The 72089-nt window shown below is 41.4% G+C and overlaps 3 protein-coding genes across 6 annotated transcripts in view; 1 reads left to right on the top strand and 2 right to left on the bottom strand.

Annotated features, from left to right (window-relative positions):
- The first annotated feature begins 32974 nt into the window (after positions 1 to 32974).
- Positions 32975 to 48266, top strand: efna1a (ephrin-A1a). Of its 2 annotated transcripts, none has more exons than XM_061059359.1 (5): positions 32975 to 33327; positions 44850 to 45145; positions 46260 to 46325; positions 46421 to 46516; positions 46646 to 48266. In XM_061059359.1, the coding sequence occupies exons 1-5, from the start codon at positions 33230 to 33232 to the stop codon at positions 46768 to 46770; spliced, it is 681 nt and encodes a 226-aa protein (XP_060915342.1). In that variant the 5' UTR covers positions 32975 to 33229; the 3' UTR covers positions 46771 to 48266. The 2 variants fall into 2 exon arrangements, with proteins under 2 accessions (XP_060915342.1, XP_060915341.1); XM_061059358.1 differs by having other exon boundaries at positions 32976 to 33327; positions 46643 to 48266.
- A 5526-nt stretch (positions 48267 to 53792) lies between these two features.
- On the bottom strand, positions 53793 to 55162 carry dpm3 (dolichyl-phosphate mannosyltransferase subunit 3, regulatory). Of its 2 annotated transcripts, none has more exons than XM_061060076.1 (2): positions 55076 to 55162; positions 53793 to 54849 (listed from the first exon to the last, which is right to left on the bottom strand). In XM_061060076.1, the coding sequence occupies exon 2, from the start codon at positions 54800 to 54802 to the stop codon at positions 54524 to 54526; it is 279 nt and encodes a 92-aa protein (XP_060916059.1). In that variant the 5' UTR covers positions 54803 to 54849; positions 55076 to 55162; the 3' UTR covers positions 53793 to 54523. The 2 variants fall into 2 exon arrangements, with proteins under 2 accessions (XP_060916059.1, XP_060916060.1); XM_061060077.1 differs by lacking the exon at positions 55076 to 55162 and adding an exon at positions 55022 to 55043.
- Positions 55163 to 68371: 13209 nt separating this feature from the next.
- The window catches only part of trim46b (tripartite motif containing 46b), a 16073-nt gene continuing 12355 nt past the window's right edge, over positions 68372 to 72089 (bottom strand). For both annotated transcript variants that reach the window (XM_061059813.1, XM_061059814.1), the window contains exons 10-12: positions 71368 to 71597; positions 70678 to 70745; positions 68372 to 69824 (exon numbers count right to left, since the gene is read on the bottom strand). In XM_061059813.1, the coding sequence (XP_060915796.1) occupies positions 69380 to 69824; positions 70678 to 70745; positions 71368 to 71597 (743 nt within the window). In that variant the 3' untranslated portion in view covers positions 68372 to 69379. The remainder of the gene's footprint in view (positions 69825 to 70677; positions 70746 to 71367; positions 71598 to 72089) is intronic.

The raw sequence follows: 72089 nt of genomic DNA, 5'->3' as shown, positions 1-72089 counted from the left end.
TCACATGTCAAAAGGTATCTTGACTCAGGTCCCGCAGGCAATGTTTTCCTAAATGTCATATTGACAAACCCATTTTGTAAATGTCTTTCAGTTTCAGCTTTTTTTTTTCTTTTTCATCCTTTTACTCAAAGTAGAAGTGACATTTTGTGAGCTTAGATACACATTCAAAGAGAAGCAGGAATATGGAAATCTGTTCCATGAAAACATTAATAATATTACCAACATATCATGCTAATGAGATGTGATTGTTTTCATCGTGTTTCATTTACAGGACACCATTTCTTTTGTTCTGGAGCATTAATTCATCTTTGAGGCTGTGGCTGAGTGGCCGCTCGCTGCACATGAGACTCATGTGAGAGCAACATTACACCAGCGGACTGCTGAGTGTTAACAGCCACAGTGATGGATGAGATGTTAACACAGACTGCTGAAGCATTCAAATCAAGTGAAAGAACTCAGTGACATCTGAGAGTTTGGGGAATTCACATATATCCAGGGTTATTTTTAACTGCGATAGAATCAAAGAAGAAACAAGCTTTCTGTACTCGTCTAACATCAGATCTAAATGTTGATCTTAAGGCTTACAGTTTGCAGTGCGACTGGATGCTGTTGCATGTGCAGCTTTGTCATGAACAATTTTCTTGAACGCAGCATTAATTGCTGGTTGGAAGCCAGCAGAGGTCCGGATTTAACGAGCAGCACCTGTGCCCAATCAAAGTGCCTGTATATATATGTGACTTACAGTAAACAGTGAGGGGAGCAGAGCCTGAAATAAAGAACCACGTTGACTCTAAACACGACATGTTAAACTGTGGCACATGTGGTGTACTACCCATGGTACAGCCCGTTCAGACTCTGCCACAGTGTAATACTGTGCCAAGAGGTTTTATATATAAAGACTTAGCTATAAAATCAACACGTACATTTAACAACCCCTCCCCTTAAATGATACAACACTTTTAATATGGCTTCACTGTAACATCTTCTTTCGTTTGGAAATGTAGTTTAAAGAAGGAATGTGTGTTCTCACAAATGTAGAGACTCAAAGAATGTATTAGTGGGAGCAAATGTAAACAGAACTATGTATGACATCAATTCATGTCAGATAATGTAAACGGTTCATTCTATGTTGAATACTTCTGCTATCAAAATATTGAATATACAGATTATACATTCAATCTTCACCTTCTGAAAATAAATGTTGTATTAGCTGCTATCACAAACCTGGGATCTGAAGGCCTATTAACAGATTTTCCAAAGACCACAGCGTGGCCCGATCGCCTGTTAACTTCTGGATGTAACTTTGGCAGCGGACCGTGGTCACCTCACGAGGAGTGCGTACGGCTTTACTGCACTAGTTCACACACAAAGCCTTCAGCTTTAAAAAGTGACTAGAAAACATGATCAGTTCTGAAAATATACATTTTATACTGGCTGTACAAAAATACAGTAATTTATTTCTTAAACACAGTGAAGGTAGAACTCTAATTAGAGTCTTCGCCTCTCAACCGGAAGTTTGAGGGTTCGATTCCCAGCTGGGGCAACATGTCCGATGTGTCCTTGGGCAAGATACTACATAGATCACTACCATCAGTGTGTGAATGTGTAGGTGTGAGTGTAGGTGTGACCTGCCGTGTAAAAGTGCTTTGAGTAGTCGGAAGACTAGAAAAGCACTTTACAAGCTCAAGTACATTTACCATCCATATTAGGGACTCAGCCAACATGGGAGGGGTCATGGACAATCCCACTCTGCCTTCACTCGTCTGAAGTTCACCTTTACATCATCAACACGTCCAACAACACATCAAACAACACTGAAGCATCCACACAGCAAAAGTGCCTCAAAGTGACCTCAAACAAAAAAAGCAAAGGTCGACTACATTACCCAAAGAATCTCTGTACGGTTTGAAACAATAGCTGAGGCTAAGAGGAAGAGTATGATCTTAAAATTCATAAATACAAATCTCTCATGGTGTTACTTCTACCTTTTTTTTGTGTGTGTCGATTAATAACACAATCTGCAGGTTGTTCATTGGACAGTATGTACCACACTCTGGTCATCTTTGGCACATTAAGCACTTCACACACAAATCAAACAGCCTATCAGTAGAAAAAGCAGGTCGCCCTGATGATAAATCACAGCGGTGGCAATTCCAGCCTGGCTCACTGCTTTGCATGGTCACAGATCAAAGCATGGTGTTTGGTCATATGCATACTAAATAATCCTAAAACAGGCTGTAATCCCAATGGCTCCCATTGTGGGTTAACATCAGATGTGTTTTCTGGTGGATATTACTTTTGTTTCTGGTTTTGTTAACGAGCCGATATGAACAGCCTCTTACTGTAAGTATGATCAAGTGCTGATGAAATGAAAAAATGTCTCCCTTTCAAATGTGAAGTGTTTCTGAGAATTAGGTTTTTAAAAGCAGTTGAAAATGTTTCTCTCTTTTTTTCTTATTTGCCCTCTGAAAACTGTATTTTTGATGGATAACATCAGCGGGTCTTAACATCACAACAAGTACACGATTAGGATCATGATAAACATGATATCAGCGTGTTTAAACCAAATGAATCCACTAGATGTCTTTGCTTCAATGGGACTGTCACATGTGTGTTTTCTTTCACTTTCACTTCACTGGAGACAAATGAGATTTTGCAGCAACATTTCTTTTCCGACTCTTCACTGGTTCCATCATTAGCAGCTTTTAGGCTGTGAGCTCAAAAGTAATTTAAAAGATGAATTGATGCTACAATGCTAATTCACAGTTCTGGCAGTCTCTTGCTGGCATTCTCTAATGGAACCAACTTTTTTTTTAAATCAGAGCACATCTTTATTTCACTTTAATGAAAGATGATAATGATTTTCAACTATTTCCTATCCATAATGTTTCTATACGATTTAAATAAAAGAGAGTGTTGACAGAGAGTTGGAGACTTCCTGGTTCATTTCCCCTCAAATGACCCACAGCAAACCTCACTCACACTCACGGGCTGCGAGTAGAAGCACTGACAGACACTGATGATTTCCAGGCACGGCCACAGTTTATCCCCATCCCGCTAATGCTGCTACCCTCATCTACTCCCTATTAGCAAGACTTTAAAGCAGTTTGTCTTTTAGAGGAAAAAAAACAACAACTGAATGTGGACAGAGTGATTAAAAGACCTTTATGTGTAATCACCTAGCCTATATGACCTTTGCCCAGACAGGCATAAGGCTAAGCCCTCTTATAGGCTATCAGGACGTTTTATAAAATACTGTTGATTTCAGACGGGGATCAAACACACACAAACACACACATCAGCAGCATTGTGCTATAAAACTGTATGTGAATATTGAAGGGCCAAATTAAGTAGATGAAAGGTGAGGGAAAGAAAATGGCGTGTTAATGGAGGATCTTTAGAGTGTGTGTGTGTGTGTGTGTGTGTGTGTGTGTGTGTGTGTGTGTGTGTGTGTTTGTGTGTGTGTGTCTGCGTGTGGATACATGCTCAAGGCAGAACTTATCCAACAGGATGAAAACAAGTCAGAACAAGGTCTCATGGTTCACCTGTCCTGGCAGCGCTGTTACACAATCCCTGCTCAGTTAAACACACATCACATTCAAACTAAATCAAAGTGACACGGGCTTTCTGCACAGATTTGAAACTAGTTATTAACTTATTAGTTTTTCTTTATGTTATATAACTCTGCATTTGAGTTGTTCCCCCATTGACAATTGGTGGTAAATTAGCTTTAGGTAATAAATCACTTTTTAAGCCTCTGTTATTCAATCATTTTCAGGTGAATTTGTCATAGTCCCCCCTCCCCCCCCGCCCCCCCTCGTCAGAGGGAGCAGATGATTCGTTCAGGTGCTTTTGGGTTTATTGCGTTAATGCAAACGCATACTAACACATCTTACTTACACATTATGACTCACTAAAGTTGTTTTGACAATTTTGTAAGTGGAAATTTTGTCCACTGTCAATGTCTCTACATTGAATTCCTTGTGTGACGGTCACTGCCTTAGTCAGGCTATTACTAATTGATTCTGTCCCCCTAGTTCTTGAGGAGTTGGATGGTCCAATCTAGAGCACCTGGGCCTGTTGCTTGCAAGGCATAAAAACCAGACCCTCTCTCTCTCTCTCTCTCTCTCTCTCTCTCTCGCCTAACATTGACATTCATTCTATGTTTGTTTGTGCTATGGTTGTGGGTGCGTTGTTCCAATAAATCATTGTTACCTCAATTTAAGTTGTTCTTTCTCATATTTGTCATGGCCATGGAGCCAGGTTATGACACTTGCAACATGTATTAGAGCCAATGGAAGTTGATATTTATGATAGTTCTTCTTCTTTTAATTGTTATCTAACTACAAAGACAACACATCAGCCATTAAAAGTTCAAGTTGTTGTTAATAAAAAGATTATTTAGCAAAAACAAGATGCTGTTATTGTTGCCTGTTTCTAGGTCATGTGGGTCTGTGTCCTTAGAGTTTGTTTCATGTCAACATGTTTAACTTTGTAGTTTTTATTCAAAGCTAAGCTAACCAGCTAGCGGTAGCTTCTGATTTAATCAAAGACCATATTAAACTGGACAAAGCCATTTCATCCATTGGTTGAGTCGAGAGTAGTAGAGTCTAATTTTTCCAATCATCAGCATTGGCATTCTGGCCTTCATAACTTTGCATGCTTGACCATATTTAAAAGAGATGTGTACGTAAAAATACAAGTTCAGTTACGCCAATCAGCCGAGGTAAAAAAGGAAAATGAAGATGAGAGTTTTTTGTCCCAGGTTGAGAACAAGTTAACATTTTCTGTAAAGTTTGGCACTTTATTATGGGGTACTATGGGGACTGGAGGCAGGCAGCACATCTTACATTCAACAACAGTGAAGAAGTATTTTTTCCTTAAATGCACTTTGGAAACATTACATATGATTCTGAAACAATTCCCCTTCTCTCCAACATCCCTTTTGACTTTAAAGGGACTCAAAGGGTCTAATATGGAAGCAGCTACAATGTAGTGGTGTCCCATGACTTGCAAGTAAACACATCACAAACCTTAAGAACCACCAATTTGCACAAGCAAATGTGAATGATTTTGCTGTTCTACTTTCAGACTCCTCTCTCCTCATGCCTTTATTCCGCTGCTCCAGACAAGGCTGTGCTGCAGTGAGATCACCAATCCATTAATAACATATCATCAGCAGTGGAGGTCCATAAAAGCTTCTCAGTGCCCGCTACCCCACTGGCCACCATGCACACTGCTACTAATCCATCACTAATACGACTTTCTCTCTGGCACAGTGAAATTTGCCAATAGCAACGGGATGATTTAGAGCACCAGACTGGGCTGAGCTCCTCGTATCTCCTGAGATGAACATAGCTTACTATATATGTGCGCTAATTCCCTCCTTGATGCCCATTGGTGGAAATCCTAAAGAGGCCGCAACATCCTGCATAGCATCCATATGTATCAGCAAACCAAGAGGTCCAGGAGAGGCTGCAAACAGACCATCCAGCTGTTGTTCCAGTTGTGTGGTGCAGGATTAGTCCCTGCTCTTAAGCACAAAGATAATGACTGAAATGGCCCTGGGTCAGAGGTCAATTGTATGTGTTGTGTGCTGTGGGCTGCATAATATGCTTCCTGTATCCTGCATGCATTAGAAATAGAAAGACTTCTTGTCCAGGTTGGGGCCTGAGTATCCGCTGTCACACCGCAACTGCCAGGCTAAAAACAACTTCCAAGAAATGATAAACTTATATCACACACACACAAAAACTCACAAATATACCAGATAAAGCAAATAATGTATGCCCATCTCTCTTTTACAATGAGAAAGAGGGTTCAAAAGTGACCTTGCAGGCACCCAAAAACTCAGGATGGTCTACTAATTAATATGACCTTAACTCCACTCAAATACTCAATAATGTTGCACAATATCAACAGACCCGCATGCTTTACCGAGCAGGGCTGTGCTGAGTTCTACCAACTGAGCTTAACCTGCACCCCATTAAATTTGAACAGTCCAGACTTCACAGTCCATTCAGGGCTATATAATGGGGAGGCGGCTTAATTTTTTGCTATCCTGTAAACCTTGGGAGATCAAAAGTTTGGAGTTTGGGAGTTCAGAAGCGCCAGTAATTGTTCATGTAGAAGGCAGAGTTTAGTCCCAGAATAAGACTTGCATTGGTTCAATGTCCTATTTTCTCACATAATATTCTTTCTGATTAGAGAAATCCTGTTTTGGTTTAAAAGGATTTGAATGAAAAACTGATAACTGTGTTTACTGACTATCTTGATATTATGATGATGGTATCTGAAATTAACAGAATTTAGCCCAAAAACAAAGCTGTAAGATCAGTGTCGCACTATCCTTATCACATGAACACATAAGACTTTTTATTGTGATCTCTTTTGGTGGTCTATCAAGAGCTAATTTAATCTTTTATGACTACATTTAGTTCAGATTGGTTTGAAACTGTCTCTTGAATATCTGTTCCTGATTGAAACCATACAGATGTTCACTCAAGTGTTTTTTCTATTTCACCTATCTTGCTTGGTCTATTATTTATTATTTTTGTCTATATATTTGACCTTGGGGATATTAATTGGACAAAGCAACTTGTCTAAGGTAAAATTATATTCCGCTTTGTCAGCTACGTTATTCCTGATGGGACCACATGTATTAAGGAACACATCAAAAACTAGTGTTTCAGACCATAAACATATAAGAAAAAGATGTTAATAAATTAACTGAAACTTAGTGTTCAGTCAGACTTTCATCCAATGTTTTTGTCTTTTTGCAGCCAGTACAGTTTTCCTCTGCTGGCCATAAAAAAGACTGCAGGTTTAAACTGATTCCATTCTGGCATCGGCTTCATTTTCAGACCTGTAGGCTTCATCGACTTCTTTGAAACAGCCTGTAGCGTAGTTATAGTTGGCTAAAAGAGAATATAGTACTTATATGTTTGTTTGTGACCATTCCTATCCATGTGTGCTAATCGAGGGGCAACCTCAGGTGTTGAAAAATGAAGCCATTGCAGAAGTGCTAAAAGATACAGTTCCTCAAATGTCCACTTGTCTTTATCAACACACACTGTACAGGGGGTGATTTTTCATCAGTTTAGATTTTATGAGGTATGATCCATATGCATATTTAGGGGAGTGACTGATATGAATGCAAGCAGGTGCATAGTAGCTGTTAACAAGGAGGCTTAAGGCCCGTCTCAACCCGGAAATGTTGACCGAAAGTTAGTTTGAGACACGATTTTCAACATGGCAACCACCATCGTTTGGCTTCAAAACTCTCCTTAAACCAATAATGTTGTTGACACTACATCCATGTTTCATACAGTGTATGATGCTAATAAGCAAATGTTGAAATGCTAACATCCTGAACTAACATCAAGATACTAGCATTGTAATTGTGACCACATTAGCATGCTGGGATTATAATTTAGCTCAGAACTCTACTGGACAGGCTCACACAGCAGCTACCACATAGAAAGTCTTTTTCAAATCACTGTTTGTTAATGTCTCTGTTTCTCTAGATTTAACATTGCTCTTTTTTTTAGATTTACATATGACCTTAGGGGGATTACCATAAATTAGTGTGAACCCTTTGGCCAAATTTAAAGTGATGAATTTATCAGACTCATTATTTTTGTTTCAAAGAGGTGCAAAGCATATTGGAGTTAAGGATACATAGAGGCACCGATGAGCTTTTTGTCACCTCTGTCACGTCCGGTCACTTTAAAGATGTTCAACAGACAGGTCTTGTCTCCCTCTTCACTCACACAAACAGATTTCCCTGAACAAACATGTTTTCTTTTTAAAGTCTCCTTCTCCCAGAGGAGGCAGGAAGTGAGCATGCATATCCATGATGGCTGCATGCATGTATTGTCATGTTACAACCAAACACAGGAAAGCAAGTGTGTTCCAGACCTTCATCCAGTCAATGGCTAAGGGCTAATGCTAGCATATGCAAGCACATGATGCATGATGCCAGCAGGAGAAAGAAGCCTGTTTTAGAAGGATATCTGAGAGCCAAGCCGTTTTTTTTTTTGGGGGGGGGGGGGATCCTTAATGCAGAAGTCCGAAGGGGTAGCACCTGCCTGCTCATACAGGCAAGAACACACACATTTCCTCCCCTACACTCACACACACACACACACACACACACACACACACACACACACACACACACACACACACACACACACACACACACACACACACACACACACACAGCATGCAGGGCCAGTGGAGGCTGTTGCTGCGGTGGTGTGAGGTGCAGAGTGGGGCCCCTCTCGAGCCGAGGGTCTTTGTTCCTCTTTCATGGGCTCTGCTTCCCTCTGATGATGGGCCCATTGTCCATGCTTCCAGTGGACCTGCAGCATTCAGGCCTGCTGATAAAGCCCCCTTTCACCAAAGCGAAGCAGGGGGACAAGGAGGGAAAAGAGGGAGAAAGGGGAGAGAAAGGCAGTGATGGAAGTGTGGAAAGGCAAAGGAGATGGGAAAGGAAAAACCAGAGGGTTAAAGGCAGGAAAGAAAAGATTGTCAAGGGAAGAGAGTGTTCTGGAAGGGCGAGCAAGACTGCTGAGAATATCAGAAACTTGAATAATAAAACAGAGTAAGGAAAAGAAGAGAACAAAGGAAAAACTGGACTGGTGTTTGAGTATTTCAAGGTGGATGAAATGAAATGAAAGGTTCTACTTTCTTTCTTTTTTCACTGTCTCCACATCTGCTGATCTGAGATTAGCCATCGGGCGAACAAAAGCTCTTGTCTGTGCAGTAGTTTCCAGCCTGTTAGATCACACACTGTGCAGTCAGAAACCAGCGTGTATCCAGTGTGCGTTGCATTTTTCACTGAACTTTCAGGAGGGCTTTGTGCCACCTTTAATGAGAGCCAACATCAGCGTTTGACTCCAAATAGTCTTGGCTGCAGTTGAGAAAAAAAAGAAGCTCTTATGTAATTATGCAGATTTATTTATTTTGTACTTGTAACTATGCAACAGAACCAAACGTGCCTGTTTTGTTTTTTTTTTTGCTCAGAAAAGAAGGGAAATGAGGAGGAAGAGAATACAAAAAAAAAAAAATGACTGCTGTTGCTGTCATGCAGAGCCGGAGGGGATGCTGCGGAGAATGTCACACAGCGTTCGGTCAAAGCAGCAGGGCTTGGCCTTGAGGCAGCCTCTCCCCTTTTCTCCTCTGCAGGATTAGAGGGGCGAGCAGTGAGCACTCATCATGGTCATGCGTTTTTTTGCAAAAGCTTGCTACATTAGGGGGGAAAAAAAACACACACAAGCAGAAAGGAGGAAGAAGTGGTAAACAGTAGCAAAATGTACCGCAGAAGGATTTGAGCCACAGGCCAATCAAAGGACACTGAATGAAGCAGCAGGTCACCTCAGATGGTTAATGATCAAGTCGCCTCTCACTCTGACCCAAAAGCAGGAGACCAGAAATAACAAAGTTGATCTGAGGGGAGCAGATTTGCCTTCGGATTTAATGAGATCTTTCACTCATGGAGATCTTTCAACAGGAAGTCCATTAATCTGCCCGGAAAAAGTAATCGTCTAAAAATACTTGCACTATAACGATGAGAATATGTCAAACAGAGTCTGTGGACTATTTTGGGATGAAGCCTCGTGACGTTACGCGTCGCAGTGTAAGGTGGTCATCATAACATAATCTGTACTGAGCCTGTCCACACTGCTTCATGTCAGAGAGCAATAGCTTGAACCGAGGCATCACGCATCAGTGCTCGTGTTGGCTGCATGAAAACACTCGGTAAAATGTGAAACAGAAAGAGTAGATCTAATGAAGAAGCTGTTCCGTGTCAACATAAGATGAAGATGCCCTGCCAGATACTTTAAAAAACATAAATCAAAGCTGGTGACTCAGTCTGACAAGCCGAGCACTCTCATTTGGACTTTTTTAAAACTCAAATGTTAACCACATCTGTGAGAGAAAACAAACAAATAGCTCTGCGTATCCTCATCACGGGGAGCTCATAGCACGACTGGTGCGTCACGCCATTTAAGGTCAAATAAAAAGTAAACTTTCTGGGACGTTAAAAACATTCAGTGATGATTACAAAGCACTGGCAAAAAGCCTCAGAGGGCACAATTGTGTGGCCGACGCAATGAGCCATTTCAGAGGGGCAGTGTCCGTGGAGTTTGAATTTTCATCCTGTCGTTTTAATCCAGTGACTGCACCCAGGACATGTCAGTGATATCACAGTGTGTGTGTGTGTGTGTGTGTGTGTGTGTGTGTGTGTGTGTGTGTGTGTGTGTGTGTGTGTGTGTGTCAGTGTGTGTGTTTGCATGGAGGGTCATTCAGAAAGCCGGAATAGATTTAACAGGTGTCAGGAATAGAGCTGAGTAATTATGTGCCCCTAAATGAGCATTTGCATACATCCTTACACAAATAGATATCTTCAGATTTTTTATTTTTTTTATTTTTTTAAAGGCACTCTGTCGCTCAGACTTGGATATAAATAGCTGTTTTGTGAATGGAGAGGGGTTTGCAGAGATCCATAGGTTAGGATGATAATTATAGGCGGGCTAGAGCGGGAGACAGGAAGCGCTGAAACGGAGCGGCGAGTAAAGCCGCAGGGAGGATATGTTTTTAGAGGAGACGTGGATTTGTTCAGGACTTCCATCCGCACAGCAACAGGCACGGAGGCAAAACAACAAGTGGAGAAAACAAGAAATGTTGAGGGAGGAGAGGAAGAAGATGAGATAGAGCGTGAGAGGGAAAAGAGAAAGGACAGAGAGAAGAATGAAGGAACCTTCCTCCTTGGTTTTGTTATGGCTCTGTTGGTATAACATATTCAAACACATATAAAATGTATAAAACAAAGTGACATTTTAAAAGTATTAGCCAGGATTTCAAAGAGAAATGTTGTTCGAGCAAGGGAGGTGTAGAGAGATGGGGGAAGTTTAGGAAGGCGGAGGCAGAGGGATGGAGCAGGAGGGGTAGGTTAAGTACAAATTTGGAACCACACAAGCCGACCACACTCTGAAACACTGTAATTTGGATTCTCCCAGAATAGCCGGTAAACGAGGGAGAGAGGAGGGACGGAATAACATAAACTCTTTAACAGCACGCAACACGCACAACAACAACACACTCCCCATGACAGTCATCATATCGCTGCACACATTTATGTCATAGATTTTCATATGTATTTCATACACATGTAACTTTATGTTTACATACAACCATATGGGTAAGGATTACATCTGCAGAAAAGTAAACTGTGTGTGTGTGTGTGTGTGTGTGTGTGTGTGTGTGTGTGTGTGTGTGTGTGTGTGTGTGTGTGTGTGTGTGTGTGTGTGTGAAATGTCCTTCCACTACTGCTGAAAACAGAAGATCATAAGGAACACATTGATATATTTCTTAATAACCTTCTTAAATTATAATATTGATACAAAAGTAAAATTTAATTTAAGTAAAAGTTAACATGATTCTGAAGACAGAAGCCAGTTAGCTTAGCTTAGCTTAGTTCAGCACTAACACTGAACACTGAGCATTAACTCTTGGCTTGCCTGGCTTTGTTAACACATTCCAGCACATAAAAATCAAAATTTCATAAAAACAAAATGATATAAAAGCTACACATTCTGCATGGGAGCATCACAGTGACTTCACTCTATTCACTACAACCCATCTTAGACATTAGAGTCTTTACAGATTAAAAATCAAAACATAGCCTGTAAATTCATGAAATGAATTTGTGTTAGTTCATGTAGGACACAGACGTCATACTTCTTATGTCATGTAATCAGCTGACAGCCTGCTGCTCTCTCACCCACAACCAATCACAACAAGACGGTCCATTTGAATATGAATTCATTCTCACTGATCCCTGCTATACCATTGATGCTCACTCTGCTGATGACAAGCTTTGCCTCCATCAGCCCAGCCTCCTTCTTTCTAGCCTAAACCTTTGGAATCACCCTTGTGGGGTGACACAAAAAAAGTATTTTTGTGTGTTTAAAAATACATTTTTCAATAAATGGTTAAATCAATTCTGAAAGTGCTCTGACAAAACTTGTTAAAGAAAAAACTTCAAAATTGGTTTGGAGTTGTTTTTTTCATCTTTTAACTTAGCTAGGCTAACGCTTTGTTTTTTGTCCCGTTTAGCTTACCTTAGCCTTGTCTCTAAAACCCTTTTCACACATACAGAAATCTCCTGAAAAACTCCGGAGATTTGTCTAGGAGATTTGAGGTTCTTTAGGCTATGTGTGAACGCAAACAGCTGCATTTTTCGCGCGGACTTTACCTGGAGTTTCTCCTCCAGACCCCTAGTATTTTATCCGCAGAAAGTCCGAGTGAGCTGATGTCTGAACGCGGCCGAATATACTCCAGAGATTTCAATTTGAGCCAATAGAAAGAGAATGACGTTTATATAGTGACCGGCTAAAGTGTCTGCACGCCACCACTACGATCTCCGTGCACGTAATTAAACGGCTGCATTATGTTTTCTGTTCGTCAGTATGTTGTTCTCCTCTCTTTTGTGGATGTTGTCATTCCATTGGATTACACATAGCATTGATATAAAGGCAAATATTCTCATTATAACATCGTGTAGCGGACTCCGTTTCTTCGGCCGCTACTTCCGCGTTGTTTATTTACGTCACGTCTTACCTCAGGAAATCCCCCGAGCCCCCTTCCCCTCTGACAGGGATAGTGCCCCGCTGTGAGGAGCACATGTGAACGGCTAGGTCGGGAGAATCTCCGGAGAAGTCCTCCTGTAAATATCTAGATATTATCCGGAGTGCATATGTGAAAATGGCTTAAGTGAACGTAGCTTCTGCTGGTTGCAGATTTCTATTTCTGCCACATACTGTATATGAGAGTGCCATTCATTTTCTCTCATTGCAGTCACTGCAAGTATGAAACAAAAGCATATTTTCCAAAATGTTGACCTAATTCTTTAATCTCTTGCATGCATACTATGACGGAATCCTGCTGCTCCAGTATGTGTTTGTTTAGTAATAAAACCTGTGCTTTGTGCTTTGTGCTTTGTGCTTTGGAAAAGAAAATGATGTCACAGTTTTGATGAATTGTCATGAAGCATGAGTTCAATGATACAAAACAACTTACTCAGTCCTTGTACTAATAAGACATGGGAGGCTCTCTGTAAATAAGCAAACTTTAGAGGTACTGGTGAGGAGATTTATTGAACCGAGCAGATCCAGCTCTTGTTTCCCGGCGCCCAGTCTTTATGCTATGCTAACTGATTACTCAATTAGCTGTAACTTTGTACTCGTAGTGTGCAAACATTAGAGAGGTATCAAACATCTCCTTTCAAAAAATGTCCTTTATAACTCTGTTTTCCTCGTTTCATGACCTGTCACCAAGAGCCTCCATAAAACGTTGTTAAGATTTAATAATCTTACTTGTCAGCTCCTCTGCAGGCCTCTGCATTGCACCAAAAGCAAAAAGCAGCTACACACATGATTAATGCTTCTTTTCTTTTCTTTTTGTTTTCCTCTTTTTGTCTCTGCTGTGGTCTTTGTCGTTCTTTTCTGACACAAACATCTCTGCAACTTATCGCACCACTCCTGCACATAACTAATACTCCTTGTGCTCCTCGGACCAGCTGAAACCAATAATCTCATCAGCCGCAGAAGTGTCACGGCTGATTTATGACTTTGCGTTTAACTCTTCTTCACAGAGCACCGCACACAGTGAGCGCTCCCTCTCTGCAGAGGTTACGTCCTCGTCCAGACACTTTGAGCTGCATGTCAGTTATGCAGACAATGCACAGGCATGCGCGGTTTCCAGCTCCAGCAGCTGTCTATCAAACTTATAGCTTTAGATTTACATGCATTCAGCATAACTGGATACAGATGTTGTGAAAAAGAGCAGCGGGATCTGACACGCTGACTAAAACACGAGCAGCATGGATTGCAGAGAAGTATAAACAAAGTGTCATTCATCATACAGAAATCCCCCAAAAAAGTTTGAGATCAGCTCTAATACGTCAAGTCTTTCCATATCATTGTTTCATGCAGCTTTACTTCATTATCATGCAGGGAGTGAAGGTTAGAATAACACCATCTGACTGGAAGATTGCTGGTGTTAATTCTAACCCTGCTGGGAACATCTTGGGGGGGAAGAAGGAAAGCTGATAAAAAACTGCTAACTTGAATTTCAGTTACTGCTGCTGAAGTGCCCTTGAGCAAATCATTAAGACTAAATAGTGGTGTGCAACAGGTTAATGAGGCAGCTGCTTGAAGCGAAGGTTGTAAAACAGCTGCAAACTCAGCTCCCACTGATAAAGGAGTAAATCAAAAGTATAATTTTTTAGGACTGCTGTGATGTTTCATACTCTGCAGTGAGGAGATTTCAAGACCCCGTGAGGAGGCATATGGACATGGTTACACATAGAACAAGAGAGAAGTGAATACAAATGAGGAGAGGGAAGCACACTTTTTCAGTAGCTTCTTCAATGAAGCCATTGTGTTCTTTGAAAGGCATTGTTAGCCTGTGGAATGTATAATTTTTTAAACAACATTCACACTATCCTTTCTTTGTAAGTGAAAATCATCATAACAAGATTTTTTTTGTAAAGTCATACATGTACCCTTGAGCTCCTGCAAATAATAAAGTACATTTCCCTGGAGAAAAATAATGCAAATATAAAAAATGTTTGAGTGTCACTTTAAGAATGCACGCTTAAATTTAAATCAATTATATCTATACATGTGCAACAAAATAGTTCCAAAGAATTGTTGTTTTTTATTTTTAACATCTGTCTTGTGCTGTTTTCATTCATACCTCAATATTTGACCCCAAAAATAACAAAGACAAGTTTTCAAATAGTTATTCTTTTAATGATCTTAGAGTTTTTTATGTCCTGGAAAACATTTTTAAAAATGTTACTTGATGTCTTTTATCTGTGATGCACAGGACTAAGGATCTACATCTGCTGTGTTTTCGTTTCTTAAATTCAGTACTAAAGTCTACTTTTACCCCGATCAATATCTGAGACAAGTCCCTCTGCAGCTTCCTGTTTTTAAAAAGAATCAGCAGAAGTATAGTATTCTATACTTGCTGTTTCATGAAAATGTTGAAAAATACAAATTTAGTGTTGTCTTGAAAGATATTAGATGATTAAAGCTCCTCTCAGTAACTTTCAGCTTGTGTCGAATGTAGCTACCCCAGTGGACAATGTGCATTCAAAAGCAGTGTTTCTTTTACAACAATCTCATCCTGCTTTTTTTGAACAGTCAAATGTTTCACTTATCAAGAATCTTTGTCATGGAAAATGTAAAATTAAAGGCTGTTTTGCTTGCATGATGTCAATCACTTTACCTGACGCCTACCCTGTGGCAGCGATTTCAGACATTAAAAATAACAATATAAAAATGATTCATCTTTTTGCTGATGTCTGCTTTGCTTTGGTGTGCCATATAGATGCATCTTTATTCATTTCCGTCTGTTTCATGAAGAGTAAAAAGGCCTCCTCACTTTAATAATAACACACATTCATTAAGACAAACACATTCAGCTCATGTTTTTGAAGTCTATATACCTGCGGGATTTATTAACAGTCACTGCTTTGTTCTCTCCGGAGCAATCCTTTTATTTATTCTCACCTTGTCGCTCTTATTGTGCTTCAACATGCAGTCATTGGTTTGGACAGAAAATAAAACAGTGAACAAAGCTTGCTGTGATTGCAGCCATGCCTTCAGCCCTCCTCACCACGTTCTGTTACAGCAGGTCAAGCAGAAGAAGTAGGTCAGGCGTTGATTAAATCTGGGTCACATTGGCCTATTGCTGCTGGGCTTCAGGCCAGCCACAGTGGGTATTAAGTGTACACTGCCCTCATTAACAAACAATCATTTTCACTCAAGGATTATCACCCTATACCATCCTACTTCATGATTTAACAAAGAGTCATTTTGACCATCTAAAACTAAAGACTCTCAGGGGTGGACAGAGATTAAGGTTCATTTCATTTTAGATGAAAATTTAAAGTACACCACTAGAAAAACATTCATTTCCATGTTTGAGCAGGGACAGTAAGAACAATGGAATGTTTTTTAAGCTTCATCATGCAAAATGTAAATAATGATTGTCAATCACGATTATCATTTACAAAAGTTTTATTGAAATCGTGAAGAGCTTTTTTCAGATTCTTTCTTTTGACTAATGGTCATATTACATTAAATATAATTAAGGAATTTAATTGTAATCAATATGATGACAGCATTATGAAAATGGCTAATGGAGCAGTTTCGTTACATGCAGGGACTGTTCGCGTTCACACATGGAACTTACCCCAAAAACTTACAAGAGTTTTGTGCAAGTGTGACAACACAATCAGATCACATTGTATTTTAGATTGTTTTTTAGCACTCTGTTTGGAGGCTGCATCTGGGAAAAAACAAAGCTCCATTTGGAGACTAGACTTTTACTCCTCACGATGCTGAAAACAGCAAGATTTAGCCTTTGTGTTAGCATAAACAATTGAGTTACAAGGCTAAGTGGAACGGCCATGGTGGGTTAAGGCAGAGCTAATATCTTTCAAATGTTTTTGGAAAACAGAAATTTTTCCTTTTTAGTTTCATGAAAGATTGACATCACTTTCATGTCTGTACAATAAATATATGAAGCCACAACCAAAAGCAGCTTAGCTTAGCTTAGCATGAGTGAAAACGATAAGGGCCAAACAGTTGGCTTGACTTCTTCAAAATGTAAGAAAAACACTTGTAAAGATTGAACTTAGTAGATATAAAATGATAATGAACTTGAACTGTCTGGTTGTCATATTATTGTATGTGTGGTCCGACCCAGGCTAGCTGGTTCCCTTGTTTCCTGTTCTATTTTAAGCTAGTGTTACGCACTAGCACAGGCTACACATATACATACAACAAAACTAGCCCTAACCTGAAGTGTGACAGAGAGGTCAAGAGATGACAGGTACGGAAAGGACTGATTCTCATATAGGGAAAACATAAGGTTAGGTCAGCTCACCTATACGTGGGTCTGCCGGGGCACCGGCGGCCTGATCGCACCGGATGGCTTTTAGAGTGACGAGCCCAAGCTTCGTCTTTGAGTTCAGTTTTGTTTGTTGTAGTTGGATCACATAAGATACGGCTGGTTTCTAAAACAAGTTCATGGGAGTGGGTCATCTGTCAGGTCTGACAGCTTCCAAGTTGGCGTCCATACGGGTCCTCCGTCAGCTGCCACTTCACCTGTCGTAGTACGTCATTTAAAGCGACAGAGCATCGCTCTGAGCGCACCTCAGGAATGGTGCATTTAAGACTATCGGACAATCCAGTAAACACAGCTTAAACCCATTCTCTATTCTCCCCATGAAAACCAGTCCGAAGTAATTTACTAAACAGACAGATAAGGATGAAGAAGAAGAACCTTACTGTTTCCTAACACTAGGAAAACAAGTTTCAGTTGTTAGCGTCATATTTACTGTGCAGTCATGGCAGTTGCTGTAACTAAGAGAGCAAGTAGCTTATTTTTCTAGATGTCAAATTATTTATTTAGTTAAGGAATATTTGTAATGAGTGTCTGGACAGTGTGTGCCTCTGGCTCTAAGCAGTTTAGCTAACTGTTTAGTATTTTCTCTCTTTTCTCTGGTGTTGTTGTTGAGTTGCCCTTCTTCATTTATCAGGAAATTCAACCACACTGTAAGCCTCCTTTCCTTCCTGTGGCTGAGCATCCACTTGCTTAAACACATCTGTGATTTCCATTGGCCGGGAGTATGTGTTATTATCGCAGTGCTCTTCTTCTCTCTGGTTTCTAAAACAGCAGCCTGGAGAGCTAGTCACTGCTGAGATGAGTCAGCCCATCGGAGGAAACCAGTATCACCACCAGTCATGTGTCATTATGTATTCCTTGAACTTTCCTGTCATGACTCCAGATTTTGAAAGGCACTCAAGATAATTTGCTGAATGCAATTTTCATCCTTCATTGGATAAAAGAAACAACCTAAAGGTAGATCACCATGGCTAATACACGAAGACAAGCCAGATATGGCTCCACTTGTTTTGTCTGATTTTCATGAGAGATTGAATTTCTTACCCGCAGTAAACAAGCTGCAGGGCTCACTTGACATCCGAGGGGGGAGAAAACCTAGGTTGTCATGGCAAGTCATGTTGATGGGTTTGATGGCATTGTTGTGCACTATGCATGGGGCATTATCAGCCAAAATGCTGGCAGGAAAAAAAGGATGTTTTTTTTTTCATTTCTTCTACTTGGTATTGCATTTCAAAGAGGATTGTTTCTTTTGTGCCATGATTCTACAATTTTCGGCGGGGCACTTTGGATAGGCTTGGTCATATTAGATTATGTTATTTAGGATACATTGTACACTAAATATGGAGTATTTATATTCTTATTGTTAAGATAAGCATATTCTCAGTTTCTTCTTGTAAACCTGACAGCCTCATTTTGCTGTATCTGGATGCAGCAACATTTCCACTGAGTACACAATTAATGACTTCACTTCCAAAGGTCATTTCATCGTTCAACACAGAAATAAAGACGTTTTTGGCAAGCACATGCTTACATGGGAATAAATCACTCCGAAAAGCAAACTGACATACAGGATATTTGAGTGGCCTTTACGCAGCTTTAAGCCAAACCTCCGGGCTAAATGAATTTGATCCAGGTTCTCCTCAGCACATATTTCTCTGCTCTTTAAAAAAGAAAATAGGGCAGAGGGTTTGATGAAAGATTGTTATCTCCAAGCTTAATGTGCTCAGGTGTGTTTGTTCTGCCTTAAGAGAAGCTGCAGTCCACTAACATGCCCATGCACAGAGGACAGATTTAATAACATGAGATGAGCACACTCGTCATACACACACTTTGTCTACATCACATGATTTATTGAGAGCCACTCTTGATTATATTAATAAATATTCTTATCAGTTTCAAATATCACTTTAGCCTCAAACTGTGCAGCTGGATGAATTTCTTTTTGGTCACAAACAATGGAGAGTTGTATAGGAAAAGTCTAAAAGACATAGTTGTTCCACAGCAGAGGCAGCAATAGATAGATAGATAGATAGATAGATAGATAGATATGAACTTTATTAATCCCTTGGGAAGGTTCCCTCAGGAAATTCAGATTCCAGCAGCAGGTAACACCACAAGGATAGAACAGCACACAGATACATAGAATAAAATAAAAACACAAGTTATATACAAATAATATACTGTACACAGTAGCAGCAATAGACATGTCTAAATAAAATATACCAGTACAGATTTATAACATCCTATCTGTGCTCAGAGGTCGTGTTATTTGGTCACATCCCGCTGCGTTTAAATGTCAGCTGCGGTCATATCCACCGCTTTCACAAAATCAAAATCGACAAATGAATTGAACCAGTTTTTTTGGAATGCTCGTTTCAATTGATTTTTACTGTTGCTGTCTCCCTGCCACAGGCATTGCAGAGCACTTCATGATCTGATTAGTATTTCCTCTGTAATGTCAATAAAGTTTGAAGGGTTTTAAATATAAATCACATCCAAATAGGCCAGGGGGAATGTCAGCGTTAAACCAACAAGAGATTCCAGGAAGAAGGCTTTTAATTGATGCCTAATCCAAAGAAAGGTAACTATTGTTTAACTAAAAGCATACTGACCTGTTTTCAAAGAAAACTGAATATGGACTGTTGATAACTCATTAAATGTTGGTTGTGTTTTGTTTCCTAGCGACAAACCTATTTATTTTTGTTTGGGATAAATCAACCCACTTTGCTCTGATCCATGACTGCATTTAGATAAGTTGGTGTTTTAGTATTTTGTGGTCTCTTCTGTTGGGTAAAACACAGTGAGTGTTTTTGTTTGAGCATTTGTAATGTGGTCAGCGCTCACACGAGAGACATGTAGACAGAAGAGGACGGATCGGGGAAGTTTTCTTAGCGTGCGAACTCCCATTGTACGACCAACAAATAAAGACTGAATGGAAGATTTCTGCATTTTTTTGCGTTTAAGTCTGTCATAAAAAGTATATGTCTCTGAATTTTTAAATGCACATGTCTCTGAATTTCTAGGAAGTCTTTCTCTCACTTTCTCACTCTTAAAGCTCTATTTGCTTGTGTTTGTATATTTGCGTCGGGAGAAACCTTTGGAAGGGCCCGTGTCTGGACAAACCAGGCAGACAGACGGGCGAACATGCCAAAATGTGACCAAGAGAGGGGAAGGCGATGTTACAAACAAGGGAGGAAGAAAAAGACAGAGAGAAGTTGGACGATGGAGAGAGACCACATCGACACACTCGGGTCTCTCGCTCTCTGCCAGCTGTGCATTGCGGTCGTTTTTTCGGAGAGGACGCACTCGCACACACACACACATATACTTATCTACGCATGCTGGCGATGAGGACATACTTGGCCTAGAACGATGTGTTTGTGTGTTTGAGTGTGTGTTTGGATGTGACAGCCTATCCATGCGTGCTAAAGAGAGTGTGGACGCTACCAAAAAATGCGACCGTCTGTGTTTGTTTTCCTTCCAGCCTTTGTGCCTTTGTGCTCACGTCCCTGAACCTGTGAGCACATCTGTGTGTGTATACGTATATTTACACGTCTGCTGAAGTGCGCCGGTGCTCATTTCAATCTGTTTTTCTTGCTGAGCCGCTTGAGCGGGCCGGATATCGGTGTGCAGCGTGTCCCCATGTACCACTCCATCATCTGTGCCTCCACATGTGTCACGTCTGCCAACCATTAGTAAAGTCGAGCGCAAACGGAGTAATTAGGAATAAGTGCTCAAAGGTGCAACCGTTGGACCCCACGACCCCCCCCCCCCCCCCCCCCCCCAGAAAAAGATCATGTACCCACAATCCTTTGCCACATTTCAAGGTCCGCTGTTCCCACCACTGTGGAGCCTGACTGTTACCCAATGCTCACGTCTCCACAAATAGAAACGATGCTGCTAACAGGCGGTGTGGGCACCCTGTGTTTTCAGAGCGGGCCCCTTGCGAGTGCTGACGGGGCCTCGAAAGGGTTATTTTTACTGTGTTTGGAGTAGTGCTGGACAGGCAGGAGACAGAGGTGCAGGGAATGCAGCATGGTCAGGGAAAGTTCCCTCTTAACGCAGCAGTTTGTCATTTCTGTGAATCATTCTGAGTGTGTGAGTGTGTGTGTTCCTGTGTACCTGTGGGTGCACATGTGTACATTTCACTGTAACCAAACGCGGGTGGCCTTTAACGGTGTGTGTACACTGTTTAGGCAAAAAGAACTTCCCGTGTGTTTGTTTGTAACACTGTTTAGTTGGTTCGTCTCTCCATTTCTAGGAAACAGGCTTTCCTTGGCAAAGCAGCTTGCCAGCAAATCCGCTGTAACCTCTGTAACCCACACCCACCACCACCACCACCATCAACCAACAACCACCTCCACCTCCACCCTTCCTCACCCTCCAGGAGAGAAGTTGGGAATCAATATCCTGCCATCTGATGAGCGTGCCAGCATCCATAAGCTGAGGTTTTTGGGGCATCAGTCCGATATGTGTGCACGTGAGCATCATAACAGTAAAACACTCGCATGCTTGCACGCACACACCGTGCACACACGTGCATGTGAATGTGGATGTGGGGACTTCCCACATGAGCCCCTGACATCTTAATTCAGTGGCAAAGTGGTACATGGCGGTGGGAGAAACGGAATGGAAAAACAGTATTGCTTCAGCTGAGGTCGTTTTTTTGGAGACAAACCCCTTGTTGAATGAGCAAAGTAAAACCTGAACTATGTGCTTTAATCGCTGTCCTCACTGTGCCCTCCAGCGATACGTGCTCCTGCCCGAGTCAAACAAAGGACAAAGAGGGAGAGCAGTACAAACATATTTGCATGCACTCACAGTTTACCCTTCAGCGAATGCAAACGTGTGGAAAATGAATCCAAATAATTATTGTAGGTTCAGGCTAACTCAGATAACACGTTTTGTCCCAACGAGTCTAATCATTACTCATCTGAATAAATCTGCTTGATATGCATTGGCTGTGGATAAGCACAAATACTCATGCGTACACCCTTGTGTACACACAAACGTAAACACACTGAGGCCACCATAAATTACCGTTGTCCCATCTGGGAGCATTAAGAAGCTGTTAATGAATAGGGTGCAGGAGCAGCAGCCACAAGTGGTGCGAGGCAGCTGGAGGAGGGAGGCGCGGTGGTGGAGGCAAGGGGAGGAGGACTGTGGAGAGGGGAATGGGTAGCATCTGGGCAGCAGATATGTGTGTAGTCATGTAAAAGAGGTTGCGGTAACAGTGCACGTCTTGGGGGGAAAATGAGGAATCAAAAGATGTGTTTTGAAGCCTGTGCTCCTCTGTGACCTGCCTGGTAGGAAAAAAAAAAAAAACACCCAATGTGGTGCAAATAAAATCCATAATTCTTATTGATCATATTCAAACAGAAGCCATTTTTCCTCTCCTGACGTCAGGTATTCAGTGGGAAGGCTGTTGTACTGTCACCAAACTTAAGACACACAGGTGTGTTCATCTTTAAAGAGCAGCAGACACATTGTGGCTTTCTGGTGCACATATTCATTCCATGTTCATTTCACTTAATGATAAGGTTGTTGTTGTTGTTTACAATAATAGATCAAATTTAAAAAAATTTGTAAGGCATCTCGTGAGCCCATCTTGGTAGGCTGGGACCATCACTGAGGTAGAGTGTAGCAGCATGCTAACATAGTCTTTGAAAGTGTTTTATGAATGGAAAGGTGTCAACCACCTTTATTTAGTAAAAACAACATATTTGTTGTTAGCTACTAACCGCAGCTACCATAAGTATATCCCTAGTAACATTACTGTTAGCTAGTTATTTAAAACAACTGTATTACACAACATAATGTAATAAATGCTAATGTTAACGATTAGGTGACAGAATGTTAGCACTGCCTTTGAAGGTGTTTAATAGTATTAAATATATATATATAGCGTACATGATAACCCATAAGAATAATGTAACACAACAGCAACTTTTAGTATTCATCCAGTTCTTTGCTAACACTAAATCCCAAATTCAAACAGCTTACAACAAAAGGACACAACATACAAGCTTCACACTAAAACTGTGAATACTGTGTCTTTGTGTTCTGTGGAAGGTCAACATGAAAGCTTACTTTTAAGCTTGTTTAACATTATGTGAACAAGATCAAAAATGCAGATCAACTCAGTAACCCTGTGAACTCTTTTTCCTGCTTAATAGGCGAAAAGAGAAATTGGGGCTACAGGGAAAGGGGTCAGCCAAACTTCAGACTAATGACTCCACCTTATCTATGGGAGGTGTCGGAGGAGGTGTGGCAACAGAAGGGCCAGTTATCTTAAGTGACCTTTTAATACCCTTAGCCCTTTCACAATACCGACACTGGCGGGGTGTTCACAGCAGACACATGGGCCGTATATCCGGAGCAGAAGTGTGCCTCACAAGGAGACAAAAGGCACCACCTGTATGCTAATGCATGGAGGAGCAGAGGGATGAAGTGTGCCGCTTCTTTTAGAGGAAGCCTCGGGGCACTAAAACAGAAACAGAGGTTAAAAAATTGATTTTGGCCCCCCTCTCTTTTTTAAGAAGTTGAAAGAAAAGAAACAAGAAAAGTCTGAAGTGTGCCTTTTTATGGGGGACAGGGTGCTGTAAAATTGATTTTCTACTTCTTTAAGGCTGCAAAGGAGAAAGACAATAAAGAGCAATGTGGATGAGTAAGCGTAGGACGGTGCTGAGTGGAGAAGAAAAGGGCACGGGCAGTAAAATTCATTTTCAATCTTTGTGTTAAGTAATGAGAAGGAGGGAGAGTGTGCCACTTCACTTGGGAGGCAGAAGGAGAAGGGGGGGGGGGGGGGTCTGAGGGGACAGATACGACCAAAGGCTGTAAAATTCAGTTTCCCTTCCTCTCTTTAAGTAATAGGAGAGCAGAAGTCGTGGAGGAGCGAGTGTGCCGCCCTTTGTCAATAAGCAGAGGGATGGCAAATGGGGTAATAAAATTCATTTCCGCTCTCCTTTTTTTTTTGTATTTTCTTTAAAGCAGTGAGTGGAGTGTGCTGCAGCAGAGGGACAGCTCTTCATATGGAAAAAAAACGGAAGCGAGGTCAGAGGCTGTAAAACTCTTTGACTCGTTTCCCTGAGTAATAAGGCGATGTGGCAGCATGTGCCAGTTTGAATGGAGGGTGGAGTAATTGCTATTAAGTGGATTTTTTTTCTTCTCCTTTTATAGCCCTGGACCACATATGCGCACACGTTGCTCATTCATAAACAGACTATAATGTAAACACATCCTCAGCATGCACACTCGTGTCAGCTGGATTTAACGCTATCTCTGTGCTCCTTCAGTCTCCAGAGCAGCAGCTTCTTTTTTTTTTCACACTATCTTGTTTCAGCTGAGGAGCCCCAAGCCATCTATTTACCACACTGTCTCTGAGAGTATGTACATCCAGACCTCTGCACAACATATTTTTCACACTATCTATCGCTATGTGTCAGCTGCAAAGCTCCAAACCATCTTCCATTGTGTAACGCTTTATCTGTGCATTCCCCTTCAACAATATCAGCATAACAAATTGCAAAGAGCAGCTTACAGATTTGGGAAAGTTGTATGAACACAACTTCATATGTGTCAGCCACAGCAGCTATTGAGAGTAACATGCATGTACCTTCTTATTGCTGTTCTCTTTTGATTTGCTTTTAGCTCTTTTAGTTTCTTACATCTTTTTAAATCTTTGGTCCTCTTGGTCTCAGCTCGTGTTGTTGGGTTCTTGTGTTTCCTGGGTTCTTATGATGGTTCTTGTGATGGTCGGGTTATATATATCTGTTGGGTATCGTGCACTTTGGGTTCTTTTCTGTTGAATTGTATTTAATTATTTTTAGTATTTTGCATTTGTTATGTTCTTGCTGTTGTTTCTGTTCTTCTGTGTTTGGTTTAGTTTGTTCTTGTTTTTGCTGTTTGTCAAAGCACTTTGTAAACCTGTGTTTTTAAAAGGTGCTATATAGATAAAGTTATTATTATTATGTAACATATAACATCTTGTTAGTGATGGTGTCACTTCCTGTAGCTGTCAGGTTGACAGTGAGGATGGCACTGTTCAGGGCGTGCCAGCTGCCAGTGTGTCCTGTCTCTCTCCCTGGAGCCTCCCCAGGGCTTCTCAGTGCAGGGAAGTGAAGGTCTGGGCACGTTGGACAGATCACATGCTCTTCAGAGGAAAAGCAGAGCGTGTCACTTTCATTTCAGCATATTTCAGGGGGGTAATGAGCAAGAAATGTGAACGGCTTCAGCTTCCTTGGGATTGACAGCGTGAGCACATTCTGTTCTCTCGCAAATCTGGTTACGTTGGGGTCAGTTCACTGGGATCAGGTGCATCTCGCTCGCTACCCCCCAAAAAACTTGGCTTTTCAAACTTCCACATTACTATTCAGTTTACAAATGTCCAGTTTCCTCTGGAGAAGGTTTTTATCTGGTAGACAGTTGGAACAATCCAATACCAATGTTAGAAATGTTTCAGTTTCTGCCAAAAAAAAAAAAGAAGAGGTTTTGGGTATTGATGTACACCCTTCCATGTGACAATCTGGTAACTTACTAATAGCAGATGTTGATTTGGGATGCAAAACAAGAACAATTCATATTACTACAGAGAAGCTAGATTCAGTTATCCAGGATACAAATTGAAGTCTACAAGGTAGCGTATGGTACCTAAGAACAACACGAGCACAATCATACTTTCACAACAAACAAAAGTAGCAAAAACAATCATGAACAGTCACCATCCAAATCATAGTTTCCACACAAGACCTGCTAGCTAGCAGCTACCTGTGAGCGTGAGCTAATGTTAGCCTGAATAAACAAGCAGTTTATATTCAGCCAAAGATGCAGTTGTTATGCAACTTATTTGGACAGTTCTCTTTTCATCTTTAGCATTATACTACATCTGGGAAACAAAGTCTTCACAACAGTAACATACTCTTTACCTTAATTTGCAGTCTGTGTTTGTTGCCACTGACATCCATCCACTACACATAATTGTCCTGTATTGCTCAACTATTTCTATTCTTTTGTATATACATCGTATTGTTGTTTCTATCTGTATTTATCTTATCTATTCTGTGTATTTTGTATTACTTCCTTCTCTGTCTTGCTGCTGCAATGCCTGAATTTCCCCTCTGGGGATCAATAAAGTATTATCTTATCCTATCCTATCATCCCTAACCCTAACTACTTGTCCTTGTGTCTTAGCAATAACAGAGGTAGCACGCCCATAAACAACTGATCAGCACAAACTCACTGTATGTTACTGAATCATTTTGACCCTTAGTAACCAGACAAGTAGACCAGAAACTGTTCATATTTGTTTGACTTGTCCCAAATCATACAGTCCAACTGACACTGACTCCAAACCCAACAACTAAACTGCACAAAAAGTAGCAAAGAGAAGAAAAAACACAAACTTGTGTTTTTTTTTTTAAACTGGTTAAATTCGACACCCACTATCACTTATGTAGAACAACAATGAAGAACTGATTCCAGGTCATTCATTACATGAGTAGCACAGAACCGCAGCGTGGTGGTAGTGGGCAGTATGAAGTTAGTAAGAGCCAATGAAATCTCAGGGATTCATACTTGTTTTAAACACTGACATATTGTACTTTCACATTGAAAAACTGTCTCTCTGTGTTCTTTTCGATAGATGTTAGACAGATTTATTTACCATCTCTTCCACTTTTGACTATTTCTCAAACAAGACAAGAAAGTTCAACAACATTCAGAGTACAGAGGGTTTAACCTGACCCAGGTCAGTCCCAATGAAAGTAATCTTACCACATACAAGTTGTAAAATAGAATGATAATTACCTTTATATAATTGATCGTACAGGACTTGGATCTCTACTTGATATCAGCTCTCTCTGGAAGTTTACTGTGGGGTTTAATGTTAGTTTCTCTTTCCCTCTGGTCTTGTGCGTGTTGTAATGCTGTAATTGTGCATTAATGTTATTAAGTGTGCAGGTTATTCACAGTCCCAGGCTGTTGTGGTGTTGTGTCAGGGAATAGCAGGGGATGGTAAACAGAGCCTCTGGGTGGTCTCCTCTTGTCTCTGGACTCTGTGGACACACTGTAAAGTCTGCTGACAGGAGAGCAGCTCTTTCTTTTCACCACAACCTGCACAGTCTCTCCTCTCCTCTTCCCTTTCTGTCCTGTCGCTTGTTTGTGGCTTTCCAGAGTCTATGGAGCTGCCCTCATACATATTGAAGGGGCTTTTGAGGAATCCACCAGTGTGCAGCTTTTTCATCCAGACTCCCTATTTACATTTGAGTGTCAATCTCTCTCTCTCTCTCTCTCTCTCTCTCTCTTTTTCTCTCCCCTGCGTCCGTCTGTATATCTCTTAAAAAAAGGCACTTTTGCATTCCTCTATTCAATTTCTGCTTTTCTCACCCACTTCAATACAGCCCCCCTCTTCTTTCTCACACCACTTAGGTCCAATTTTTTTCTCTGCCTACATTTTTTGGCTTTTATTTAGTAGATTAAAACTTTTGTTTTCATCTCTTGAAGCCTACTTTAACGTCTTTTTCCCCTCTTAATCCCTCCCCTCACTCCCAATGTTTATTTCAGTATTGCTGTCTTTTTGAACTCTACCTGTCATGCATCTTTAAATCCTCTTCTTTCTTTCTTTCTTTCTTTCTTTCACTCTCTCTCCTCTGCCAGTAAAAACAGTAATAACCTCTTTCTGCTTCTCCAAAATCATTCCGCCTCACTTCATCTCTAATATTTTCCTCCATCCTCTCCTCCTTCTCTCCTCTCTCTCTCTCTCTCTGTTTGTATGTGATGCCTCATCTGAACATCTTATTACATCTTGTGCCTCGCCGCTCTCCCCCTGTCCTTCTTGTTTGTTTCCTGTCTATTTCTATCTTTCTCACTCTCGGCCCCCTCGTATTCATTTGGCATCCTTCTGTCCCTCCTTTCCGCTTCTCCTCAAGTGCACAGCTTCGCCTCACATTTCTTTTTTATTTACACGTCACCTTTTTTTTTTTCAAACCTCTCTCTTCCTCATATCGCCCTCCTTATTATGAGGTGTAGGTTTGTGTCTCACGTGGGAAAGATTTCATGTTTTTGCACTGCTTGAAACTGTAAGTAGATGCCCAAAATTACCATAACGTGTTCAGCTGTGTGTCTATGAGTCACCTGCAATACCTCAGACTCCACTTTCCCTAGATTTTGACACTCCAAGTGATGCATTACATCTCTAAAATTTCAATTAGCCCAAGGGAGGCATCCATAATTACGGGTCAGTGAATCTAACTTGTTCACTAATTAGCTGCACAGAGGTTTCCCTGCATCATTTGTCTATGAAAATCTGTTTATTGTTGCCTTATGCTACATCCCTCCTTTGCTCTTTTTCCCTCCTGCATCCTTTTTTTCTCTTTGCATATTGTCTTCCTTAACTGCATCCTTTTTAAGCCCATCACTCTCATCTCACACGCCTCCTCACTTTTGCTTTCATTCTTGCTCTTATACTCTTCGTTATCTAACAATGTGTTTGCATTTTCTCCTCAATCCTCCTCCTCCTCATCCGCCTCTTCCTCAGCTGCTCTTTGTCTCTCAGTGTTGGCTTGTGTTGCCGGTTTTTTGCAGGCGTACAGATTTTTGTGTGTCTCAGTGTGTTTGTGTGGGAGCTTCCCTAAACGCCTCAGCGTAGAGAGACTGCCCGGCCACTCGCTGAGATGTCACCTTAACGGTGTAACCTGAACCCTGATCATTGGATGCGGCTATGCATAATCAACCACCTCTTTGTTTACCTCTGATAATTAACCACAGCTAATTAAGAACCAGCACACTACCACTCCATCTCTCTTCTGTAACGCTACAGTTACTCCTTGATTACCTTTGTTTTGTTTTAAAATTGCTCCACCTAATCATTAACTTTGAGTCTATCGCCTCAGGAGAGTCAAAAGGAAAATCAACATTAGTGCTGGAACAGCAAAAACGAGGCCGTGAACAAACTTGTCCTTCACAGGATAACTATTAAGCAATGGATGGTTTGGCTTTTCATTAACCATCAGTGTTAAGGATCAAACCAAGCAGCACTTTAATTTTTTTAAATCACATGTCTTCAACTCCATGGATCTGGTAGAATTTAACAAAGCACAGATATAAAACAAGAAATGCATCACTTCAGACCTTAAAGAAGAACAAATATATTAGATTTAGGAGGAAACCTTAACCTAAAAAAACTCAGTGCTCAAACTCACAATTTAAGACAGGTCTCAATATTTGTGGGCTGGATTTGGGGATCAGTTTGAACATTGAACTCAAAGATACAAACTTTACCACAGTGAAGATGTTGTACACAAAAAAACGTTTTTGAAAGATGTGAAAAAGAGGAAATATCTTGTTTGCTTGTTACATTTTTCATAGTGACTCATGTCAATGTGGGTATAAAACAACTTCAGTAGTTTTTAAACCCAAATGTGCATTCAGAATAGATGTCCAGAAGTACACATGGGGCAGGAAAGACGAGGTTTATACGCTCTACTGGTGTTCAAACATGTGCTGTTTACTTTGTGTTGAATTTTGCGTTTACAATTGTTGTATACTTTTCACACTGTTGTTGTTCTCTTGTTGTGTTATTACTCTATTTTTAGTTAATTGACATGTCTGAGATACAGATATCAATCTTTACAGCGTGTGAATTTAGAAGTAGACCTGTGCAGTGCTAATTACAGGAAACACTTCACTGGCATTGTGTGCAGAGAAAGAGCTCCGAGGTGCAGGAACAACTCCTGCAGAGGAGCTGCATTGACTAACAATGGACCAAGCAAACCAAGAAACCAGGGAGTGGACAGAGCCGACACAGTTCACTTATGTAAATAGATGGTGGGCTGTTCTGTGGGGATGGGTGCATGATGGCAGTGTGTCATTAAACCTCTCATTTGTATTCACGCAGAGGGGGGACCAAACACTTCTACTTTAATAGACATGCTGCAGGGGAAGAATTGAGAAAGTGGCAACAAGAATGCTCCTCACTGCACATCTGTTAGAGGCCGCTCAGGTCGTGGAAAAGCACAAACAGCAGATAAGGCAAAATTAAAATGCTCCACCTGGGGCGACTGTGGCTAAGTGGTATAGTCGGTCGTCTCGCAGTCAGAAGATTGCTGGTTTGATTCCCAGCTCCTGCAGTCACATGTCCAATTTGTCCTTGGGCAAGACGCTTAACCCAAGTTGATCACTGCTTCATCACTGACATATAAATGTGTATGATATGGGATTAGTTAATACTGATGGGCACTTTAAATAGCAGCCAAATGGGTGTGAGTATGTGTGAATGTGTAGGTGTGACCTGCAGTGTAAAAGCTCTTTGAGTAGTCAGAAGACTAGAAATGTACTTTACAAGCTCAAGTCCATTTACCATTTAAAATCATGCAAGTACTTCATCATTGCATGTGATTTGTTTTGTGTAGAAATCTTTGCCAGAATAAGTTTGGTATAACTGTGTATACAAATCAAAAGTCAGAGGTAAAAACATCCTCTGTTTTTCTGGGTTTTCTTTCAGGATCACAGAAAGTGCAACTCGATGACATCATCTAATTACTCTGGTCAGATCGGTTGGGCAAAAAAAAAAAATCAAATTAGGGACAGTGAAGTTCCCATGCCTACATGAAACTGTTTCCCTATCATTTTCCTATATCTTATTTTCATGCCACGGACCAGCCTCAGTACAAATTCTGTCAGGACTTGAGGTGAGAAGGGTTGTGTTTATGTGTGTACTTGCGTGTAGTTTGTGTGTGTGTGTGTGTGTGTGTGTGTGTGTGTGTGTGTGTGTGTGTGTGTGTGTGTGGCGGTGCAGGCCTGCAGAGATCCATGCGTGTGAGTTTGTGTGTCCCCTCTGTGTATAAATCTGGTCTGAGCTGCACTTTTGTTCCACTTCATCTCCCTATTTACTCATTCAGAGTTTCAGGACGGTATGAAATTAAAGGTCCACTCTCCTGATAGAGTTTTGACATAAATGTCTGCGGCGCTGAAAGCTTTTTTCGCACAACAGTTTTCGATTGCGATGCAAATGACAATTACGCCCGCAGTCCCTCTCACCCTCTTATCTTCCCACCGAGCCGGAGAAAACAATTGGACTCTAAAAAATTGATCCACAGGGATGAGCTGCTCTTCATGAATACCAAACACATCATTTCGGACGACCTGCTTGACACTGAATGGAGCACAGTTACTTTGTATATGTGTCTTTCTGCATTTGCACTGTGAGATCTGAGAGTGTTGGACAGACATTTTAAAATGCAGATTGCATCAAATGTGAGCACTCACAACCACTGAGCACAGAATATTTCAGCGATAATATACACAGGAGTCCTCTTGAGTCTGTAGCTGCATAAAGTCAATAATGAAAATGAAGCTTTATATAAATGGAATAGTGTGGGTGATTATTCAAAGATGAGGACGACACAGCACAGAAGTGGACCTGGGTTAAGAGGAGAGGCAAAAAGATATTATTGGCTGCTTTAATCGGCTTTGAGCAGCAGATGAGTGGGGTTTATAAGAACAATTAAACATCCCAAATACAACTGATTTATTTACCTGACAGTGATATCATCTCATGAAACTGTCAGCGCAACTTTGACAGCCGTAACCTTCTCACATTTTATGAACTACCTCACAGGACCCTCAAAATCGAGATAAGATGATTTTAAGCAAAAGCATAAAGTCCCCAAAGCCTCCTCTCAAGGCCGCATGGAGACTCACACGCTGTGAAATAGGATACCTTTCAGATTAAGAGTTACATTGTGGTTACATCAGGAGTTTATCTCACTGCCTCTCTTTGCATTCCTTCACTGCTTTATTAAATAAGGAACAAATCCCCTGCAGAGAATCCTGCAGATCAATCCTCTAACTTCTGTGCAATTATCTGTTTGGATTCATTATCCAGAGTGAGCTTGCTTCTTTTTATTTTTTTTACTTTTGGTTTTTCTTGTTTGCTTTGCAGTGATACCTTTGGAAGCTGTTATGCTGCTAAGCAAGCAGAGCAAATAAGGTGCCATGTCAAGCAGAAGCAGGCTCGGAAAAAAAACCCTCCGGCAGTATGGCTCACTAGGCTGAACAAGCCGCTCGCAGTCCAGATTATCCATGTCAATGGAACAGAAAATGAGACACAGGATTTGCGATGTATCTGACAGCATGGAGGTTACGTGTCTCTGTGAAGGCACAATCTGACTGCATGTTTTATTGTCAGCATATACATTATTTACAAAGCCCCGAGACTCATCCTAACCATTTTATTTTAAATAAATTGTAAACCTCTGGCATAAACTTAAGATTCACGCATAGCTGTTGTGGCCATTAATGTCTGTGCTCAAACCAGACAGTTTAAGAAGACGGTGGAGGTGCACTTCAAATAGATAAAAGGCTCAGGGGAGATCTGAACACAGAAGTAAATGGACCACTGAAGTGGAACAACTGTACAACACTATGCTACAGCCGTATGTAAATGCAATACAAAAGTGTTTGCAGCTTGAAATGTGTGTGTGTCATGTAAAAAAAATACCAATGAGATGTTAAATTCTCTTTTATTTATTGTTTTTTATTTCATGATGGATTTCATAAAAGTATCAGAAGCACATTTTTGTACACAAGGTCAGTATCAAGGCAAATGTTTTTTTTTAGCACATAATTATAACATAGCTTTTTTATATTGAAAAAGACTCGGAAAAGAATGAGTTACTGTAAAAATGTCTCCCTACTTAACCAGACTTATAGCGAACAACTAAAGGTTCAAGTATGACACTAAACATTCCACAAGTATCTGTAGATTTATAAATGTATAATTTCAATACAATAAATATTAAAATGTTGTTGTTTTATCCAGACATACTGTACAAACTGCCTGGAGTCATTATTATGTGCACAAAAACACATCCAGAGGAACCTGCGGAGCTCGCGGCTCTCGGACAGCCCTCTGATTGGTCTGCTCGGGGATAGTGGGCGGTTCTTGTCGCTGTGGGCGTTTCACAAAACCAGTCACCACGCTGCTCAAGCTTTCATTCACTACGGATTTGTCTAGTTAACCTGACCTCTATTCTGTTTCGATTCCAACATAAATCTTTTAGTTTTCGCCTGAAAGCCTTTTTGCATAGATAGCGTGTGTTTTTTTTTGTTTTGTTAACGTCCAGTCTCACGATTCTTGGACGAGCTTTTCCTGGGTGAACTTTTAAGTTGTTGGTTTTTTTTTTGCACAACCTACCTGAGTTGTGTGTCTCTTCTCTGCACGCCTCCTCTGCTCTCCACCATGGATTTGGTTTGGATTGTGGGCTTCGTGGTGAGCGTCTGCGCTCGGTTCGCTTCAGCGGAGCGGCACAGCGTCTACTGGAACAGCACGAATCCAAAGTAAATATGTCTTAAATTCTGTTGTCCTACTCTAAATCACTGCTCTTGAACTCACAGCTTCACACACTTGTGTTTGTCCCTCATCTTTAGTATTAAACGCAAACACCAAATCGCCTCGTATCTCAAAAAAGGGAAGAACTTTTAACCTGATTGTCCGCGCAGATTGAGTCATTAGGATCTGTTTCCAGATACGTTAATGGAGTTACATCTCATGCATATTCAGCGAGCTTGTTGTGATGAATTTGTGATGGAGACCCGCTGCTGTTGTCATGATAATACAAGACAGTTGGGAGTCTCTTTCTCTCCCTACCCCCATGCCTCTTTTTCTAGACTCAAACCTGTTATTATGTTGCTGTTTACCTGTGCTACTTAGTCCAACCCGTTCACATTCAATCTGTTTTGCAATCTGGCTAAGGGATTACTTAGATCAGGTTGTGTCATTTATTTACCTTGTGGGAATGGAAAGCTCGCCAGTTGCACAGCGTTTCCCTGTTTTTAAAGCAAGTGAGCTCCGATGTGTATGCAGGAGTTTAATGTGGAGATAAATGCAAGGGTTGCTTTTATGAGTGGATCTCTGCAAATGCTTCACCTTATTTGGATTCTTTATGCACTTTTATGTGTCTTCCAAGTATGCAGGAATGCATCGAAAACGAAGCAGTGATTCACTTTAATTACACTGATAAAAAGTCAATGTGTCTTTGTGTTTTCGTGTTGCTTTTGCATCTTCATTCATGAAGCTGAAACAATATTTTTCTTGGCAAAGGTCACATCTTTTGGGGTTGGTTTGCACAGGTCTGACTCACAGTGCACGGTGTTGAAATATCTGTTGCAATATCCTCCCATCTGACAAAGATTCCTAACCTCTGCATGGGCGGGGAGGTTTGCCGTGTCTACTAAATCAAGAGATATCACAGTGGGGTTTAGGTGGATGTCAGGGAGACGTTGGGGTGTTCATATTTCACGTTGTAAGACGAGTAATAATGGTGTATGACAGAGACAGAGGAGGTAACTTGAGGCCTGCCCAGTAGGTCACGCTGTGGGAGAGAGATGGATTGCTCAGGGAGGAGAAATTGGAGCTCAAATTGTCGGGGTTATGGGGCCAGTCGGAATAAGTGGGGGTCAATTAGAATTATGGTTGATGATGGCCGGGGTGAAATGGCTCTGGATACAAAGAGGGGTTAGGTTTACACTCCACCAACAGACTCCTACAGCATATAAACACACACCTACTCTCACACCCAGACGGGCAAGCACAAACAGAGACTACTGGCTGACATTCAATCAATCTCAAAGCTGGGACAATCAATCACCAACAGACGGTGTCAAAATCAATCAGTGTGGGACTCACACTCTCTCTGTCTGTGGTTTGCAAACACACAGATAAACACACCGTTCTCCCCTCAAGTTTACTGGAGTTGTTATGACATCCATAATAGTATCAGTACCACTAATGGGATGATACCATCAAGCACCAGTACGTTACCATTACCAATATCCCCTCAAGAATCCACTGGTTACATGAAATATTATTAAAGCCAGTAAAATATCGGAAATATTTTGATTGATTTTTTCTTAATATTTTTATATTATTGTATCTTAAGTTTGTTCCTTTTCAACACAACAGTTTACCCTACAAGTTTACTAGATGTGTTCCAATATCCAAACAAATATTGGTATTAATAATGGTATTGGTACCAGTGTTGGTATTGTTAATGGTATCAGTATCAGCCTCCAATACCAGAACCAAACCTCTAAGAATCAACCCGTCTGATCAACAGTCAGTTGTTGATGTCCAGCATTAATACTTGCATAAGTATCAATAATTGTATTGGTACTTGTATCAGTATAAAACCTATCCATACCCCAAATTGATGCCATAACCCAAATCCCCAACCCCAAGAATCAACCAGTTTAGGTTTGACCCTTTTGGTCAAAATAAGGAGTCTATGTTTACATTTCTAATCCTGCTGAAAATGTAGGTGTGTTGGTTGCATACACAGAGACATTGTCCCCTAATAATTTGGGACATATTATCTGTATCAGCCTAGGTTTGTGTTTGACTAGATGTCCCCCCCCAAAAAAAAAAAATTAATCTTAAATCAGTCCTTTATCACAAATAACACCTTTATGTTTTAATCACAGTGGAATAATGGGTATTTGGTAATGTCTGAAACTAAAGCCTATGTATTAAAATCAGAGTTGGAAAAAGAAATCTGGTTTTGGAGCATCTTTTAAAGCTTACATTCGAGCCACATTAGAGCTTTGGTATGGTCAGATAGGCAGTAATTATAGCACCAAAGCTTTTCCGTGAAGTCCTTGGTGCATAAGCATGTAGCTGTTCCCCCACTGTAGAACCACACTGATCTGTCCTGTGTATATATACTGGTAATCCATGCTTTTGCACTTGCTATTTTTTCCCGGGTGACGGTGCTAAATCTCTCCCTTTGGCTATTCTTAATCCTGTATTCGCAGAAAAAAAGCCCTGACTTTCTGCTTTCATTTTGGTACTTTTCATCCTTCCACAGCAATCCGTTCTCCCCTTTGACCCATTACTCGCTACAGTGAGTGTTGACGTCTGTCCTCTCTCTCATGAGACCTGTTTTTCCTTTCTTTTACAGCCTTGGGTTTATTGTTCCTTCCCTGTTGGTTAGAAAGCTGTGGTTAATACAATTGATTTGAGATTGATCACTTTTGTCCATGTGATACAGGCTCATTTCCTTTTCCTCAGCATGTATATCGAGGGATTTAACAACACACTCGTACACACATATACTCTCATACATATACATGCACAGTGGCCTTGCTTTCCACTAATTTGTGCATGTGTGTGTGCGCTCGCCTTGGGGCCTGGCTGCTGACTTCCAAGGTCGTTTCTGCCTCCACTTTTTAACGACTACTTTCCTTCAGCGAGAGTAAAACATCCCCCTGACGCAGTGTTTTTTTCGGCGCTTTCTGACCTTTTACTTGTCAGCGTATTTGTTACCTTTGTGTCTGATTAGCAACAGCTAAATCACCAGGACGGTTTTGATTCCCAGAAAGGGGCTCACCAGTGTTCCCGGTCAGCTCAGGCCCCGGCGTGCCAGCATGTTTATGTGTCTTTTGTACAACATCACCGGATTTGAGTGACTCACACTCTTGTACAAAGTAACACAGTCATCCACACACACACGTGCCACACACTTGTGATTGATGTTAACATCGTCCCAGGAGCTCCCCTGGACTCTACCACTCCCAACAAGAGGCAACAATCTGCTCATTCACTCCTTCTTCCTTACTTTCCCTTTTTTCCCTGCTGACAGAGCATAGACCACCACCTCAACCACCCACTCCTCCTCCTCCTCCTCTTCTCTTTGTACCTGTCTCCCCCTCTCTCCACCACCTCCCTCCCCCTCTTTTTGGCCAGGTTCCCTCTTTCACTTGGGTTCTGTGGTCTCCAGTTCTGCGAGCGACTTAACTGTTTCATGGCCAGCCTGCTTACATCTGGTTCAACGTGCTGTTTATTTGAACGTAATCATCATCACCTTGTTTGCTATGGTTACACATTCTTAACTAATCTGCTCAAAACGCTGAAGTCTTTATTTTTCTATGTGTTCCTAATGTGCGCCTTTGTTTGTAAAATGGAAAAAATGCACCTCCAGACAGTCTGAGCCAAGGACCAAACTCCTCCTTAACCATACAGATTCATCTATCGACCATACAGGAAGTACTCCTCTGATGTCAGAATGGTCGAAAATATATTTACCATACAGCTGAAGAAAATGACTGATTACAGACATTTTGGGTTAAAATATGAATATAATATTTTGCTTTTGTTGTTTCATATTATCACACTGAACTGAACATGAAAAGGTTGTTTCTTCCGGGTTTAGGTGGGTATTGCGTCATGTCGTACTGTATCATAGCGGATCATGTATTGCAGTGCTTCCCAAAGTGTGGGCCGCGGCCCCCTGGTGGGCCGTGTGGGTACTGCAGGTGGGCCGCGAAAAGCCCTCCACCAATTTTAAAAATAAAAGAAATATCACAATAATGATGATTTACCATGAGTCAACCCTTTAAGTGATTAGTAAGGTGTGTCATGACTATTCATGGACTGTCTCGCCATAACCTGAAACCACATTTTAGACAGTATTGAGCTCTTTACAGCTAAAGATATCTGAACAGCTTAAATGCACCAATAAAGTAGGTATTCAAGGTGTGTCTCACCCACATGAAGGATTCATTTAGTTATTTATCCATTCAAAATGCTCGATTATTGTAATGTTTTAGATGAACCGTACTTACCATATCTGGCACTGTGGGTTCAATTCACAATCTTCTGTAAATGTTGTGTTCGTTCAAATGAGGGAGTTATTCGAGGTATGTTTCACTTTCTTTGCTCTTTAACCACTCCATGTGGGTGTTTTTTGTAATGCTTCCCATACAAATTGGGGGAATGGTCTTCACGGTGAGCCACAGAAAGAGGAAAGTAACTGGTGTGACTGATTGGGGGTCAGAGTTCGGGATGTGATGAAGTAGCACAACCTCTATCAATCTGTCAGTCATCCTGTCACGGCGGTGGTCCCTGAATACTGAACCGCCACTCAGGCCAGCCCCTCTTCTTCACCCAGCCTCTGGGAAACTCTCATCCCCCCCCCCCCCCCCCCCACTTTCTGTCTTTTCTTAGTCCTTCACTCCTTCTCCAGCTTTTATCTCAACTTTACAAGCTGTCCCTTTTTTCAGTCTTTTATTTCCTAAACTCCAATTCTGGCTCTTTGGGAGATGAGGGGGGGGGGGGGGGAGGAAAGCATGCTAAGAGGTGTGGAATTTTTTTTATCGTTCTTGGCACCCATGGCAATCCGTCACAAGGCACTTTGCCCTTTCCTTCACGCTTTTTTTCTTCCCTGTCAGCTCTCGCCCTTTAAGCTTCCTTCTTCTACCTCGTCTATGAAAAGCCACTCATGTCTTCCCAGCAAACCGGTTTCTTTATTTCCTCTTCCTCCTTGTTTTTTTTCCCCCTTCTCTATCTCTATCCATATAAACTTTCTTGAAGTGGAAGAGCCAGTCGAAGAATTCAAACCATGAAAGGACAGCTTTTTAAAGGAAGAAAAACAAAGAGTTTAAGTGTAGGAGGAGGGTTTGTTTGCCTTCTGTGCGGGTGCGCGTGTACGTGTTCAGGAGATAGCAGATAAGATTGAATCACCACATCAGCCCAGCAGGATCAGGTGGACGCATTAGATGAGGATTTCTTATATTTCCAAGTAATCTTAACTGAAGCTATACTTTCCTGGAAAAAACATCCAGGTTTCCCACTTCACTTCCTAAGCCAGTCTGCACTCTAAACCCTCAAAGCTTTGTCGTCATTCTCCTCAGTAAACTCCATCTCCCCCCCCCCCTCCTCACATTCTGTCATCTCCCACCTCCCCATAATCTGGCTCTGTAATCTGTCTGCTGAATTCAATCAGGAGAAAAAACAGTCTGTGGGACTGTTAAGGGTCGTCGGCTCAATGATCATCACAGTGTGTTGATGCTTCGGATCCCTTCATAATCATCTGTAAGGAGACTTTTAGCCCCCTGGGACCATATTAGCAGTTTCACTCCAACAGTCTGATTTTCTTCTCAGTAGATATTCCCACTTGTTTGCGGCGTCAGATACAAACAGGCCTTGTTTTATTGACTACAACAGATAGATACAGAACGAGGCCAAAGGTTAGAGCTTCCTTCACGGGGCGTGTTGTTACCTAAAGTCTGCATGCTGTCTGCTGTGTGTGTGTTTCCCTGTGAAGTGTAGCACTTCCTGGCTACGTCTTTTCCCGGGAAAACAGCGTATCCTGTCTGCACAATAAACAATACGGTTCTCACACAGCAGCACACGCGAGACTGTAAAGGAGTTGATTGTGTTCCCCTTGGCTTGTGTGTGTTTTTTAAACTGTGAGAATAAGTAGATTAGAAGTGATTAATAGTGCCTAATTGTTTTTGTGACTGTTGAGCCTTGAGGATGATTTGGGGTCCACCCCCTCCCTCCGTCTGTCAAAAATCTCTGTCTCTATTTGGGATTCTCCTCTTGATCAGTGTCACCTCGGTCAACCTCGCAAATGTCCGCCCTCCCCATGCCCATCCTTTGGCCTCTTCCTTATCTCCGCTGCAGACTTCCTCTACTTCTTCCCACTCTTATCCTTTTTCTCTCTGCGGCTCTTTACAACTGTTTAATCCTACACAAAAATCTGAGAAGAGGAAAAAGAAACTCTTAGAACACAGATTTATTGCTATATCATGATTGGGATGGCACATTTTCTCTCATGAAGGGAGAGATTCTGATTGTGTGACTTGTTTGTCAAGTTTTGGTGACACCAGCAGTGTGTGTTTGAATGTTTGAATGAGGAAGATAAACCACAAAAAAAACAAGATATTATCTCTGAAAATGGACCATTGTGTTTGTTTAGTTGTGTAAAAAAAAATGGTTATTGTGTAACTTTGAGTTTTTTTGTCAAGCATGATGTCTGACTAAGAGTGTAAACATGTGCCCACTACAACTACTGACACCCCCTAGAGGCCAGTTGTGGTGTAACAATTAAAAATGATGAAATCTGTAAGCAGATAAAACTACTTCTACCACAAATTAATAATGTGGCCCCATACTCACCGATTGAAAATTCCCCATGAAATTCATTAGGCTGTGTTTGCAGACACAAAACCCCCTGTGTATAAAGTTTTTACCTTCCAGAAATCAATCCACCAAAAATCGATTTTCCTTGTACGGGTATCTGCCTCCTGAGAAATGTGATGTCTGTGTTGACCTTTCTGTTCTGGCCCTTATAAGATACAAATGGCTCCGGGGACAGCGTGAGACAAGTGCGAAAGAGCATATGTATTCATCTAAGCCTTCTCAGAGCCAATTATTTCTCAGCTGGACTTAAAGCTTTGTCGATTTGTTCGGTTCTTGCAAAGGAGTCGGGGCCAGTTCAGACGGTGAACGTCGGTGGAATGACCAATGATCTGCACAGACAAAGGTTGAGTGACGGATGAAAGAAAACTGATGGAGAAGGATGACAAAAAAAAGTCACACGGTGCAAAAGAATGAAGGCTGTTGGGATATGATGTTGAAAAAGGGGGAGGGGCTAAAAGGAGTTGGACCATATTTGTTTCTATGACAACCCAATGGCGCATTGTGCCTGGCTCTGAAAATGGTGTGGGTCAAAAAAGTGGCATTCTTTGAATACCACCAGGACAGGTTATGATTGGTCTGGCTTGTCTGCGGCGGGTTGGGGGAGGGGCAGGATTGACACGAGGATCTGGTTTGCTTATTGAGCGTTGAAAGACGGACAGGGAGTGGGCGGGGACGGCTGGCAGTGATGGATGAAAAGATAGATGGATGAAACAACAAGAGTTGAGCAGTAATGTTAAACGGCCTTCCTCAAGTAGGATGGTTTGACTTTCTCAGGTAACTTTAATCGACACGTGTTGAAAGTTACACCTCCCACTTTTGGCTCTACAACCTCCATACACACACACACACACACACACACACAACATCAGTCAGTGTGTCTCTTTTTGAACTCCTAAACACCATCTCTGCCTGTGAACAATAGAGATAGAGGGGGGAAAAAAAAAAGCTCCACCCTGCCTGTCTCACCCCTCACTCAGTCCCCAGCCTTCATCCCCTCGCTCGGGGCCCTCGCTTGTCCACTCTAAGCCCCCTGTATTAAGCAGGGTCTGGTGCTGATGAATGGACCACAGCTCAGCCTCTGCTCCACCCAATAATCCGGGGGGCTTGGACGAGCCGATTATAGGTGGTCCCCGCATTCCCGTTTCGCTCATCTATGACCTCCTCTGCCTGTCACCTTTTGGGTCACATTAATTGCGTGTGTAAAACCCGGTAGGAAAATAATCATGTTTTGCGTGGTCAGGGGGGCTTCAGGGTTAAGTAGGAAAGATGTGCCGCTCATAAATGTGTTCCTCCGGTGCCTTTTAAGGACCTTAAAACACATCTGAATCGATCTTTAAAGAGGCCAACTCCGGGCAGGGCACTTAAAGATGTCTGACTTTTAAAGTATGAAACTCTCCAGCGCTGACTTGGCGAATTAATGTCCGACCTTTGATCCACATTGCGCCCCCCCTTTAGCCTCAGAAGTCCAGCATTCCAAAGGGCGATAGAGAGCAGAGATGAGAGGCTGATGGATGGATGAAAGGCGGGGGGGGTAGAGGTGGAGAAGAAAGCAAAATGCTGGCCGGAGAGATTAAAGAAGAGAGATTAGGCGCCCTGCTCCTGAAGAGGCTCTAATAAATCAGGAATTCTTTCTCAGGATAGGAGGTGGAAGAGTGTGTAGTCTATATTTCAGCAGATTGTGTGCTTGCATACACACATTTTGTTTCCCCCACGTGATGTTTTTTTCACTGCTATCATCTGTATGGCATTTTTTTTGTATCCACCTTATCATGACTGAGAGACACTCCCAGATTCCTCCCGAGGTCTACAGACGCACAAACACACATAAACAATCCCAGATACACACACACACATGCACACGAGTCCCTTCCTGCATATCTGCCACAAATCATCCTGAAGTAGTGAATACAAACCACTCCCCCAATGCTGTATCTTCTGCAGGCTCTCGGAGCGTCGCTGTCATCGAAAGAGAGAATACCGGGATAAACAATGGGAATAAATGACGACAGAGAGAGAGAGGGGAAACAGTTTGGAGGAGGAAAAATGACAAGAGGACACACACTGTGGGAGACAGAAAGAGAGAGAGGGTTTATTCTGCTAAAGTGAAGGTGGCAGGATTTGACTTTGTTAGCGAAACCTTTTCACAGGCTCGCTTTGAAGTGCGTTACAATCAGTCAATTAAGCAGACGATGTGGGAACGTTTCAATGGCCGAGACGTTAGAGGGGAACAAAAGGCAGCGGGATAATTAAAACTATTTGACATTAATAAAAAGGGGGCTAGTCGGGCCTCCCTGGGTGCGTATTCAGTCTCTGCTAAGTGAGATATTTTATCACAGTTTGAATGGAGACACTGTATGGAACTGTGGCGCTGATAAAGCGACTGTAGCACTCGCATACTCAAACTTCAAAACTTCAAAAGCCATTTTCAACTCAAGCACCTTTAACCTCCCCCTGCCCAAAGCCTATTCATGCCCTAAAACTCCCCTAAACTATCCACCCTAAAAGGGGCTGGGAAGTGGGGACCGGGAGGGCATAATTACCCCCCTCCAGGGCGACTTTTATACCCCTTTTTTTGTGTTTTAATTGCACCCCCCTTCGACCCTCTTTTGATGAACACATTGGGAACATACCACGACCGGTTGTGGGGGGTGTAGAGAGTTTTGTTTGTGTGTGTTTGCTCTGTTTGCAGGAGGAGGGGGGGGGGGGGGGGGGGGGTGATAACTCTGTCAGGGTGAAAAAGCAGACAACAGTGTTTGTTCAATAGTGCTATCGATTCGCCTGGAATTGAAAGTGGCAGGGGGAAAAAACACTTTAGCGGCCAATCTGGTAAACAGAGCGTGGCAGGCAAACTGCAGATAAGCACTAAGCTGTCTGGACCATGGCAAAATGATAATTATTGCTCCCCTCCTCCACTAAAAAGTTAGTGGGAGCACACAATTATCAGCACAGTTAGCTGGAAGTTTCATCAGTACCCTAAAATGGTGACTTGTTTTTTTGTAGCAGCCCCCGTGTTGCTGTTGTAATGTTGACTAATCTGCTCATCAGTATTGAGGGAATGCAGTCAGGCAGAAAGGGGGAAACGGGAAGGGGGGAGGCAAGAGTCAGGGCTCTGTGTTTGGAGCCAAAGCGTCTGTCCTTTTTTTTTAACAGGGGGGAACCAGGGAGACCCCTGCCCACAAACAACAACAGCACCTAACGAGTGACAGGGGCCCCGCACACTTTGATCGCCGGTCACACATATGGACCCTGTCACACTAACACAAACACCCCAAATGCTGCTTGTAACTTTTAAGGGGGGGGGGGGGGGGGTTATGAGAAAACGACAGAGTTCTCAAAGAAAAAATCTGCTTTAAAAAAGGGGTTCAGAGGGGAGTTTCTTTCCCCCGCCAAAGGTGTCCGGTTAGAACCCTGCAGGCTCTCGAGACCTCATAACTCTTAGATCTGTAGATCTGATTAAACAGCAGCCGGTAATTCAACTCACACTGGCTGCCTGCCTCTTTGTGGTCATGATGTACCATCCGTGTGTATTCATTGCAAAAGCAACAAAACCCTATATTGGACACACATTCTCCATGCGTATTGTGAAAACATTTAAGTCTGTCAAATTTCATCCATTCTCGGAGAAACCCACAGTGATCCAAAACAGTAGGAGACTGAAAAGTGATAGGCATCGCTTCGGGAGGCGTGTGTGTGTGTGTGTGTGTGTGTGTGAGTGCAAACAGAAGGTAGCTACTGCTTTAAGTTGTTGAAAGATGGGAATTACTGGGAAATGTGTGTGTGTGTGTGTGTGTGAGTTTGTGTGTGTTGCTATCGGCTGGCTAGCGCTCCAGGCCGGTGATAGATGGCTGTGGCTGAGAAGAGAGCATTAGATGTGGCCACCCCTGGAGCAGCGACTCAGTCAGGGGGAAGGGGGGACAAAGCTGAAATACCTTTTAGTGACAGTTCACTGCAGATAAACTCATAATATCTGAGGTAAGAAGTCCTGGAGGTGGAAAGGAATCATGGACAGTCCAGTTAGGACCAGCTGCATCAGAATGAACTAAAGAGCTAAAATGCTTACTTTTTTTTTTTTTTCTTTGACCCGGGTTCAAGAGAAGCTGGAGGAAGTTTAGTTTACTTAAAGACCATCGTAAAAAAGGGTGGAGAGGGCGGAGGAGTGAAGGGAGGGATGGAGGGGATAGGCAGACAGCCTGACTGTCTCTCTGTGTTTGTAATGAGAGGGAGTGTGGTGGGAGACGCTTACAGACCATCACCAGACTCATGTTGGACGTGTCTGCCTTGTCTCTCACACCCTAATGAAAGGGTTAAAACATATGTGACCCTTATTTTTACACATCATGTCCTCATGCTAAAGTGTTTTCCAGCTCACGTCGAGGTTTATTTTGTCGTCGTGCTCCTCTATATCTGTGCGACTGTGTGTGTGTAGCCCTCGCAGATGTCAATACTCATCTCCCATCTTGCCGGCTAACTGACTGCTAATGTTTCTCTGTAAACATCATTCAGCTCCATTGGGACGCAGGATCAATGTGCACTCATGCTAACTTGCAACACTGCGGCAGCTAAACTCCTGGTTCATCCATATTTATGCACGTGTTCTCTGCAGATCATTCTTCCCTTATTGCATTTTTTTTTCCTCTTCATTCCACCCCAACACACACATAAATCCTCACTCACACACTTTCTCCCCCCCCTGCTCGCTATCACTCATCCCCATGCCTCTCAGTTGTTCCTTTGATTTCCCCGTTGTACACCAGCATGAAGCCGATCAATACATAATCACAGGTTTTTGAGGCTTATATTTATTAGTGCTCCCATGCTATAAGCACGGTTATCAGTCTCCTGCCACAGGGATAACCCTCCTCCCTCTCCTCCCCTGCAGGTTTCTATGGGATGACTACACCGTGGAGGTAAAGCTCAACGACTACCTGGACATCGTCTGCCCCCATTACCCTCAGGGCGAGGTGCCGCAGCTGGACGCCGAGCGCTACGTGCTCTACATGGTGGAGCGAGAGGACTTTGAAACTTGCAAGCCCCAGTCGTACGACCAAATGCGCTGGGAGTGCGGCCATCCGTTTGCTCCTCACGTGGCGGAGAAGTTCTCAGAAAAGTTTCAGCGGTTTACTCCGTTCACTCTGGGGAAGGAGTTCCGCCAAGGAGAAAGCTACTATTATATCTGTAAGTGTCTGATTTGTTTTTTTTCTCTGTATGTCAGTCATGTATCTTCTGATAGTCTCACCACGTAAAAGGCTTTATATGTGATTTTTGTGATTTTTCACACTTAATTAAATATAATATAAATCAAGTATATCCTCTGAAAATAACTCTGTGAGTTATGACTGTCTACAATGGGTGTAACACCCGAGTCCCACTGTCTGTGATGCTTTCAGAGTTTTCAGAGTCCTATTTTCAGTTTGTTTACATCGCCCGGACGGCCGGCTGACTCCTCCCCTCGAGTATAAAAGTTGTTTAATTGAGGGACTAGAGAAAAGAAGAATAACATACTGTACTCATAGTACAGAATGTTGAGATACTTTGAGTCGACTATATAGAATACATAATTGTCAAACATTTGGACAGTACTGCACTCACTTATGAGAGTTTACATGAACAATGTCAACATGCTATAATTTTTTTCAACATCCTATTTAGAATGTTGGAATGCTAACATCTCCTAATTAAACTAAACACAAGTAGACAGTTTATTTTCCTGAGGATGACTAGACACAAGATGAAGTGACCACTAAATTGGTTTCAGATGCTCTGCAACGGGTCCCTATCAAATAAATGTGGATCCATTTAAATGTCCTTTGAAATCACGTGTGTCAGCACCTTAAACCTTTTCAAGTCGGGACCAAGAATGGCTTAACATGTCCACATTTATTAAAAAAGAGACAATTCTGCAGTCTTGCTGTCTTTCTCTAAAAACTGTAATATGCTGCAGCTTTGTGGGCGACTCTTTGAATCTTAACATGGACATTTAGTGGGGTGTCGGCTCATTATGGCGAGATTATGTAGTATTTACCCCGCTAAGATGTAGCTGCAAAGAGCAAGCAGAGTTGTCACACTGACCATGGCTGTAATTAGATAAACGGCAGGACAAGACACACTTTACCCTGCTCACAGATGGCGTCCTAAAGCTTTGTCCCCGCGTCAGACTGTTGCCAAGTTTGTGTGTGTGTGTGTGTGTGCATGAGCGCATGCATGGAGGTGAATTAAGGGGCCAGAGGGGGATAAGTGCATTAGTTGGGATGTTAACGCCTGTGTTGTTTCTTTCTTTTTTCCCTGTCAGCTAAACCTTTGCACCACCATGGTCAGGAGTGCCTCAGGCTCAGGGTGGATGTCGTAGCTGCTGATGGTGAGTTCAAACACCCTCCTGGTTGTAAGAAGAACAGAAAAATCTCCTCAGGTAGATAAAGAGTAATTGATGGATTTTTTTTTCTTGTCTTTCAGGCTCTCAGGAGGCCAGAGTGGCTAAAGGAGGCACAGGTGGGGCTGGAGCTGGAGCTGGGGGTGGAGTTCACAACCCGTCCAACAGACTGCCTGCAGGTATGTTGACCAACCCTGTGTCCTCTCTAATTATCCCTGACCTTTAAACAACCCAAGTACATTCAGGATTACATGGGGGGGTGTAAATGTGATACTAATGTGACCTCTTTCTCTCGTCTCTTCAAGCAGATGACCCGGTAGTGATCCTGCCGGACGTCCAGAAGAGTGTACGGACGAACTCTGCAGTGGCGGCTACGTCCCTCTCGATCCTTTCTCTGCTGGTCCCTTTTTCATTACTACTGTTGTTGCACTGAGAGGACGAGAAAGGACTGCTGTTGGCAGACGTTCTTACATTTTCAGGGACTACACAATGAAGACAGTCCGTGGGGATGAAACCACTGACTCAAAAAGACAGTTTTCGGTGCCCAGTGCTGGCCACAGGGAGAGACTTTTGAAGCTTGTAAAGTACAGCTGGACTCTCTTGCACTACACGTGCGAAGCAACTCCTGAGCATTTGAGACAAAGTGTGTGTGCTTTGTCATATTTTTCTAAAGGTGATGGTAGTTTTTTTGCCTGGAAAGACCAATTTAACTTAGTGCTCTCTCCAAAAGACATGAACCTGTTTGGATGATAAGGTTTGAAAAAAACCATGAAGACGTCAAGGAAGAACCCAAAATGGCTGAAGAACAATCAAAAGGAACTCTGTATGACTTATATAGATATAGAGAGTAATTGGGAAAGTTTTCACGTACCCTTTGAGCCAAAGATCAGTCATCTCTCCAACTTGTACACTATTCCACCCTCGACTATTGTGTACTATTTGTTGTATTGTTCTTGTAATGGTAATGAGTGGCATTGACGTCCCAAGTGATTAGTTTCTCTAAATGTAGCATTGACAGACACACGGGGCAGTTCTCATCACAACCATTCCTTTGCAAACTCGACCATGTGCTTCTATACTGTAGCACTAAACCTGCACAGTACAGACACACCATCACACACACTGACGTCAGATGACATAAAAAAAACACACCACATTGAACTGTGTTATGTGTACATTCTGTGAAGGTAATTTATGACATTTGCAGCTGAGAAGTTTTACTGTATATTCCATAAAAGAGATGTTTACTGTTGGTAACAGGGAGAGCTTTTTGTTCCTCTCTCTCCTGGTAGAGTTAGTACTTGTGTGAAAGGAGAGAATGTGTGAAAGCAAGGACGTGATTGATTGAAAGAGTGATGAGACAAAATGTTTTTTCTGCCAAAAAAGCAAACACTGAGATGTTGTGTGTTCCTGCAGGGAGGCTGGCCTCCTCTGTTTGTTGGATCGTGCCCCTGTACTGGTTAGACTGTCTGATATCAAATCTTTACTTCCACAGGACCCGGCCCTGTGTTTCATGGTGCTCTCCCTTTGTGTTTTCACTCTCAATTCGAGAATATTCTCTTCAAAACATCACCTTTAGTAATCAGCTACGTAGACTTTCACAATAATTTTCACTCTTTTTGAACAAAGTGTTTGAGCAGTTTCTCACACAGACAGGACACAGCATCAAACCCAGTTGCCAAGCACATCTTCACCCGACAGGCTGGCTCGATCGACAGACCACAACAGTGTATGACTACCGTTGAAGTCAGACTTTTTTTAATCTGAATTCTTGTTACCTAATTTTGTACATGTGTAAGTAAGAGAAGTGTATAATATGTATATGTATATATATATACATAAGATTATATAATAGACCTTGTTTGATAAATATGCTTAATGTGAAAATTTCATGTGAAATAAAAAATGATATTTTTTGGAAAACCAGAACAGTTTTCTTGTGATTATTGTTTAAGCAATGCTAGCTAAGCTAATGATTGTGTAGCTAGCATGGCTGGTGCCTGAATGTTTGTGGTTCACGGGTATATATCTTTAAGGGGCTGTCAAAAAAGTGAATAAAGACATTCATAGTTTCCATTGGATTAATCCTAATGACTTTTGTTATCTCTCAACTTTAATGGGGCATGCTAAAATATGATAAGTGCTAGGAATAAATAACTACGGTATATTACTTTTTTTTCCTCTTTAGATGAATTGTAATAACTTTGGGGTTTTCTTAACTTTTAATGTGCCATCATAACACTATAATGTTGACATACCTAATGTTTTAATTTAGGACCAAATACCTGTAAATCTAGGGAAACTACAATTAGCCATAGCTGTGCAATGTCTTTGGTGCTAAATTGCTAATGTTAGCATGCCAACATATTAGTTTGATGTTTTTTTAATTCTTTTTTATTAATCAATTTATTGAACATGTTAAGAAAATACAACAATCAATCAAGATGTTGAACATACAGTTTATAGGGAACATTTTATCTTATAAGGTTTCATTTTGTGACATTACCATTGTCATCATGTTGCTAGTTTTGGCATCTATAGCTAACAGCTAAAGTGCAGTCTCAGATAGCTGCTAGCATGGCTGTACTCTTGTTTACACATTAATTTAGTCAAAGGTTTAATTATCCTCCCTTAGAAAGAACCAACAATCAAGCTTCAAGTGTCATCTCAAATGAGAGTTGATCTTAGCTCTAAAAAGCTTTCAGTACACCCAGACCTTTTCTGCTTTTGTTCACACAAGAGAGATCTCCAAAAGGAGCTAACAGATAATGACTCACACACACGCATGTGTCAGAAGTTAGAATAGAATCAACTTTAAGGTGGCAGAGTCAGTAAAAAGCTAGAAAAGATATACCGATAAGAAAAGAAGAGAGGGCCACTTCATGTTTTAGTTTTGAGGTTACCTTTTGGCATGAAAACTAAATGCACAGGTGTGATCACTCTTCTGTCTTTATCTTCTGCCAAGCCTCCACCTTTAGCTACAACCCCCATTCCAACACACACACACACACACACACACACACACACACACACACACACACACACACACACACACACACACACACACACACACACACACACACACACACACACACACACACACACACAGCAGGTCCTCTTTTCTCCAACCAAAACACTTTGCTCGTCTGCAGGTTGCATGACAAGCAATTGTTCTCGTCTCTCCCTTCCCAGGGGAGCTTTATGGCCGTGACAGTTAAAACAGCTGTAGCACCAAAAACTGGTGCCACTGCCTCACAACTCCCCAATGTTTTCAAAGGGTTGGCTGTAAATTAAGACTGGCGGACAGGCCCCCTTAACCGCCCGACCCCTGGAAGAGGCTCCACTGAGTAGTGGGTCGTCAAGACTAAACAATTCTCTTTATTTGCTCACTCGTTCAGTGTTCTGGCTTTAAGTAAATTTATGAGTAAGTGTGAAACTTTAACACTGTAATAAATGTGAAGGGTGCTCAGGAGATAAGCAGAGCAAACATGAAGAACAGAAAACAAGAACTATCCTGAGGACAACGTTTAACAGGAACATTTAGGTACAGTTATAGAACCAAAATTCATAAATCATGCACATTACAAGCTGCAGTATAATGTACTTGTTGAACATGTTTGGATATTTGGAATTTGAAATAAAAAAATGGACAAAGTTTTTAAATACCATGATGCCTCTAATGTTATAAGCCTTTACATGAAAGTGACATGGCCAAGCACCCAGTTTTCAAATGAAAGTACTTTCTTGAGCACCCCCAATTTGAGAGTCCTTAAGCTAAAATATGTTTTTTAGAGTCAGAGGAGTATTTAAAGAAGCTGGACATTTCTTCACCAGAGCTTTAAATGTTGAACCTGAGACATCCACGAATGGAAATGTTGCTCCTTTATTCTACTGCTTGGACCCACTCTTGAATATGTCAAAAACTATATTGTTTGATTTTCTACTGAGGATGAATCTTACAGTTTGGTCTTAAATGTCTATTCGGAGATGGATTGGCTCTGAGTTTTGCACCTTCTTGGTCCCAAAGGGAGGCCCTACAACCTTTGGTAACTCTTGACCTTTTATCTACCACCATCAGTTATAAGTTGTCACTTGTCTTGCACAGACTTTGATTCCACAAACATTGACTTCTGTTGATTTAAATTATCTCTTGACCTTACACTCTAGTGTCACCTTGATGTTTCCTTAGGGGGGGTAGCCTTGTACTTTATTACTTTGTCTATTTCTATTATTTTTACACCAAAACACAAAGACAACAAATGGTATACATGTAAACCTACTTGACAATAAACCTTATTATTCTGTCTTCCAAGAAATAAATAACAGTCAAATCCCCTGACATTTAATCCAGTGCAATCAGCAGGTCTTTTTTTAATTGGTGCTGAATTATATTTAACTGTTTTTTAATGGCAATCAAACCTTCTTAAAAACACTTTTTTACCCGTGTTCCCGTGATGATGTTAGCATACCAATGTAAGCATTTAAGCCAGAAACTTCAAAAGGATTCACAGAGCTGCAAGCAAGGCAGAGATGTCTACAGATCACCAATTTTTGGAGGGAAAAATTGCAACACACAGCAGGTACAAATGGGGCTTCGATTCTCAAATGCTAAAATTAAGGTATTAACCAATTTATCTGTCTTAAGTGTGCATGCTATTTAAATTCCAGCGGATGCTGTTGGTTCCTGCAAGAAAAAAAATCACCATTCAGTGTAGGTTTGGCATGGCCAGCTGGTCTATCTCTGAGTCAGGCCTCACTATCAGCAGGACTCATGACGGCCAGTCCCTGTCTGCCTGCAAGCGTATGTTACTATTCAGAAGAGCCAGGACTATCTGGCTTACAGGTCCTCTGGGAGGTTACCTAATGTTATTGTATCTATTTGTAGCATTTATAAGCTTCAGAGCTAAAAGACTATGGGGACTCTGGGTCCTGTTAATATCAAAGCAGATGTTCATAAGCAGTCAAAGAACAATAGGCTGACCCATGACTGACATTTAAGCCTCATTCAATTTTTTTTATGCAGTGTTGGTGCACTAAATGTTTGGATTACATGTTTTTTTAATGCATGTTTCCAAGCTCTTTTCTTTGAGTCCTGTTTTAGAGCCTGTAAAAGCTTTAGGTGACGGCAAGGTCAGACTTGGCCGATGGGAAGGAAACTCCTTGGTTATACTGAGTGAGTCGGAGCCTGTGGGCCAATCGGCACATTTTGGTCCCCTGCCATTGCAGGACGGTCGGGGTGTGGTCTCCTCTTTCCCGGCCGTCTCCACTGCCAGGGTCATCCGTCTTGTTCCAGCTCATGCTTTGGTTTCCTGTCTGTGCCACTTAGTCACTTTCCTTTTTTTAAAATTCATTCTCACTGACACCCTTCTCTTGTTCTGCCCCTGTAAATCCACCTTTGTATCTCGTGTTGTGATTCATCCTCATGTCAGCCTCTCATCCTGTCATTACTCTAGATCACTCTTTTCTGTTTCTGTATCAAATATGTTAAATCTCCATCGCCCTTCAGCTCTCCGCCTCGACTGCCAACTCCAACTTTCACTCTTTCTCTGTCCGTCTCTGGATGGTTTTGAGGTTTTGCTGTGAAATGTGTGGGTGGGGGAAAAAAACTCTTTTCAGTGCAGCGAAATGATAACCTTTCATTTTTCAGTCTGACAAGATGGATCCACTCCCAGCAGTGTCACTGAGTGTCTCAAGAAAGGCTTTTTATGGTCTCAGTGGGGCCACATTGAGGGCAAAACCCCACGTCTTACCCCTCTTACTGCATCTATCCTCATTACATCAGCCTCTGTCAAAATTCTTTCTTATTGAAGACAGAAATTATGAAAAGTTGTGAATGCATCTCACATTCAAAGTCAGGAATCAGAAAACTGTTTGAAAACTTTCTTTCAAGACCTTTTTGAAGTTACCGCTGGGAGATTATATAGCTGGCATCTAAACAAATGTACACAATAAGTAACTTTTTGATTGGAGAATGAATAAATAATAAATATTTCAGATAGCCTACTCTATACCCTATAGCCTACCCTATAATAAACCTGGCATAATATCTACTAAAACTTAATTGTGGTTTTACATTATTCCAGGTAACTTTAGGTCCGTTTTAGACCAAAGTGTCAAGCCACTTTTAAAGATAACGTTATATAAAATGTAAGATTAATAATGAAATCAGAGAGTCTGTACAGGTTTGATTCCCGCAGCTCGTAAAAGCCAGAAAAAGAAAATTACGGTTTCTCATTTACAAAGGTTGTGTTCAGACTAATAGTAGGGGACACAGGATTACTGTGCAATTTACAAGTAACTGTACTTTCTCAAGTGTCTCCTCCTTTGTGAACACTGCCACACACTCACCAAAATCCAGCGGTGGTGCTGCTGGTGGTCACTCTTGCTTCATATGGAGGGTTTTAAAAAGGAAAAAGCAGCTCAAGTCATTAAGGTCATTTGTGATGGGACCTTCTTTTCTTTCTTTTTTTTTACATTTCTGTCTGTGCATCAGATTAGACTTGCATGCAATCATGTAAATAAAGAACAGGGCTAAGTCTGGGAAGAAGCTTATGCACTACGTTTGAATCGAGGGATTAAAAGGGAAAAGTCACAAAGATGCTTACACTGTTCATATACACAGACGGTAAATGGCCTATAAAATGTTTAGTGAAGCTGATATTTTTGTCTGATAGCCTGCAGTAAAAAAAAAAAGACGGCACAGATGGGTGCCTTCAAAGTAAGTATTGGAAAGAACAAGGACAAGAAAAAGTGATTAACTAGTTCACATGTGGCTACGAGTAAGAGCACAACTGCCTACCAAGCAAAGGCTTTGGTCTAATTGCCAAAGTAAGAGAGTTTCTGGTAAATAGCAGGTTGCCTTTTATCCAGTCTGCTCTTGCAACAGCTTGCAGACATTCATGGAGGGAGGGAGGGAGGGAAGGAGGGAGGGGGAGGGGGGGTGTTGCGAGGCAAGATGGGGCTGCAGCCAAACAGCACAACAGGCAGAGAGCTTGCACACAGAGAAGTGTTGACTCTTTTGCATTTGTTCTAAAGTTATGGGAGCTTTTGAAACCCTGTAATGATGCCTTCAGCCTGGCTATGCTTTGTTTATGCACAGCAGGGATTCACTGGAAAATGAGCACAGGCAGCCTTTTAAAAGTTACAGCAAGAGAAGAAAAAATTGCCAACATCAGATCACTTTAGAACTACATCCTTAGCTTACGTTGTCTGATTGGAACAAACCTCTGTGGGCGAAAGGAAAGAAAATGCTTCACAGCACATTGCATGTCATTAACTGCAAAATGGGACGAAAAAGATTTGCCCCTTGCACAGAGGGCGGCATTGAGAAGTTGATAATAAGCCCTTGGGCAAGGAATGTGTCATACATGCAAGAATTCACTACAATACTTGCATAGTTTCAGGTCCTGTGAGCCCCTGACCCACAGAAACACACACACTCATAGACGGAAAACCTGAAGAAAATATACTCCAATTTAATAAAGTCCTAGCAATAGCCACGGGGCACAAATTAAATTGGACAATGGAATGTACAATTCTTTACAGATTAAATCTAGTCCATCTATTCTGACACGCAACAATCTCCAGACACACAACAAAGTCTGCACTGTGTAGTTGAAGATGACACATATTGAAAGCGTTTGAGTATTCCCAGCTGACTCGAGTCAGATTCCAGTTTGATCTTTTGGCAACCAGATAAAGATGGTAATCGAGCATGTAAGTGTTTCAAGGATCCATGTGTTTGGCTGTTATCATCTTTTACTTTGTTTAATGTGTACACATGAGTAAAACCACCTGCGACTGATGTTTAATGTCATTCAGTAACTATATAAAAAGAGGTCTTCAAATGGTGAGAACGCTATCAATAGCTATTACATTTTGAATGAAATCTGATGTGTTGTCATTGTCATTTATGTGTAACCAATACAATCCTCCCATGAGTCTATTACTTTCTGAATCCCTGAAGCATAGCTGATCGATATCTAATCTAAAAGACCAGAAATTAAAAGACTGTTGTGAAGATGAGGGATGTTCATATCATGTCTGATCAGAGTGCAATCTCACCCAACACATTTTACAAAAAGAGAGACAATTTTGAGTAACTCAAACATTGCAACTGCAGACACTTGGTTGTGATGAAATGGTCTGAGTATCCCTTTTCAGTCTCTACGAGCCTTTCTAAAGTTCTACATCTTCAATCCTTTTTTTCTCAAGTCCTCTTTGGCTTCCTTTATTTGCTCCTGCAGCTCTTTCGCTGCGTCGTCACAGTCATTGAAGGTGGCCACCCTGTATCCCACCGTGGCCAAGGAGTAGCAGCCAAATGAAACCAGCAGGTACAGAGGCATCGGCCAGGCAGCCTCCCTGTAAGTCTGCGGCAGGCTCAGGTCCAACAGGTCGAAAGAGACCAGAGCCCACACTGCGCCCACCAGCGACACACCGAACAGCCACTCCACAAGTTTAGTCATAATGAGAGATGATGAGGGGACTTTCAGGTGAGCAGCCGGGACACAACCTGCAAGAGAAACGGTTAAAACCATTCCATTACCTTAGCATTAGCACCTGAGAGTAGCATTTTGTTAACTTCCAAGCTACAACAAACGAAGAAAACAAACAGCAGATAGGAAGCGACAACAACAGACACGAGTATTAAAAAGGCTTCAATATAATAAAACCAAAAAAATGACTGAATAGCGTTTTGTTTCAATAATCAGTCAAAGAAGATGGTCCAATTTGTTTACCTCTTCTCTAACGCCACCTCAGCTCAGCGCAGATGTATGACGTAGCGAGCCGTAAAGCCTTATGGGAAACGTAGTTGATTCTGTGTTCTAAGTGCTAGCATGGGGAATCTTTTATTTTTGGTTGAAAGAAAAAAATAACTTTAAAACAAATATTTTTAAGATAAGATTTAGATTGCTTTTATTTATTTATTAGTATTTTTATGTTATTTATTTACATACTTTTATTTTAAAATAATAAATCCAATAATGTTCCAGTAATGAATCCTAGCTGTTTATGTGTTCTTAATTAGTTTAGATTTTTTTGTTTAATTGATTTCATACTCAGATAAAGGTTAAGCCTATATACCATCCATTTATATGAGTGTGGCACATACTTACCTTTTAATAATAATAATAATAATAATAATAATCAATTTGATTTATAAGCACCTTTCAAGACACACAAGGACACTGTACAACAATCAACATTTACAAAACAACGATGGATAAAAACAGCATACAATAAAAGAAATGAAATGTAGGACAGTGTAATTGCTTTTACAATACACATGTACCATATAATCATGTGATTACTTTATACCCGCAGCTGAAGATGAGAACGTCTGTCCATAAACCTCATACAGGTGCATAAAGGAGTTTATGTTTACGCATATCCTACATTGGCATACACTATGTAATTACGATTGTTCTATAGGTCAGTGAGACACAACAGGTGAAAGAGGGATAGCCAGAAGATAAATTACCACATTTCCACCAGTCTATAATTCTTCTCAATAAATCTCAATGCTGTCACTGTCTGTGATTTTCATTTAAACACTGCCCTGGACTGTGTCTGACATATTATCAACACCAGTACCCTGTCAGCTCTGAGAGAGAAAACAATTTGTTTCAGTGAGTCTTTAATGAGGCCTCCAGTCAGGCTTTTAGCACACATTAGACCTCTAACAGTTTCTCTGTGTCATCCTCTTAATTTAGAAAAGCCATTTAGAAAAGTAGATAACCATTAGCAAGAGCTGAAAGCTATCTATAAATACTAATGTCGTTCCGAAGCAAGGAATTCAACAACAATTTCATTAGGGGCCGCCGGGAGCATATAGTGGTGTTTGATCTCAGTGTGTCTTTAGGTGCTAAGGGGAATGTCTGTTCATTCTTGGCGGTGAACTGTCCAGGTGCAGAGGGCACAGACGTCTCCAGGGTGAAATCAGGAGGGGTGGGAGATATAAACATCATTCACTCAGATGGGGAGAGGGACACACCAAAGAGCCACCGAGAAATAAACATCATTCTTTGGGGGAAAATGGAGGGTTATTCTTAGGACATCGGTGTTTATGTTTGTCTTCACCAGTGTTAATAGTTTAAGTGATGATTTCAATGCTCGGGGTGCAGACTGTTTCTTCTGTTTATAGAGACTGTTATACCAAAAACTGGAAAACAGTTAAATTCTTTGTGTTTATGTTTTTATGTTATCTTTTTCCTTTAAAGGGTTTGTGAAACGTGTAATACATTCACTGGTTTAATGTCTGTCCACATTTATAATAGGCCTATTGGATTATCCTTAAAAGGACCTGCAGCACAAGGCGCTATACTAATGGCTACTTTCATTATTGATTAATATGCAATCCAGGCAATGCTTTATTAAGCTTTTAATAATTAAATCTGTACAATCTCAGAAAATAATGAAACTGTCCCCAGCAGAGGGAATATCTTTTCATTCACAGAAGCAATTAAAACCAAAGAGATTCAACGTTCAACAATGTAGAGAAAGAAGCCGTGAAGAAGCACAAAGAAAAGAAAACTGTGATTAATTCATTAGGATAGCATATATGTGGGCCTACATTTATTTAAATAAATTACAAAATATTTTAATTTAAGTTTGGACGCAGAAGTGACGCAAGTGATGATGACCGATATCCTTTCTACCTGTGCAGGTGTTTGGTTGTTTCTAAGCAAGTTAGGTTGAACCTGTTGGTCAACAATAACATACTTTACTAGTCCAGTAGTAGGCTAGGTTCAAATCTAACCAATGAAGTACAATAAATCCGTGACTATCAGCTTATTATTAACCCAGTTATTTTGAATAAGAAAGGGAGAGTGAATAGCGTTGGTGGATTATTATCACACACTCCTAATTAAATTAAACAAAGATGCTAACTGCTAACGGAGTGGACACAGACACGTTTCAACGTATGGTGAACAATATGGATGAAGAGAAGGACAGGACGGTGGGGAAGAGGACACTCTGAACGAACATTAATAAAGTTTGCGTCGTGAGCTAGTAGTTTGCTACTTCCGTCTTGTGCTGTTTTCTGAGAGCTAACGTTAGCTAAAGTGGAAGAAATCTGATAGCTAGCGATTTGTGTGTTGCTGTTTCCATGGTAACGTCAGATGAACTCTTACAGACTACTGTGAGTTTCAGTCACAGCTCCTTTTTTTGCTGTAAACTCACAAATGCTTTTTGTGTTGACCAGCATATGGATTGTATTTGGTAGAGTGCTTGCTGTATTGCCTACATTTTTAATGCATTTGATTTTCCCTTTCAGAGCATACATAATTAAATTGTACATTTAGTAGCACGAGTTTCAATGTTATAGCCAACCTGGGATGAGTGTATCTCATTTGGCTTTAGAAGAAGTCCAATTTGTTAATGTTTGTTATTGCACCTGAACCCTCATAGCTATACCTGGAATAATTCCCTTGTGCCATTACTGTTCAACTGTAGCCTATGTGCCTATGTGTAAAGCTAAAGATAAACTTTATTGATCGCCCATTGGGGGAAATTTCTTTGTTACAACAGCTCAAAAACAGTAGTATAATTAGTAAAAATAGCAAAAAGTTAAAAAAACAAACATATTAAATAAAGCAAGAAATTACAATAGAGATAAAATAATACTAGGCATATACTATAAACACTTTCACTTGTGGAAAGACAGAGGACAGTTTTTATTAAGAAAACACACACAGTGTGTAGAATTACTGATTGTGATTGTGAACATTATTAGAGTCAGGTGGTGGTACTGTTGAACAGTCTGAAAACAAAAAGGTGAAAGGTAAACAAAGGTAAAATGATACCATAAGAGGTGGAGCCACAAACAAGTTAAAAACATCTTTAAAAAGCCACATTATAACACGTATGAAACTGTGTCAGGTTACTCCTTTGCATTGATACAGTAAACTGGGATTACCCATGCCATTGCAGCATCATTGTATACATCATAGTATGAGCTGTCTCTTGTCTGTGTTGCATCGGTATGAGCAGCAGTGTGAGCGTGTGTGACACTCAGTGGGAACAGTCGTGCTGGCTTTTCTCAGTGTATCGCCCTGCCAGCTCCTGTTCCGTTCCAGTACTCAGGAAACCTGTGCTCGAGCCGAGAAGGCCTGGCAGACACAACACAACAGCCTGCAAGCGGGAGGGGCAGTGAAACAAGAGAGGAAAGAGAGAGAGAGAGAGAGACGAGAGATAGAGAGGGAAGAAGGATACTTTCAAAGTGGGATTCTAAAACGGAGATGCAAGGAACCAGAGTATAAGAAAGAACCAAAGTATAAGAAAGGGTTGATGCTGTTACTTTGGATAAAGGACTAAAAAGAGAGGGAGGGGGGTGGGGTTAACGGTAAGGTAAGGGGGTGAAAGCTGAGAGGGACAAGAAAGGGTGATGAAGAATGTGGAGGAAAGAGGAGAGGGTACAGAGAAAAGAAGGGAGGCAGGAGGGGAGACAACAGACAAGGGGGAGAGAGAGAGATTTAGATGGGGGGGGGGGGGGGGGGGGCTGAAATCAGGGGATTTGCAGGTGCAGCCTGAACAACCGATGACCTTAACGGTGCATTAAATCCAGCTGTTGCTTATCCAGACTTTTCTACAATCCCCCTAACACCTTGGACTGTGCAGCAGACTGCATGCAGCACCTTGGTTCCCACAAGGAAGAGTGAGTCTTGCAGTGAATAATAATAAAAAACACATGAAGAGGCAGAGAGATGGAAGACGAGATAGTTGATCCCGAAGAGCAGGAATGAGAGTGACTCTGTACAGAGAGCAAAGATAAGAGGCAGAGATACAAGAGGAAAAGTGGTAATGGAGAGTTGTGTTGACTCTATCTCTCCGGCTTTGTTAATATTAGCAGAATGAAAGGTCCAGATAAGGATGTGTGCCAGTAAAGAGCTATATGGGGATCAAGATTTGGCGAGATAATAATTGTGTAATATCTCAAGTGTGTTAGGCAAGAGCTGGAGCGAAAATCAGACAGCAGGAGAGAGAGAGAGAGAGCGAGAGCGAGCGAGTGTGTACTGTCAAAAGGCTGTTTAAAATAACAATAGAGCTTGGACTGAAAAACAGGAACCCTCTGTTTCCTGAGCTGGAGACCGTAGCCGTGTGTAATGTTGCCATTAGATGTGTGTGTAGATGTGTTCTGGGTAAAGGAACGAGTGACTGAAACTCCAAGTGTCCAGGTCATACATGTTTCACTGTTGGTGGAAGAGTTGGGAAGGAACTGATACTCATCCTGAGCTGGGAGAGGTTAACCAAGTAAATCCAGCTGAAATCTTTCACGCTAAAGTCCTGGAAAGAATCAAACTGAATCAATTGTACCTGGCAGCTAAATACCAGATAAATCAGAAAAACTATGAGGAGTGGGTTAGGGATGAGGCAACCTCTGAAATGCCTTGATCTTGTCAAAATCTGTTAAATCACAACATTCAGGGGAAAAAGAAAGCATCGGTTTTGAAACAGAATGGTCCATTTCTTTACTTAAAATAATGAGTAACAGATTTGGTTGATTTGAGAAATGCAATGAGAGGGTAGCTTTTTTGAAGTCCTTTTGGACGAGTCAAATTCAGGCCTTATGTCCAGCTACACATATCTATGCCAGATCCCACTGACGAAAGATATATATATATATAGATATATATATATACAGAGAGAGAGAGAGAAAGAGAGAGAGAGAGAGAGAGATAGAGATATATATATATTTAGCAATTCTTTCCTTTATGCCATTGATTTTTTTATGGTTTTAACTTTATTATGTCTTCATCAAGCATAAATGAAATAATGACTGACTTCTCATTGCACTTTTTCTGCTCAACTAAGAAGACAAGTCTTAAAAGATATTAAATCAAATCCGATGAATTTTATCACAGCTCTGAATCTTTTTTTTTTTTTTTTGTGCCTTTATTGGAGGGACAGGACAGTGGATAGATTAGGAAATCAGGGAGATAGAGAGAGTAGGGAAAGTTGGATTTGAACCTGCGGGTGCCCGCTTGGAGGACTACAGACTCCACACATGGGGCACGCTCACAACCACCGCACCACCAGCGCCCCCACAGCTCTGGATGTTGAGTATAGTAGTGACACACCAAGTTGTGTAAAAAGTTTCTTCTTCATGGAGCTGATGCTACGCTAACCTAATATTAGCATAATTAAATGTGTCCATTCTGCATGATGTCTGGCATTTCTCTCTGCCATCGTCTACTCCTTTTGTCACATCAAAACATGAAATTGTCTTTCTGTTCTCAAGTCATGAAGTTTATATATATTAAGACCAAAAGAAGTGTCAGGTGTTTGCCTTTATTGGATAGGAAAGCTGGAGAGAGACGGGAAACATTGGGAAGAGAGAGAGTGTGGGGGATGACATGCAGCAAAGGGCAAAGGTTGGATTTGAACCCACAGCCACTGCAAAGCCTCTCTGCATGGGGCACACAACATAACAGCGTCCCATGTGGGTTGACTCTTAACGCGTAGGAGATTCCTCAGACAGGTGTGGCAAAATCTTTTGGGGGTGGGGAACCAGTTGCGAGACAGCTCATCAACATCCTGAATTTAAAAAAGGGAGGCTGCTGAAAGTTTAGAAGTTGATAAACAGAGCGCTCCTAACATCCTTGAGACAAGACCCTACATGGACTCAGAGAGAGAGAGTGGATAAAATTGCTTGTCATAATAGTTGTGAGACCCCTGTGCTACTTAGGGCCTACTTAATGAAGTTTGTGCAACTCAAGTGGGTTTAAGGTCAGCGTGTGGTCAAGTGTGACCGGTCTAAACCATGTGAGAGAAACACTTGTGTGTTGCCCTCGGTGCCCTGAGTAAAGACACACACCTGTTTCAGCTGCTGCTGTGAAGGCCACAGAGGAGGAGGAGGAAAACCCCCTACCCTCTTCATCCCCTCTTTCTCTCCCTCTCCACGCTCTTACTGCTGTCCTAATGAATCTCATCACACAGCCTGTGTTTGTCCCACTAGTGCTTTGTTTGTTGACCTTTAGAAGACGTCATCACTTATTATCTTCATGGGTTTTGTAATTCTGCCCCATAACACAACCCCCTCTACCACATCCACGGCCCACGATATGTGTGTGTGTGTGTGTGTGTGTGTGTGTCTGATGCAATGCTTCTTGTCAGTGTAACAGCCATTAACAATGAACAACGGGCATAAGCTTGATGATGTCTCCCTCCTCCCCATCTCCTCTAGAACACAATGTCCTTTAGCATTAGCATTATTGACAGTGGAACTAATTGGCACATGGTTATGAAAGTTCCCCCCTGGGCAAATTTTAAATTGGACTGCACCATTTCCTACCACATCTGATAGGCGAGTCTGCACACAGGACCTGGGGAGGTATTGATTATAAATGTATTAATGTGGGTCAGTGCTGTGCTCTCAGCTCAGGGCAGGATGATGTAGGGCCGCATGTCTAGACTGGAGCACGCTGACCACTTCTTCAGTTCACATAATGGATCGTAATCGGAGGAAGATAGGGAAGTCTGTCCAGTAGTTTTCACCACTCTCTGCATTGTTTTCCTTTGATGGATCTGTTGTTGAAACGGCAACGGAAACAGTCTAGGAAAGCTGAGTTCAAACTGGTTGCTATCTTTATATGCTGCTGCATTCCATCGTCAGGAAACATATCTGTTGCCAATAATGAATTGATTTTGCGGTAGACTTTGTGAACCCATATTGACTCATTTGATCTAATAAACACCTGGAAAATGAGAGAAAAAGTCAAATGTCCTGGAAAATGATTCCAACACTCCTACAGAGTTGGACATTTTCACCGCCACACGTTAATAAAAGTATCTATTTGTTACATCAACGCAGATTGAATGGAAGTCTATAGATAATGTAATGGCTCCGCCTCCCCCTCGTGTCAAAAGTGGATATTTATTTAGAGGATGGAGCGAAAAGATCCTTCACAAAAATAGAAAAAATATATATTTAATCTATGTACCTACTAAAGTATGTTCACAATAGATAAAGTTATAAAAAAGTGTCTGTTTTCATGTACTGCCGCTCCATGCACCGGCTCGCTTCTGACTCTCTCTCTAAGGCTCTGAAGTGCCCACGTTCAGAGTCCCCACGTGTGCCAAGTCTGCTGATTGGTCGGCCTGTCGGCTCTGCCGTAATTGGTCAGTCGCTCAGCCACTCTGGCTCCGAGGGCCGGGGAGCAAAAACATTAGCACCTTAGCACTACTGTGCTACCGCAGGCTACGGCATATCGTGGGCGTGTTACAGAAGTTAACTGCCGTGCAACATGAGCTGCTGGGCTTGCCACAACGAGCCAATGGGCTTAGATCAGTGATCTCACACTGACAATGACGTCGCACTGACACATTTTTATCGAGGGGGGCTAGAACCAAGCGTTACATGCAGCTAATGCTACAGCTAACAGGAGGACGTAGGAGAAGCCGCGTTTACGCGGACTTTGAATTTTTGCAAATGGATGTGCCTAAACATGCACAGGACACTTGGAAAACACACTAAAGAGCATATAAAACCAGAAAAAGCATAATATGGGACCTTTAATATTGGTGTGGCATGATCACGGACTGTCATACCAGCTCGATCATCGCTGAAAATGTCCTGGGAAATGATCTCTGGAAAAGAGTGGGAACCCTGATAAAGTTATTGTAATATATAACCTCATTAAGTCTCGCCAAAATCTTGCCAAAAGGGTCTCCCATCAGGTTGACGATGTCCTTTTTTTACTTCAACAAATGATGTCCAGTGTTCAGGGCTCAAGTATTCACGTGTTCAGTCAACCATATGCACATCAATATGCTGTTGATTGATGCTACAGACTAATTATAAAGTGCATGTTTGCATCTGAAAAGACACACATATCAATCATTGTTCTGTATGTTCTCACATGCCGTTTGTTGACAACAGTGTGACTTTACTTTGAAAATGCAATGGGTCAAGGATTCAAGGATTATGGATTTGTGATGGGCAGTGGGGTAATGCCCTGAAAGCTGATTGTGGCCATCTCAGGGCGCCGTGGCTTGTCTGTCATTGCCCGTAAATGAAGTTGATTAGGGGAAACTGCTGCTCTGTGGTCCCGTCGCTCTCCTGCTCTGGACACTAGACCATATTGTCTTCCCCCCAACACATACACACAAACACACCACGCTCGATCAACCTGAAGACTGAGGCTGCTTGACCTCTCAGAAATCTGACCCCTGAGGCTCCTTGCTGCTCCCCCAGGCACCTGCCAACCTTTACCCCTTCACTGGGTGAGCATCTGGAAGGTGAAGAGGGACAGACAGGGAGGCCAGGGTGGGCTGTTGAGTATTGACACGGTAACAGATCGCTCCACAGAGATGTCAGACTTCAGAGAGATGGATAGACTGTTTTTCCTTTTTTCACAGATCAAATACCAACTCCCCCTCCCCCGCTGCACATTCTGTGTACGTCTGTGGGTATCTGTTGTTACATGTCTGTCTTGTTTTTCTCCTGATTTCTGTCTTTCACTCTACTTGTCTTTTATTTCCTTCTTGAACACACAGATCGTGCAGGCTATGATGTATGCACAGCTGGTCTCGACAGAGCCGTCCGGGAAACCTGTGGTTTACAGATCCCCTGTTGACACACTGATTTGACTCGCCTTTCACTTTTCTAACCTGGAATTTTAACTGTGCGTGGGGCTATTGAGGTCCAACTCAGCATGTTTGACCACGCTGGGAAAACCACTCAAAATATGCTGCATCCTGACTGACACGCAGACTGAATGGATATGTCACATCACGTGAAAAGCTAAACCAAAAAACATGGTTTCTAATCCCATGAGCAATGGTCCCACACCTGCTCACACCATTTGTTACAAAGAATTTAGTATCATTAGTCCCACTAAAATGCTATACCACACCTCGGTTTTATGGAAACAATAATATCTTTGCTGTTGGGTTATAGACAGACTGTAAAGACATATTTGAAGCAATGCCAGACTTACAGTTACACTTCAGGGCCAAAAGCTACATTATATAGTTTGGTCCACTTCACACTTGCAATTTAAAAGACAGAATTTTATTGATTCCAAGCAGTGAACTGTTACTTTGGCTGAATGACGTTGTTTCTATAGAAAAGTATCCGAACATTATTGGTTTCAGAATGTAGTTACACCTGCAATAACACATGTTTTAGCCACTTTGGGGCAGCAGAGACAAGTTGTGAACACTATATAGACTTATCATTTACCTTAACAGTTGGGCAAACATTAGCTTGTTTGCATTCTGCTGCAATAAAAGCATATTATATATTGTAATATATTCTTATATTACATTTGGAGTCATGTTTCTGGCTTCAGGATGAATATGAGTCCAATTTTCACAGTCTTTGGACTCTGCTTTGCTTTGCTACCTTCTCCTCAGGGACATGTCAGCCAACTGCTAAATGCTTCATTACCCAGCTGGCCACTTACATTGTTGACATTGAAATTTGGCTGCATGAATGTTGTGACATCAGATGACTTTAATTAAATGTCAGAACAACTTCTATGCCAAGGTCAGTTTAACATACAGAATACTGACTTAAACTGACTTTGATAATGAGTTGGTTCCAACGACCTCAAATGTTTGAGCCAACAGTAAGTTAACATAGATAGACATTTTGACCAAAACCGAACATCTGATAAATAGGTTGTAAAAACGTTCAAACAACAAAACATTCAAACGATTTTGGACGTACAAAAGTCGAGGTGTTTTGTGAATGGATTACAGCGCCTCAGCCCAACATAATCTTGACAATCAGATGTCAATCAAAGTTCTGCTTCATTTCATTTCATTTTCGTCTGCTAAACATTTCTGGTAGTTGTCAAGACTGCATTAGCCTTTGAAGTCAACTGGATGTTATTATTAAACCCTTCCAGTGTTAGAGTTCCACATATTTCTGACATTGACATCCAGAATCATCTGGGTTATGTTGAGCTAGTCTTTGTGTCAGTCGGCTGGTTGGTGCTGAGCAGGATGATGTATTTCAGTATTTCCCAGAAAAACCTCTGTGCTGGTTACACAATCAGCGAAGACACCAAAACATTGTGTCATAACTGTTCAGTTGCAGCAAGGCTGTGTAACATTGCCTGGAGTCAGAACTCTTTAACTGAGAGGTAAGCATCAGATTGAGAGAATCATTGAAAATAATGATTGATTAACCGCTTGTACATTGTCCTTTAATGCAATGAAAACATTGGGTACTGGGCTGCAGGCAGCAGCAGTATATTTGTTACAGTGGCATCAATGTTCTCCTTTTTCCAAGTACTACTCATGTAATGTTACGTTTGATGTTGAGGGACACTCTTATTTCTCATTGGTGCACTGTATTTAGATTCAACCATGTAATAAATTACAAGATTATGACATAATACTCTAGCATCATAGAACCGAGAAAACAAAAGTGCGGTACACAAATCCAGTAGAGTAGGACATGCCACTGGGGTGTAAATATAAAAGGAATTAGCCCTGTGTCGTCTTTCACAAAAGCAGTGCACTGGGTTACAGTATGTGGCCATATGGGCTCAGTCTAGCATTACTGTCACCCCTCATTTATTATAGTGAGGCAAGATGGCCCTGCTATGCCCCTCAAATCCTCTTAGCTAACATTTAGCTGATTGATTCCCCCCCCCCCCCCCTTTTTTTTCTTCCTCTTTTCAGATTATCAATGGGATAAAAGCAGGAAGTTTTATATTATTAATGCCATTCAGTCTCATGGGTGGATGGATGGAAGCCAAAGAGAAACATAAATGCTTCAGCAGTGGCCATGTGGTGGAGAGTAATATGAAGGCGACATTATTTAATCTAAAAGCAGAGCAAACAAAATAATGGAAACAAATTATGTGCATGTGTGAAATAATCTGTTCCACATGGAGACAGGCAGCGTTATCAGTAAAACTCGAGTCTTCACCTGTTGTGATTGTAATAAGGAAGTTATGAAGATTAATAATTCATGGATGTATACGATCAAATTGAATCCCGCAGCAATAAAGTGAAGGTGACTGAGATCTCAGCACAAACACATTACTTTCTTCAACTTCCTCCCATTTAATTTCTACTGCAGGCCTCCATCACAAAGCTCCAACATAATGGTTTTGACTCAGCACAATAGTATTCAGCAGGTTCCCCCATAAACAACGTATTCAACTCCAGGCTATAGAAACCACAAATCAGGTTCAACAAAACAAATCAGGTTTTTGTGAACATGTGGTTTAGCTTTATGTTGTCAGAGACGGTCGGGTTAGCGGATTCCTGCAGACTCCGTGCTATAGCGGTCTCCAGATGGTACCACACGCTGTCTCTCACAGATTGCATTTTAGCTCCGAGATCCTACATAAATTCTGATGATATACCCCCCACATCCTCTCCCTTCTGAACTATACTAAATGATGATCATGGAGATTATGTATTGGTTAATTCCTGCCAGGTCTTTAGAAGAATGCCCATGCTGTGTGCTTAATACTCAGCGGAGGGATTATGCAGACCCCTACATGTGGTGTTGTGGCTGCATACCTCCAGTCAGACTAAACCCAATCTGTTACAGATTTGGACTAAAGAAGAGAGGTGCAGCGAACACAAGGGGGTTGGGCAGGGCGGTGCGGTGCTGTGTTCATGCTTTACAGTAAATTCCACTTCTTCTATATCATGAGGGATTAGCGTTAAACCTCCCTTTGGAGGTCGTATTTTTATCTGTGTGTATAAGGACGTATAAAAAGAATCTTGGCTTGTTTCATGTGCTTTAATATATATTTTTTTCTCAATACTCCTTTTTTTATTTTCCCTTTGTGGTCGAAACAAACCCAATCCCCCTTACAGTTTCCCCTTGAATGTGGGTCCAATTAAACACACATGTGGACTTTCATATTAAAGCTCATAAAAGGTAGAACTCCAGCTATTTACATTACATTTACATATGGAATGCTAAGTACCTTCACATGTGGGGTGTTAATATCTCCATCAGAAGCAGATGGTCATCACTATTCATTATTCTCACTCCAGGCGTTTCGATGATAAAGTCTCACTTAGTCGGGCAGGACTTTTGATACACGTGAAATTGTATTAATCTATGATTTCCTGCTGGAAAGGGCAAGAGTATGCAGTTGTCTGTCAAGTCTGTTTTCGATTCAATATTGTGATTAGCCAATAGATGGCGTCCTTTGCCCTCATGCTGTGTGATGTTAATGAGACTTTAGGAGTATATAGGTATTGGTTGTCTTTTTCTGTGTGAAGCTTTCACTTCTGGATAAAAACTTGAGTTTGATTTAATAGTTCCAATACATCCAAACGTGAAACATATAAGAGACCATTTGGCAGTAAATACTTTTCTGTGGAGCTCAAACCTTGGCATGAATTGTCTAGTTTCACTTCATAATGGATGTCTAGATCAGCCAACATATGTTAAAGTGTGTCTGCTGTTGTAGTAGTTATTTATAGCTATCAGTGACCTCAGAGCAGGAAGACATATATGGTTAAAGAAAAAGATCTCTGTAAGAAAACTGAAAACAGAAGACTGAAGCTGTACGGTAAACTGGGAACCTATTAACAAAAAAAAGCCAGACAATAAAGATCTATACAAGTAGAATTTCCTTTGTCAAAGCTATCAGCAACCAACGTTCAGTGATATATGTGGTTAAAGGAAAAAGATCACTGTGAAAGAAACACTTAATAGTTTTGTTAACTAGGAACCTAATAACAAAACAAAGGCAGGTGATATATACTTTGAATATCAACTAAAGTCAAATATCCATCAAAGCAAATCTGTAGTTGAAGAACAAGACTTGGAAATGAGGCGATTTTTTTCCCGTTTTTCCAATTTTTAACGGCACACTTCAAAATCTGTGCCTGCCAACATCCCATAATGGAGGACAATTTGTGTGGAAAATGGGTCCAACTATTCACCACATAAGAATTCTACCCATTACAAAAACTGCAGTGTGAAGAAGAGCCAGGAGGTGCTCTGCTATGTACTGCTGCCCCCTACTGATGAAACAGCAGTATTGAACGTTGCTCTGAGCGAGCAGAGCAGAAGCACAATTCAAACAGAAACGAGGACAAAATGAAACAGAAGGTGTTTATTGTAATTTAAACAATTTGCATTTATTCAGCTCATTTCCTAAATCCACTTTTCTTTTGCAAACATTCTGCCAGCAGGTGAAGTTTACATGAATCTACTCTGCTAATCGTTTCATTACAAGCGTTGCTCATTAACTTACAATCAAGCGAGGTTAAAATAAACCAAAAAAAACTACTGTTTGCGAGAGGAAACAACCTTTTACTGACAGCCAACGAGTCAATGCTGTTATCAGTCAAACCACACACGTACTCATGCACGGAGGAAAGTAAACACACACACACACTCAAACCCACACACACAGCCAGCAGACTCTTGTATTTGAAATACAAAGTAGCACAAACAGAGCTGCCGAAACTAGTGATTAGCTGTGCAGCAGAGGTATAATTGGAGCCTGTAATTACAGTATTGCCTCATTGTTCCTCTCTACCTCTAATTTACCGCATTTACATCCCAGAAAAACAATAACTTTGGTCGGGATCGTAACGCGTTAATCACAGAAAAGTGTTCACCAACAGCAAAGGAATCTGTGTTCTCATATAGAAAGATTTAAATAGTTGAGGCCTCTTCTTTTTTCTTTTTTTCTCACATAATGTTCACATTTTTTAAAACTTAAGAGATGTAAAGCTTTAACATTAAGGACATGAAACGACAGAAAGCTTCTACATGAAAGACAACATTGTCTGGTGCTGAATCTACATTAGCTTTATAAATGTAAGCGATTTAGCCTGGCTACAAGTGCAAGCGTCAAAGATATAATTACATATAAAGTGCTGGATATACCAGGCACAAAGCAATAAATTCTGGCCAAACTGCATATAACAAAAATATAAAAAAACTTAATTACATTGCATATTTGTTGCTATAGAAACATTTTCTTGTACAAAGAAAATGAAATAGAAAAGAAAATCGCTGAGATATCTAACTTTTCGCTCTAGCTGAGTAAATACATCACAATTACCAATTACATTCCAAATTACCAAATTAACTCCGATCAGTTGTTATTCAAATTAGAGGCCCGTGGTTGGATGGTTACCCTCCTTACCGGGGTCTGATCTGCGTTGCGATTGGCTACCAGCTCCTGTAGCTGTAGCGCCCCTCCACCGATAAAACAGAAAGCAGGACACACGGGGCCGGAGCAATCCACGTGACCTTCCCACAAAGGTCGCAGAGAGTGGGCGTCGTAAAAAGTGACCCGACCCTTCTCAAAGTCAAGGCACACGCCTAGCCTGGGCGGCAGCGGGTAGGTGACGCCTGTAGGCGAGGAGGGGCCGTTGCTGATGGGGTCTCTGACACCGTTGCCGTGGTTATTGTTGTTGTGGTGGTAGCTGTGCTGGGGCAGGTAGATCTTCCCCATCCCCATAGTGAGGAAGCAGAAAGGTGGAGCAGAGTCCAGAGCGTCTTCTGCTCCACTGTCATGGCCGCTGTCTGGATCATAGCTAGGGAGAGAGGACAGTTTGAAAAAAAAAGAGCATGAACACAGTTATAGATGAGTCATCTCCTTACTTAGCTTTCCTTATTTTAATGGATTCATTTTGAACCTTCAGTCAAGTAAAGCCACATTGTGAAATGAAAGTGTGAGATCTGACAACTTATAGATAAATAAATACTTTATTGATCCCGAGGGAAATTCAAAGCATCCAGTAGCAGGTTATAAAGACGTACATGACATGAAACATTTGTTACAAATTAACCACAAAACCGACGCCCCCCTCCCATGCATATATATTAACCCAAAAAAAAGATTTAAAGAATCCCCCTAGATGAATCAAACTTAAACTGTGCAATTAAAAATAGACTTATACAAGAAATGTACATAACCTGTGCAGGGATAAAAAATATATGTGACATTTAAACAAGAACCTATAAACAGTTGAGGGAAAAAAAATCTGTAATTAGACCTGAATATAAAAAATAAAATAAAATAATTATCAAAAAAACAGACATTAAATAACAGGCAGTGCAGATATTATAGACACCTGATGAGCTCCAACTTAACACTACTTTTTATAAGTTTACAAAAATATATCCAACCACCCGTGCACCCTTTAAAATAAATGTAAAATCAAAATGCAAAAAACCAGAGCAAATCAAATGTATATATTTAAAGAAAGTACATTTCCATTCAAATTAAGTGTAGAAATAGGGTTTAAACATGCATACAAAAAAGTATGTAAGCTTGCAGAGTACAGAAAGGCAAACTCTCAATAATGTACATGACTTCCTTGTGACTTTCCTCTACTAACACACTGCTATTTCTTTTATTTTTCCACCAGTTGTTCAGTTACTCACCGTGGACTCGCCATGTCTTGTGGTAGGTGAAACCACTCCTGCAGTTTAGATTCCAAACCAACGCCAACCTTTAAAACACCAAAAAAACACATCATTTGTAATAAATTAGACATTCCTCATGTAGAAAATCTTTACATGCATGAAGCCTTCTTGTTCACAGGGTGCTGGTGGCGCAGTGGTTAGTGAGCGCGTCCCATATATGGAGGCTATAGTCCTCAACAGGGGCGCCCCAGGTTCAAATCCAACCTGTGGCTCCTTTCCCTACTCTCTCTCTCTCCCTGGTTTCTCTCTCTATCCACTGTCCTATCTCTCCAATAAAGGCACAAAAAGCCCAAAAATAAATATTTAAAAAGCCTAGTTGTTCACATGTTTTCCTGTTTACTTATTTTGAGTGAAGCAAAGACATGAGAATTAGTATATGGGATGCTCCCATCTGTTTTTGTATATAACCCAAGGGATAATAAATAATTAGGACAGAAGTCTTACATCTGTAATAATTTAGTCTAAAGACTAAGTCAAAACCAAACCTACCAAGTCCAGTAAAATAGGTCGATAGATATCGACTGTAAAATTCTGGAAAGATCACACCCTTGTACCTTTTTTTTTTAATGTTACAACTGGACATCATACTGCAGGCACTGACAGAATGTATTAGTCAGCACATAAGAAATATAACAAGAATGTTCTCACCTTCACAAGGTAAGAGCCTGGCTCCACCGAGCATGCCCAGTAGTGCCTTCCTTGTGTAATAGCCACATCCCCTACAAGGAGGTCTGAGGTCAGGTGACAGGAAGTGAGGGCGTGGTCGGCGGCCTGCAGCAAAGAGAGGCCGGGCACGCTACGAGCACAGCGCTGCTCTTTACTGACCACCAGCCGGTCTGCGTGGAGACCCCAGCGAGAGTCCAGGTAGAAGTTTAACACTGTGAGGAGAAGAGAAGAGAACAGCAGAGAAAGGGGGAAGGAGAAGAAGCAGATGTGAGGGGAGACAAAGAGACGGGCGCATTCAAAGAAGATGTATATTAGGGTTTTCAGAAGCGAAAAGGAGAAGTTTGGGAGGCAGCAGTTTTACAGTCAGAAAGCATCGGGGACGAGAGAAACGAGGAGAATACAAATAGAGAGGAGAGACTAGGGAGAACAGAGAGCTGGCATGCACTTCCTCCCACCAGCACTGGCATAAAGTAAGGGACACCGATCCATAAACTGATGACTCAGGGATAAAAATACAGAAGGTATCACAAAGAAGCTCTGTCTGTGGGGAATGCAGATTTTTTTTTCCAAAGGAAGTTCATTTTACAGGGAGAACATACAGTACGTAAGAGCAGGAAAAAAAAAAGCCTACATGGACACAAGGAATCCACCAATCACTGAACTGGAACATTTAAAGCCCTGGATCAGAGTCCGATCCATGTTGT

Source organism: Labrus mixtus, chromosome 16, assembly GCF_963584025.1.
Source record: "Labrus mixtus chromosome 16, fLabMix1.1, whole genome shotgun sequence".
Lineage (NCBI taxonomy): Eukaryota > Metazoa > Chordata > Actinopteri > Labriformes > Labridae > Labrus > Labrus mixtus.
Note: the sequence above shows the minus strand (reverse complement) of the source record. Positions and strands in the feature narration are given on the sequence as shown.

Coding starts and splice junctions, on each gene's coding strand:
- dpm3 (XM_061060076.1), bottom strand. CDS start 54,802: ATGACTAAACTTGTGGAGTGGCTGTTCGGTGTGTCGCTGGTGGGCGCA.
- efna1a (XM_061059358.1), top strand. CDS start 33,230: ATGGATTTGGTTTGGATTGTGGGCTTCGTGGTGAGCGTCTGCGCTCGG. Junction 33,328..44,849: donor TGGAACAGCACGAATCCAAA/GTAAATATGTCT, acceptor CCTCCCCTGCAG/GTTTCTATGGGATGACTACA. Junction 46,517..46,642: donor GTCCAACAGACTGCCTGCAG/GTATGTTGACCA, acceptor CGTCTCTTCAAG/CAGATGACCCGGTAGTGATC.